Source organism: Etheostoma spectabile, unplaced genomic scaffold, assembly GCF_008692095.1.
Source record: "Etheostoma spectabile isolate EspeVRDwgs_2016 unplaced genomic scaffold, UIUC_Espe_1.0 scaffold00007560, whole genome shotgun sequence".
Lineage (NCBI taxonomy): Eukaryota > Metazoa > Chordata > Actinopteri > Perciformes > Percidae > Etheostoma > Etheostoma spectabile.
In genome coordinates this window covers 1-60586 of record NW_022603501.1, presented here as the reverse complement: position 1 = coordinate 60586, position 60586 = coordinate 1, and the positions used below count along the sequence as shown (strand labels likewise).

At 44.6% G+C, this 60586-nt stretch overlaps 1 protein-coding gene, 3 long non-coding RNA genes and 1 pseudogene across 11 annotated transcripts; 3 read left to right on the top strand and 2 right to left on the bottom strand.

The window, feature by feature from the left end:
* Positions 1–1638: 1638 nt before the first annotated feature.
* Positions 1639–35922, top strand: LOC116678499 (NACHT, LRR and PYD domains-containing protein 12; the record flags this gene model as incomplete). Of its 8 annotated transcripts, XM_032508405.1 has the most annotated exon segments (19): positions 1639–1700; positions 3994–4318; positions 4861–5007; positions 6398–6476; positions 6588–6816; positions 6969–8772; positions 8873–9046; positions 9140–9313; positions 9668–9841; positions 10221–10394; positions 30410–30583; positions 30742–30915; positions 31071–31244; positions 31340–31513; positions 31615–31788; positions 31884–32057; positions 32425–32598; positions 33271–33317; positions 34742–35920. In XM_032508405.1, coding segments are annotated over 18 exon segments (5046 nt in total). In that variant the 3' UTR covers positions 35278–35920.
* LOC116678502 (uncharacterized) lies at positions 12665–29969 on the bottom strand. Its single transcript, XR_004329254.1, has 4 exons — positions 29864–29969; positions 28002–28006; positions 17262–17264; positions 12665–12677 (listed from the first exon to the last, which is right to left on the bottom strand). It is a non-coding gene; the product is annotated as an uncharacterized LOC116678502 (long non-coding RNA).
* On the top strand, positions 18966–20741 carry LOC116678503 (uncharacterized). The gene is made up of 3 exons (XR_004329256.1): positions 18966–19305; positions 20180–20335; positions 20447–20741. It is a non-coding gene; the product is annotated as an uncharacterized LOC116678503 (long non-coding RNA).
* On the bottom strand, positions 31553–46898 carry LOC116678504 (uncharacterized). Its single transcript, XR_004329257.1, has 3 exons — positions 46793–46898; positions 39946–39952; positions 31553–31564 (listed from the first exon to the last, which is right to left on the bottom strand). It is a non-coding gene; the product is annotated as an uncharacterized LOC116678504 (long non-coding RNA).
* Positions 39995–57506, top strand: LOC116678501 (protein CASC3-like; annotated as a pseudogene).
* The last annotated feature ends 3080 nt before the right edge of the window (positions 57507–60586 follow it).

The window sequence follows — 60586 nt, the reverse complement described above, 5'->3', positions numbered from 1 at the left end:
AAAACAAAACACAAAACCTTGAAAAAGAGGGGACAGACTTCAAAAAACAGACGAAAACAAAGTGGGAGAAAAAGACGGACACAAGGGTTAATACATACAGCGATACAAATGCCTCCATCTATAGGAAATAGATAAAGAGCGATACAGAATGCCTCCATCTATAGGAGAAGGAATACGGGCGATAGAGATGCCTCCATCTATAGGAGAATGAATACAGAGCGATACAGAATGCCTCCATCTATAGGAGAATAAATACAGAGCAATACAGAATGCCTCCATCTATAGGAGAATAAAAACAGAGCGATACAGAATGCCTCCATCTATAGGAGAATAAATACAGAGCAATACAGAATGCCTCCATCTATAGGAGAATAAATACAGGGCGATACAGAATGCCTCCATCTATAGGAGAATAAATACAGAGCAATACAGAATGCCTCCATCTATAGGAGAATAAATACAGAGCAATACAGAATGCCTCCATCTATAGGAGAATAAATACAGGGCGATACAGAATGCCTCCATCTATAGGAGAATAAATACAGGGCGATAGAGAATGCCTCCATCTATAGGAGAATAAATACAGGGCGATAGAGAATGCCTCCTTCTATAGGAGAATAAATACAGAGCGATACAGAATGCCTCCATCTATAGGAGAATAAATACAGAGCAATACAGAATGCCTCCATCTATAGGAGAATGAATACACAGCGATACAGAATGCCTCCATCTATAGGAGAATAAATACAGAGCAATACAGAATACCTCCATCTATAGGAGAATAAATACAGGGCGATACAGAATGCCTCCATCTATAGGAGAATAGATAAAGAGCGATACAGAATGCCTCCATCTATAGGAGAATAAATACAGGGCGATAGAGAATGCCTCCATCTATAGGAGAATAAATACAGAGCAATACAGAATGCCTCCATCTATAGGAGAATAAATACAGAGCGATACAGAATGCCTCCATCTGTAGGAGAATAAATACACAGCGATACAGAATGCCTCCATCTATAGGAGAATAAGTACAAAGCGATACAGAATGCCTCCATCTATAGGAGAATAAATACAGAGCGATACAGAATTCCTCCATCTACAGGAGAATAAATACAGAGCGATACAGAATGCCTCCATCTATAGGAGAATAAATACAGAGCGATACAGAATGCCTCCATCTATAGGAGAATACATACAGAGCGATACAGAATGCCTCGATCTATAGGAGAATAAATACAGAGCAATACAGAATGCCTCCATCTATAGGAGAATAAAAACAGAGCGATACAGAATGCCTCCATCTATAGGAGAATAAATACAGAGCAATACAGAATGCCTCCATCTATAGGAGAATAAATACAGAGCGATACAGAATGCCTCCATCTATAGGAGAATAAATACAGAGCAATACAGAATGCCTCCATCTATAGGAGAATAAATACAGAGCGATACAGAATGCCTCAGAGCCTTATTGCAATGTCATCCATTATATTTTTATATTTCATCCATATTGATTCAGAAAAAGATATATAATATATAATATATAATATATGTATATATAAATTCACCAAAATGCAGGAAATGAAGTGTTTAATGCCCCCCCCCCCCCCCCCCTTGTCCTCTTGTGTCTCCGAGGGTGAACCCGTTACCTGGTAACATCGGCCTGAAGGAAGTAATAATAATAAAGGAAGTGAATAGTAAAGTATTTCTCTTTGTTTGAATAACTATTCAACCCGACACATTAATACTGAAAGAAGAAAACACAGTCGTATTAGGCGCCATTTTGAAAGATGACCACTGTAAATAACCCCCCCCCCCCCCTCCCTACCAAAGCCTAATTTAACCCCTGGTACTACATAATAAAGTGTATACATGCATACATATACACATACAGACATAAAGTTGCATGTCAACAGATCTATGGAGCTTAATAATCAGTGAGGTGATTAGTGCAGATGATCCAGTAGATGGAGCCAACGTCCAATCAACGCCTTCTTCCTCCAGTACAGGTCACATGACATGAGGAGGTACTACAACTTAATGTACCCTGGTAGTGGTATACCTGCAGTACTTTTAGAGTAACCTGTATACTGGATAAAGGCCCTGGAACATGTATTTAATAAACTGAAATCCATTTAACCCTCCAGGATGTAACAGATGTTTACTGGATGTTGACTGACTTGAATCCACTCAACACATCTGAACTTCTCTGGCACATTTACATTTGAAGTGAATAAATAAATTAATAACATTACTTTTTCTAAGCTTTAGCTTGGTACATGTTCCCAGTGTAAAGTAATACACTTCTTTAATAACTAGAAGCTATATCTACGTCTCCATCACCGTGTCCATCTGATGATCTGGAGTTAGAGAAAAACCTCCTGAGAATACATCTGGTGAAGGGGTGTTTCCATCCAACGGCTTAACAGCCAATCAGAACCTGTGGTGATGACATCACAGCTCATTATTTATTCAGTGAGTAAGGTTTCATCAGCGTTTATCACATAAGACGAATATCATCAAGATAAAATCTGATGAGACCGACGTGTTTCCTCTGAGTCGATATTCAATAAATTCCATTAAATTTGACTGTTTCCATGAAGCATTTTTCATCAATATCTCTTAATTCAGATAAAAGGTGAGGATGGAGACAGAGCTTATGAAATAATACTCCAAACATTAACGATGTTCGTCCTTCTGTCAGACAAACACTTCTTTTACTCCACGTTTGTCTAATTTAGAAATCATAATGTAGTGTCACTAAGTACGAGATCAGATTCTTTTCATGTTAAATTTGAACCATTTTAATAAAGTTTCTACTGTAAATCTGTAATTTGGGTTTTCTTTCAACCAAATACTGTAAAATAATAATAATGTGGACGCTCCTAACGGGGAAAACACACGCTCAGTTCACTGCTTTCACTGGATTTGGGATGTTTCCTTCACTTACATAACAAATGTTTATAAAAAAGAACTCAAACAAGAAGAAAAACGTGACCCAAATATTGGAAAATCTTTTTTTAAAAACATGGCGAGATAACAAGAAAAACACAGCGTTTTTATTAAAATTCTTTTTTTTGACAGCAAGGCAACAACAAGGGTTCATTCTCTTTCTTTTTAATTTCCAGCAGCGCTCCCAAAGAGCCGTCTGCATCCCATTCCTTGTCTTCTGTTGATGTAACGTGATCTGAGACCATGTGCGAGCTGATGATTTTCTATAAATAGAAATATATTAAATAGTTCCTTCCTTTGATGTGATAATCGACATGTTACGTTTAACCCTCGTGTCGTCTTCCCGTCCCAAAAAAAAGGTTTTCTTCAACACTATTATCGCTTTTCCCCCGACATTATTTACACTTTTTCAATGTTGTGGCTGCTTTTTTTATGTTTTTTCCAAAATTATTTGATATTTTGGCCCATTTTTTATGATAAAAAAACTGAAAACGGGTCAAATTTGCCCCAAGGACAACATGAAGGTAATCAGCGTATGCACCGCTGCATGTAAACAGGAATATTCACATTCATTCAATATATTCATATTCATCATGAGCCAAGTGGAGTTTTCTTTTTAATTTAACCTTTATTTAACCCGACAGGTTGTTGACGACAGGTTGTCATTAGCAACGGAGACCCGGTCGAGAATAAAACAAAAACATAACAACACACAGTCTCACATTCATTACTTCAATATTTCATAATCAGTCAATACTAACAACAATACAAAATACAACTGGTTAAATAAAATACTGATTCAGATAGATAGAGAAGTTTTAGGCTTTATGGACAGAACAGCTGAAGAAATGAAAGAGAGGGGGGGGGGGGGGGGGGTGACATGCAGCGAAGGGCTGCAGGTCTGAGTTGAACCCAGACCCAGACCGTCAGGTAGTGACCCTCTATATCTGGGCGCCCGCTCTGCCAGAGGAGCTCTCCTGGCACCCTGGAGGACAAAAACCAAACATATATCTTGTGACAGGTCGTCTCTCCCAGCAGGTGTTTCCTCTCCAGATGAAGGTCTGGACTCTGCTATGAGTCAGTGTGAGGACAGAGAGGAGGGAGTCCCTCCCACTAAACCCACTGGACCTGATCCTGAACCTGGACCTGGACCTGGACCTGATCCTGGACCTGGATCTGGACATGGACCTGGACCCGGACCTGGATCTGGACCTGGACCTGATCCTGAACCTGGATGTGGACATGGACCTGGACCCGGACCTGCATCAGGACCTGGATCTGCACTAAGCTGTGTGTCCATGAAGAGTGACCGGTCTATGATTGATATTATAAACTTTAAAGTTGGACAACCTGCTGATGGAAGGTTAGTATTTAAATCTTTATTATCTGACTCTCCCAGTGGTGTAGTCTAATGTACTGTAGTGAGTATACTGTACTGTATATATATATAAGGGACTTTTGGGAGAGGGGGGCATCATATTGGGGGGGGGGGGGGGTCGGGGGGTCCTCCATCAGGGACATTTTCAGCGTCAAAGACTTCATTTCCTGCATTCTGAAAAACTTTTATCAACCAGTTTACTGTGGAAATACCTTTATTTAACCAATGCAAAGATAAAAAGATTAAATTCTAAATATATCAAAGATATAATGAAAGTTTGTTGATGCGTGTCATTGGGCATATTTAATCGAATATTATAAAGAGTTAATATACTGACATGTAGATTAGGTTTCTTTATTAGACCTGAGGATAAATCTGTTGAGCAGAAAGGGAACAGAGATCCACGGAAACACACGAGTACATCACACATTATGGCTTTATAAACTCTCTCAAACAGACCTTAATGTCATACAGCAGACAGGAAAACTGGGAGAAGTATTATTTCTACATTTTAATCTGCTTTTCAGGATGCAGCAGCAGAAACCCGTCTCTCCTGGACCTGGACTTGGACCTGCATCAGGACCTGGATCTGGACCCAGCTGTGTGTCCATGAAGAGTGACCAGTCTATGCCTGATATTATAAACTTTAAAGTTGGACAACCTGCTGATGGAAGGTTAGTATTTAAAACTGAAGTCCACTATCTGACTCTTAGAAGATGATTAGCTGTCTAACTTCATCTTCTCCCACGTGATGTTGGGGTGAAGCTCTTCCAGCAGATGCTTGGTAATGCGATGGCTGAGGTCAGGGTGGTCCTGTCATCCATGTAGAGTGTATGGGAGGTAGCTGCTGTTCAGACCACAGCCGTTCTAGTCCAGTGACCCATCTGGAAGCTCAGATGATCAACTCCATTGTCGTGGTCAAGGCAGACTTGGTGTTTTAAGCCTTACCCTACAGGACAATATATGACATCATCCTTAATGTGTTGTGGTGTGGACCTTTGTTCTGGTGGCCCAGACAACCTTGATCAGACCCCTTAGATAACTCCCTTCTGGTCCACCAGCATCTGGATCTCTCAGCTTCCTCTGATGTGATCCTGAAGACTGGTGGTCTCTGCAGAGTGGCTGCTTTGAAGAGCAACCAGCCATTAAAGTTATAAAGTTACTTATTTCTCTCTGTTGCTTCATTATTGGGGTTGGGTGGTAATACAATGTAACACAGGGTCAACTGTCTCATTTTCAATACGGTATTAAAAAATGCAAAAATATAGTAGACAAAGATCAAATAATACATTTTTATATTTATTTTTGTCTTTTAAATAATTTCTTTAATGCCTAAAATGCTTATGTGTGGTTGTCATCACTTGACAGTGTGGAGGAGAGGGGGTTGGGGTCTGGAAGAAGACCAGGACCTCTGCATTTGGGGTTGCTCCCTAATGAGAAGGGAGAGGTGTTTCAGGATCAGTGTTTGGTTTTCACTCTCTGAACGTTGGAGGCACACGCCAACAGTTTGGAGACGCCGTCTGAGCCTTACGTCATCTGTTTACTGACTCTGGGTAATACTGTATCCGGCAGTCAGACCGGGAGGAGGTTTCACGGTATCAACACTTGGATTCAGCCCAACTCTACTCATGCTTTTCTTTCCTCCTGAGTACTAGTAGGGTTTGGGACAGTACTGCTCCTGGAAACTGTTTTCTGCCTCTTCTGACTGGTGGGACTCTTTATCAATCTGTTCTTTCCAGGGTCCAACCAGCCCACGCTACCTCCTGAGTCACATCTGCCCTGTCGTTCTGTCTTCATCTCAGCACCTTAACACCTTCAGCCTCTTAAGAAACGCTTGACATTCCATGCTTTTTTGCTCTAAACGTCATACCAAAAATTAAAAGTGGTACAGCTCCCATTGACCTTGGCCCTCTGGGGCGTGCCTGATATTATTGGAAAGGTAACACTCTCAAGTCTCTGTTACAGGTGTCAGGTTGATTCTAGGCCTTACTGACACAGAGTTACAGAGGCTAGAATGGAGGTTTGAGACGTTAAATGTTTTCTAAACATGATATTCCTCCACAGAGTGGACCAGGAGAGCTCAGAGGGTCCCAGTGGTCCGTCTGCCCAGCAGCATCAAACCCACCTGGACTCCATCTTTATGGTCTGGACATGGACAACAACTACTTTTACATCTATTCTGTCCTACATGGATCTGATGTGTGCGTCCATGATTTCACTTTGATTTGGTCATTCATATAATCTTCTGTTCCAGCTGCTGGAGGACGACATCATCACTTTTGTGAAGAACGAGCTGAAGAAGATCCAGAAGGTTCTGAGTCCAGATTACCCAGAATGCTTAGAGAGTCAGAGAAAGGATGAGGAGGTGTCGGACGGTGAGGATGAAGAGCAGAGGAGGAGCAGCAGAGAGGCATTTCTGAAGATCACACTGCACTTCCTGAGGAGAATGAAGCAGGAGGAGCTGGCTGACCGTCTGCAGAGCAGTAAGAGGATTTCTCTAAAGAGTTAACATGCTAGATGAACGGGATATTTGTCTCAAAATATTTAACAAAATATATTCATGTACTCATTCTCTGAGGAAATGTTGAATCATGTTCTTTGTCTTAATGATCTTCTTTGTTGTGTGTTCATTCAGGAAGTTATCGTGGAGTTTGTAAGCGTAAACTCAAATCTAACCAGCAGAAGACGTTCCAGTGTATGTTTGAGGGGATTGCTAAAGCAGGAAACCCAACCCTTCTGAATCAGATGTTCACAGAGATCTACCTCATGGAGGGAGGGGCTGCAGAGGTCAATGATGAACATGAGGTCAGACAGATTGAAACAGCATCCAGGAAACCAGACAGACCAGAAACAACCATCAGACAAGAAGACATCTTTAAAACCCCACCTGGAAGAGATGAACCAATCAGAACCGTGATGACAACGGGAGTGGCTGGCATCGGGAAAACAGTCTTAACACAGAAGTTCACTCTGGACTGGGCTGAAGGCAAAGCCAACCAGGACATCCAGTTCACATTCCCATTCACCTTCAGAGAGCTGAATGTGCTGAAAGAGAGAAAGTTCAGCTTGGTGGAACTTGTTGATTACTTCTTTAGTGAAACCAAAGAAGCAGGAATCTGCAGGTTTGAAGAGGTCTCGGTGGTCTTCATCTTTGACGGTCTGGATGAGTGTCGACTTCCTCTGGACTTCCTCAACACTGAGATCCTGGCTGATGTTACAGAGTCCACCTCAGTGGATGTGCTGCTGACAAACCTCATCAGGGGGAAACTGCTTCCCTCAGCTCGCCTCTGGATAACCACACGACCTGCAGCAGCCAATCAGATCCCTCCCGAGTGTGTTGACATGGTGACAGAGGTCAGAGGGTTCACTGACGCCCAGAAGGAGGAGTACTTCAGGAAGAGATTCAGAGATGAGGAGCAGGCCAGCAGAATCATCTCCCACATCAAGAGATCACGAAGCCTCCACATCATGTGCCACATCCCAGTCTTCTGCTGGATCACTGCTACAGTTCTGGAGGACGTGTTGAAGACCGGAGAGGGAGGAGAGCTGCCCAAGACCCTGACTGAGATGTACATCCACTTCCTGGTGGTTCAGTCCAAAGTGAAGAACATCAAGTATGATGGAGGAGCTGAGACAGATCCACCCTGGAGTCCAGAGAGCAAGAAGATGATCAAGTCTCTGGGAAAACTGGCTTTTGAGCAGCTGCAGAAAGGCAACCTGATCTTCTATGAATCAGACCTGACAGAGTGTGGCATTGATATCAGAGCAGCCTCAGTGTGCTCAGGAGTGTTCACACAGATCTTTAAAGAGGAGAGAGGACTGTACCAGGACAAGGTGTTCAGCTTCGTCCATCTGAGTGTTCAGGAGTTTCTGGCTGCTCTTCATGTCCATCTGACCTTCATCAACTCTGGAGTCAACCTGCTGGTGGAAGAACAAAAAACCTCACGCCAGAGGTTTCTATTTAGAAACAAACCCGAACCAACAAACTTTTACCAGAGTGCTGTGGACAAGGCCTTAGAGAGTCCTAATGGACACCTGGACTTGTTCCTCCGCTTCCTCCTGGGTCTTTCACTGCAGACCAATCAGAGTCTCCTACGAGGTCTGCTGACACAGACAGGAAGTAGCTCAAAGACCAATCAGGAAACAGTGGAGTACATCAAGAAGAAGATCAGTGAGAGTCTGTCTGCAGAGAGAAGCATCAATCTGTTCCACTGTCTGAATGAACTGAATGATGGTTCTCTAGTGGAGCAGATCCAACAGTCCCTGAGTTTAGGATGTCTCTCCACAGATAAACTGTCTCCTGCTCAGTGGTCAGCTCTGGTCTTCATCTTACTGTCATCAGAAGAAGATCTGGACGTGTTTGACCTGAAGAAATACTCTGCTTCAGAGGAGGCTCTTCTGAGGCTGCTGCCAGTGGTCAAAGCCTCCAACAAAGCTCTGTAGGTGCACACACAGCTATCCAGATTAAATGGAGTTTTCTTCATTTAGAAAAAAAGGTTTCTGTACTTGTTTTCTCAAATCTGTCTTTCTAATCTTCAGAATGAGTGGCTGTAACCTGTCAGAGAGAAGCTGTGAAGCTCTGTCCTCAGTTCTCAGCTCCCAGTCCTCTAGTCTGAGAGAGCTGGACCTGAGTAACAACAACCTGCAGGATTCAGGAGTAGACCTGGTGTCAGCTGGACTGAAGACTCCACACTGCAGACTGGAAACTCTCAGGTTAATATACCAATATTTGAAAATGATGACACTTTGATCTGTTCTTTTTTTCATTTTAATCATTGAATAGAATTATCATCTTATTGTTTTCAGACTGAGTGGCTGTAAGCTGTCAGAGAGAAGCTTTGAAGCTCTGTCCTCAGTTCTCAGCTCCCAGTCCTCTAGTCTGAGAGAGCTGGACCTGAGTAACAATGACCTGCAGGATTCAGGAGTGGAGCTGACATCTCCTGGACTGAAGAGTCCACACTGCAGACTGAAAACTCTTAGGTCAGGATTCAAATATTTGTAGAAGTTTACCTTATTAAGCCTTGACTGGCTTTATATATTTGATTTTAGAATGGACTGACTAAACTTCTTTTTCAGACTAAGTGGCTGTAACCTGTCAGAGAGAAGCTGTGAAGCTCTGTCCTCAGTTCTCAGCTCCCAGTCCTCTAGTCTGAGAGAGCTGGACCTGAGTAACAACAATCTGCAGGATTCAGGAGTGAAGGTGGTGTCAACTGGACTGAAAAGTCCACACTGCAGACTGGCATCTCTCAGGTTAGTGTACTCTTATTTCCATATTTATGTGTCTACCTACGAGAAAAACCGTTAGACTCTCTGATCTCATCTCATTGTTTTCAGACTGAGTGGCTGTAACCTGTCAGAGAGAAGCTGTGAAACTCTGTCCTCAGTTCTCAGCTCCCAGTCCTCTAGTCTGAGAGAGCTGGACCTGAGTAACAACAACCTGCAGGATTCAGGAGTGGAGCTGGTGTCAGCTGGACTGAAGAGTTCACACTGCAGACTGGGAACTCTCAGGTTAGCGTACTGTTGTTTAACAATGCAAATTTAATTTTTTTATGATGTTGTATCAAATGTGGTAACAATATTGTACAGAAAGGGTTAGCTGACCCAGCAGCTTATCAACAGTATGTCTTGGTTCACGGCACATAAACTTGACTTGAATATGCATTTTTTGTCAATGATACAATATTGATTTATTTTGGATCTTTCACTTGAAATTATATCCAGTTCAATATGAGGGTTATCATAACTATGCTGAATAGACTATGCAGAAATTACTGTGTGTGTCTGTGTGTGTGTGTGTGTGTGTGTGTCTGTGTGTGTGTGTGTATGTGTATGTGTATGTGTGTGTGTGTGTGTGTGTGTGTGTGTGTGTGTGTGTGTGTGTGTGTAGTCTGTCAGGCTGTCTGGTCTCAGAGGAAGGCTGTACTTCTCTAGTCTCAGCTCTGAGCTCCAACCCCTCCCATCTGAGAGTGCTGGACCTGAGCTACAATCATCCAGGAGACTCAGGAGTGATGCTGCTGTCAGCTGGACTTAAGGACCCACACTGGAGACTAGACACTCTCAGGTATGGACAGATGGACAACACTGTTCCTCTGTCTCTAACTGATGAACTTCAAACATAATTTTTATTATTAAGTACTGTTTATTAGTTATTGATTAGACCAACTTTTGTGTTTATGGTCAAGTAGGCATAAGTGATTTGTTCATCCCATAGAAGGACAAGTCACCGTTATATCTCCAGAATAAAAGTTATACATATTGTGCTGCATGGAAGAACGTGGACATTACATATTATTGTCATAGTGTGAGTTTGGGGGGGGGGGGGGTAAGGTATCACACAGTGAGTGAAGGTGTATGAAGTTGGCTTCTGACTTTGTTTCTTCCTGCAGGACGGACCATGGTGGACCACAGAGACTGAGACCTGGTGTGAGGAAGTGTGAGTGTGTTTAAAGTTTGAGAGCCAGCTAGAGTTTTTCACATCTGGTCCTGGTCAATGAAAACCAGCTTAAAGCCAGTTGGTGGACCCACAACCCTCTGATGTTCATTCACACTCAGTTCACTTTGAGATTAGATGTTCAAAGGTCTGAACTTTGTGCTAAATGTCAGGTCTTTGGTGGGGGGGGGTGAGGCCCGAACACACTAACAGCGTTAATTGACGCTCCTCAATTGATGCTTCTATGGCGCTCTGCAGGCATCAGATTTGAAGCTCCGACACCACAGAACCAGCAGTATTTTAGAGAAGATCTGTATTTAGGCTAAGGGTTAGTACGTTAGAGACACCCCTATCAGTGGGGGGGGGCATTACTTTCTCCCTTGATGGACACAGCTGTCAAACCTCCTTCAACCCTGCAGTCCCTTTCAATTCAATTCAATTCAACTTTATTGTCATTGCACTGTCACAAGTACAAGCAACGAAATGTGATCCACATCTATCCAGCATTGCTATACAGGGTATAAATATTGTATATAATTTTATGTATAAGCAAATATAATAGTAAGGAACTTTAAAATGTTGTGTAAAAATATATAAATATAAATATGGGAGCTCTATGACAGATTTATACAGATCATACAGAGTATAAAGTATATGTATAAGCAAAAAAAAAGTAAATAATTGTAAGGGACTATAAAATGTAGTGTATAAATATAACTATAGGAGGTCTATGCACAGATTATACAGAATATACAGGAGAGTTAGTAAAAGGATTGTTAGTAAAAGGATTATATATGTATTAGCGGATTTATAATACAGGATAAATAATGGCAGATTCGATTTACAGAATATATAACGATTATATACATATGTGTATGTGTGGGACAGTCCATGGTATGTGTGTGCGTGTGAGGGCAGTCCATATATTATTATTGTATGGGTGGACGGGGGGGTTGCCATTCTTATAGTTGTATCAGGAGGCGTTCAGAAGCGTGACAGCTGTAGGAAAGAAGCTGTTCCGGTGCCTGGTGGTTCTGGTCCGTAAGCTTCTGTAACGCCTCCCAGAAGGCAAGAGGGAGAAGAGTGTATGTGCAGGGTGAGTGGAATCCTTTGTGATTTTCCCGGCCCTTTTCAAACACCGCTTCCTGTAGATGTCCTTGATGGTAGGGAGTGGTACCCCTGCGATGTGCTGGGCAGTTTTCACCACCCTCTGCAGTGCCTTCCGATCGGCGACAGAACAGTTCCCATACCAAACAGTAAAACAGTTAGTGAGGATGCTCTCAATGGTACAGCGGTAAAAGGTTTTGAGGATCCCTGAGGACAGATGGTTCTTCTTCAGGGTCCTCATGAAGAACAGGCGCTGGTGCGCTTTTTTGATGAGTTTGGAGCAGTTGGTCATCCAGTTCAGGTCCTCAGAGATGTGGACACCCAGGAACTTAAAGCTGTCCACACGCTCTACCGCTGTCCCCTTGAGGTGGATGGGTGGGTGTAGGTCAGCGTTTCTCCTGAAGTCCACAATGAGTTCCTTGGTTTTTTCGGTGTTCAGCTGCAAGTTGTTTTTGTCGCACCAGTCAGCCAGACGGTCCACCTCCTCCCTGTAGGCAACCTCATCGTTGTCTCTAATGAGGCCAATCACCGTGGTGTCGTCTGCAAACTTGATAATGGCGTTCGAGCCATGGACAGGTCTGCAGTCGTGGGTGAAGAAAGAGTAGAGGAAGGGACTAATCACACAACCTTGTGGCACTCCAGTGTTCATAATGATGGTGGATGAGGTGTGGTTGTCCAGCCGAACATGTTGAGGTCGACTGGTCAGGAAATCGAGCAACCAGTTACACATGAGTGAACTGATGCCGAAGTCTGTAAGTTTGGTAATGAGTTGTGATGGGATGACAGTATTAAATGCTGAACTAAAGTCTAAGAACAGCATTCTGGCGTAAGTGTTCTTGCTGTCCAGGTGAGAAAGGACAGAGTGCAGTGCTACAGAAATAGCATCCTCTCTGCTCCTGTTCTGCCTGTATGCAAATTGGTGGGGGTCCAGTGTGGGGGGTAGACAGGATCTGAGATGTGCTAGGACCAGCCCCTCCAAGCACTTAGTGATGATGGGGGTAAGAGCTACCGGGCGATAGTCATTGAGTCTGGTTGGGTTGGAGTTCTTGGGAATTGGGACGATGGAGGTAGTCTTAAAGCAGGTCGGTACCACAGCGCGGGCCAGGGACAGGTTGAAGATGTCCGTCAGCACTCCTGCCAGTTCCCCAGAGCACGCTCTGAGGACACATACCCGGTATGCCATCAGGACCCGCAGCCTTGTTGGGTTTAATCCTGCTCAGGGCCGCTCCTACGTTTCCATCACTAAACAGGTGATTGTGTTTTTCAGTGACAGTGCAGGTCACTACAACATAAATATGTAGTTAAAGTGCTTGTTCTTCATCCTCCCCCCCCCCCCCCATTTATAAACACCATCCCAATTTTTTGCCTATTGGGCTTTTAACCTTCTGAACCCGAGAGACTCGCCCACGAGCAAGAACAGCACCTCTGATTCATAGTTTAATCATTTAATAACCATTAAAGCTAGAAACTTACCGATTTCTGCTGCTAAAAGCTAACGAGTTAGCGGTTACGGAGGTGTCTTTGGGGTCTTTCTAGCCTCTACAGGTGATTTTCTATCCAGCATTGAACTTGTGCCATTTTAGGGTCGTTGAGCATTAAATCCAAACAGAAGATTTATTCACTTGATGTCCATAATTCATCACGTTTTCGCTCATTTCTGCCGCTAGCTCTATGCTCCGTGTCTCGTCTGTTTACAGAAGTGAAGGCAGCAGTATGACCATATATGGGAGACAACGTGACCCAAACAGTATGGAGGGTGAAAAGTGCCCAATCCTCCCAGACAAACTAATCTAGTACAGCAGACAAGATAGATATCTACCGTTTTATAGAGGAGAATGGCCTCACTGGTTTATATTTATGTTATATAAATATGTATTTATATTTATATTATATAAATATGTATTTATATTTCTATTATATAAATATGTATTTATATTTATATTATATATTTGGGCCTTTTTTTGAAGAAATGTAAACAGTATGTGCTTTATATGAGTTCTATTGTTTATTATGTTTATTTTTGCTTATAGGAGAACTGTTTTAGACAAAAATGCTTGTGTAGCATTGCTGTGGGTGTAATATCAATAAATATGACATTATTATGTTATTATTGGCATAAATAAATGTGATGAGGGCAAAAGCGTCTTGACTTTCCTTGAAAAAATGTCTGTATTCTGACATCTGTATAAGTTATGATGATTATTTCTTCACAGTGTGACTCCCAAGACATATGAGAAGTGTTTTTAGGTTTTACTGCTCTGTCTGAGATATCAATACATATCTGGAAGATTCGTGTTCCGTTTTATTTATTTATTTGTCTGTAACGTCCATTTTTAACATGCAAGTGACCTCACTGCAACCCAAATATTCAAATAACCCAGTTTGTCCTGAAAAAATGATGTTCATATCTTATAATAATATATATTATGTATATTAAATTATTATATTAATTAACCCTAACCTTATATTATTATTATTATTATAATATCAATACATATCTGGAAATTATCTGAAATAAATAGCACAGGAAATATTTAAAGATTTTCTTTTTTCTCTCTCTCTGTCAAGTTTGTTAAAAAGGTGGATTGAATTGGATATAATATAATAATAATAATAATAATAATAATAATAATAATAATAGTAATGTATATAGTCTTTCTCTCTCTCTGTCTTTGTCTCTCTCTCAAATCTGTTTGTTAAAATATATAAATAAAGTGTATTGAAGGAGTAAATCCATCTGATAAAATAATGTATATGAAAAGTCTCTCTCTCTCTCTCTCTCCCTCTCCCTCTCCCTCTCCATATCTCACTCTCTGTCTCTCTCTCCCTCTCCATATCTCACTCTCTGTCTCCCTCTCCCTCTCCCTCTCCATCTCTCTCTCTCTCTCCCCCTCTCTCTCTCTCTCTCTCTCTCTCTCTCTCTCTCTCTCTCTCTCTCTCTCTCTCTCTCTCTCTCTCTCTCTCTTTTCTCTCCCATGAGGAAATAAAGCAGAATATTCCTGACATGCTGACTCTCATGTTCAATAACTGGATTGTTGAAGTTAAAGTTTGTTAAACATCATTCACAGCTCAACAAGAAATGAATATTTTAATGATTTTCTTCCAGTAATTGTCAGTAAAGTTGTTAATAAATCATCAGATGATAACCTGCAGCTGTCTTGTGTCTTGTTCTCTCCATCAGATGTCTGTGAACTGGAACTGGACACAAACACAGTAAACAGATACCTCAAACTGTCTGACAACAACAGGAAGGTGACAGGTGTGTTAGAGGATCAGTCATATCCTGATCATCCAGAGAGGTTTGAGTCCTGGTATCAGCTGCTGTGTAGAGATGGTCTGACTGGTCGCTGTTACTGGGAGGTCCAGAGGAGAGGAAGGGTTTATATATCAGTGAGTTACAGAGGAATCAGCAGGAGAGGAGGCACTGACTGTTGGTTTGGATATAATGATCAGTCCTGGAGTCTGAGCTGCTCTGAAGAACGTGGTTACTCTGTCTTTCACAATAACATAGTAACAGACCTCCCGTCCTCCTCTGTCTCTAACAGAGTAGCAGTGTATGTGGACTGTCCTGCTGGCTCTCTGTCCTTCTACACAGTCTCCTCTGACTCACTGATCCACCTCCACACCTTCAACACCACATTCACTCAGCCTCTCTATCCTGGATTTGGGGTCTGGCCTGGTTCCTCAGTGTCTCTGTGTCCTCTGCAGGACTGAGAGTCTCTCCTGTGGACAGAAACCCTGACTGAAGACCAGCTGCTGAAATCAGAGTCCAGTCTGTTCACCACCACCACTCTGCCCTGTGAAGCAGATCTGTCTCAGACTCCAACACCAAGCAGCCATGTGTCTGATTTCATCTCTTTGATTATTAACATTTTAACAGTTGAACTAGAAACTCTTCATGATTCCTGTCATCAGCTGACTGAGCTGAGGAGATGTAACGTTGGGCCAGTTCCAGCGTCTTCATCGTATCTGAGACCCAGAGATGGTCAGACCGATAGAGGTTATAAAACTACTATGGAAGCAGATAAGAGACATGAGTCTTTGAATTTTAACAGCCACTGAATACTTAATGTTGAAATATTTTATTTTGAAAATGATGTATCTGAATTTATTTGTTCTGAATTCACCTCTTTGAAATTTAAATTTGAAAATGTTTGGTTTCCATTTTAAAAACATGAATTTCGATGAATATTTTTCAATGGTCAAAAATTCAGACACAAAAATACAACTTGTAGAATTTCAGATAAAATAGATTCAAGTTGATTAAATTCGACGTCATTCGCTGGAATTCAGATGGAAAAAAGTCAAGTTAAATGTTCACACAGTAACATCCGGGCCCCCCAGGCTAGGTGGACTATCTGGTCTTGTTCTTTTGGTGTTTTTTCATATTGTTTTGGCAAAAGAGTTTTAGTCTCTGGGGGTGGGGTTGGGGGACTAAGACTTTTTAAGCCAGGGTACCAACTGGGGGGGAGTAGGGTCTGGTAAACTCACTCTGCTGCCCCGGGGGACTGAGTCCCATGGAAAGACCCCTCAGTCTTTTCTCCTGGCCATAGTCTAGAAATATAGGAAATCATTTGATAGTCTAGAGTCACATTGGGGAGAAAGTTCCACTTAGGACGTTGGACAGAAGCCTGATGTAAATAATGTGTTGTGGTGGTGTAGTGTGTGTGTTTGGGATTGGTAGCATGAAATAAGATAAGTTGATGGTTAATAAGACTGGGTTGAGATTGGGAGCTTCTAGAAGGTTCCAGCAGTGCTGATTGGGACTTTAAATAACTCATTGGATGAATATTTGATTTGTTGAACTGGGAGCGAGTAAGCTCAAGTAAAGTGGTTTTAAACAGAAAAAGCGTTTATTGACGCCTATTCTGTATTAACTGGATAATGTGGGGTGGGGGGGGGGGGGGGGATTTTTAAACTGAAAAACTTAGCAGAAAGTTCTGGTTGAGAAGAAAACATTCACTACTTCTGAGTGTCGGCCTGAAAACGGTCGAAGCTCGGCTCCTTAAGAAGTGTTGTGGTTTGGGGTTATTTTCCCATTTGGCCTCCCTGTGTTTTTGTCTCGGTTTTCTCCCTGGTCTTGTGTTGTTGGTCCTGTCTTGTGTGGTCCTGTCTTGTGTTCCCCTGTGTCCTGTTTTATTTTGGTAGTATGGTTTCCTGTCTTGTCTCGTCTTGCCCAGCTTTACTTGTCCCTGTCTGATTGTCCTGCCCCGCCCTAATGTGATTCACCTGATGTCTCACCTGTTCCCCGTTCCCCGTTCCCTCTTGTATTTAACCCCTGGGTTCCCTTTGTCTAGTGCTTGATCGTTGGTCTTGTCCTCGAGCCCGTTGTGCAGTGTGCGTCTGTGTCCTGGAGTTTTCCCGTCCCCTCCGTCCATTTTTCCCTGTGACGTCCTCCTGTTGTTGCCGTGCAGAGAACTGTTTTTGTGCCTTTGGACTTTTGGACTTTTCCTTCCCTGTGTTTTTCTCGTGGACTGTAATAAAGTGGTTTTGATGAAGCTCCGACTCTGCTTTTGGGTCCTCCTCCCTTCACCTCCCCTAACAAGAAGTTTGAGTTGTTCTCTGTGGAAAGAACAAATCTCTACTTTCATTCATTTAAAAGAGGGGAAAAGTCAAAAGAAGTGCCTGTTGAATTAGATTCTCTATAAAACAGGATTTATAAAACTATAAAAAGACAAAATATGAAAAACATCTTAATGAGCGTGTGACTAATTAAAGGGAACTAAAGGAGCATTTCAAAGTGTAAATAGGAAAATGTAAACACAGTAAATATTTACCTGACTGGTGGATTCTGAAATAAAACTGAAAGAAAAAGGGAACAGGTGAGTTCCCTTTTGCAACTTGTGCAACTCCCAACAAAGATGTAACAGAAGAGAGATGTCTCACTCTGGAGCTAAAACAGAAGCTCAACACACAGGGGGAAAAGAGGAGCTGCAGCAATGTGCAGAACAACAAATATATGGTGTTTTCTGAATATTAAACCGTGTAAACCTATTCTGATTTAACCTCTAAATACAATAAGAACCTGAACATGAGCAGAATATGAGAACTTTAAAGGTGTTTGATTGGAAGGTGTTACATGTTGGAGAAGACCCAAATAACGGGGAGCAGGTCTTTACTTTCAGTAACTTTGGGAGATGAGAGAGCATTGGTGCTGCATTCATGTGGTGTGGGAATAATAAAAGAGTCCAGCATTGGTGCTGCATTCATGTGGTGTGGGAATAAAAAGAGTCCCCCACTGGGGAAGTCATGTGACCTTCCTCCAGTGGTTTGATATTGTGAAACAGATCCCGGCTCGGTAGAGGTCTGAGGTCTCCGAGGCTCCTTCTGCTTTAATCATGTGTTAGAGGGCGCGCCCCAGATGGAAAGAGGGAACTGAGACTAAAACCTCCATTTGGATCTCAGAGGGAACCACAACAGACCTTAAAGCCCCGAGAGACGGCTGTTAACTGTGAGTACTGCTTCTCTCCTTTTCTCTCCCACTACAGTACATGTCATCGTTGATCTTTAACTACGTGTCATTTAGTTGTAGCGGGGCGTCATTTCACCAAGCCTTCATAATAAAAATAAGAAGAGTCATACCGGAGTGGAAGAGGATCAGAACTAACTGCAGACAGGCGTCCAGCAACGTTGATTAATAACTAAAATTATCATATATCAGTGTTTCCTCTTTTATTTAAACTAAGTGTTTCTGAGTCATTCTCAGAGGCAATAATAATTATTTATAACTATAACTCTATCCATAAGTAAGACAATGACCGAATGTATGATTATTATGGTTATGGGTTTCATACCCGTTCTGTAACTTAACACCTAAAAGCTAAATCCTCTCAGTCAGGGTCTAACTGGTGTTGGTTTAAGGGTCCTTAACCCCACTAACACAGAACGTTTAGGGAACGTTAGGGAACGTTAGTTTTTGGTTCTCTAAAGGTTCGTTCGAACCAAACCAAAAGCTAACGTTTAGGGAACGTTCCCTCCTGGTTATAACGTTCTCTAAACGTTAAGAGAACCAACCAACGGTAACGTTCCCCTGCGGTTGCGCCGTACCTTCAAACAACGTTCCCGTTTGGTTGTTTTTGGTTGTTCGAAATTAGAAGTAGCATGGTTTGTCACTTGATTTATTCACTCAAAAATGATTTGACTTATAAAATTTAAGAAAGCATAACATTTATTTTAAGGCTGATATCAATTTAGCTTAAAATAGTACTTTTGTGCTTGACTTCGGTTTTTTAACTGTCTTCGTGAAACAACTTAAAAGAGGAATCTATCAATGGGACGATTTTCACAACTAAGATAATTCACTTCTTTATTCAGTTTGAAAACCTAACCGTTACAACCCCACACCAGTAGGGGGCCGCTGCTCTGAGCAGACCGATTCCCCCGTTAGAAGAAGAGAAAGCCACAGGACGGACCACGCGGCCCAGCTCACGGAGAGGTAAGCGAAATACTTTGCAGTTTAATGATGTTGTTGTTGTAATGGGAGGGTTTGTGGTTTAACATTAAACTCTTTCCCTCGTATGGGTTTGTTATATTCCGGTTCTTGTTAGGTTGACCAAAAATAAAAGTTTGGCTGAAGTAAACAACTAACTTTAGTTAGTTTTTCAACGTCGTCCGCCATTGTGCTATGCTAGTCATGCAGTGAGCTGCTCCAAGTCTTTTCTGTTTAGTAAACTATTTGTGCACAAACCATGTTCTCAATGCTGAGTTTATGTGTTGAGCCCCCAGGTGAGACTTGGAGTAAAGTTTCATGTTGTGTCGAGCCTTCTTAGTGTTTTAAAAATGTTGATTTTGATGCTATCATAGAAGGGCCCGTAGTAGCACTCCCATTCAAAAGGGCGAGGCCAGAGTTGGGCTTTAAATGGATTGCTTAAATCTTTCCCTTTGTTTGCTGCTGTGCACGACGTTTCTGCTTTGTTGCATTGTAAGTTTTGTGTAATCATGTTAAAATGCTTTTGTTTATGTTACAAATAAGATATCCGTTTTCGGTCTTTTTTTAATTAGTGTAGTACAGTACATAAATAAAGCCAAAATAATCAAAATCCTTAGTCCAGGTAGATAGGCAGCCATCTTGCAACGCACTTTAGCCAGTTATCGTCAAGCTGAGTGAAGGCTACAGCAAGGGACGTAATGTGTTGCTACACAGCTGCAGTACTGGCTTTACACTATGCATTTCTGTGGATGCTGTGTCTCCCCATTACAAAGTATCTGGGGTACAATGCAGAAATCTTGTCACGTTCAATGTTTACACTGACTGTATACATTTTAAATATTTTTGCAATCAGTACAAATTGTATGATCTGTTATTTCAGATGAATCCGGATGGAGACATTTGAGGAGAAGATGGATTATCTGCTCATGCTCTACAGGAGCTCCATGTCACCTCGCTCTGCTCCAAATCACAGCGTGCCATTTGCCCAACAGCAGCTGGGCCAAATATCCAGTTAAAAAAATATGGCTGTGTACAGGTAACCTATTGCTGCTATACTATATGTAAATAAATAATTTTCTCTGTATGGAACTGCTTTTCTTTCTTCTTTTTTTTGCACTACTGGATCACAAATGTTCTCTTAACATAGATTCCTACGCCAAAGCTGTGGACCGGTGTCGGCGGCTGAGGGACACCAGCATCCAGACAGAAGATGAAGCAAGTGTCCAAAAAAGGCAGCGCCGACGCCCAAGGAGGTTCATGACAGATTCTTCAAGTGATGGTAAGACCTTTATTATAGACTACATTTTTTCACATATTTCAAATCACAGATTTTGCAATGGGTACACGCTATATGGTCTCTGTATTACAGATGAATCTGTTGCACGACCAGATAAACTGTCCAGGACGGAGCGTGCGTCTGGAAGCCCTGTCTGGAAGTTAAAATTTATGTATGCATTTATATAAAACAGTCATATTTCTTAACATGGAACCAATGACAGTCAACATGGTGCATATCATGGGATTGTTCTAATGTTTGTCTCTTCCTGTCTTTTTTCAGCTCAGCAGATAACACTTCCTCCACCACCTGCATGTAAGTTGTTTTAATATATATTTTGTCTGATATAAAAGAATAGGTTCATATTTTGTAATGGCATGTGCAGGCAACCTATCAACTTCATCTTATAAAAAAATCATATAATTTATTTTTATATGTATCAACGCCATGCAGGAAACCAGCTGGTTGCCCAGAGCAGGATGAGTCTTTAGTGACCCTACCACGGACTGCCACTTCATCTTGGGACCCAGTTGAAGGTACAGTTGCTTTGATTTTTGTATTTGCAAAGAAGTACAATTTAATGGCAAGGATCACTAGAGTAACACAACATTTTTGTTGTTTTAAACAGAAGAACTCACACAGAGGGAGGTGGCTCAGACATGGAGATCAAAATGAGAGGTAAGACTCAGGTTGCTCACGTGTTTGTATGTATGTATGGATGTATGTATGTGTGTATGGAGAGGAGGAACAATATGGAAATTAAGTGGCCATAGTTCTGCCCTAAGACAAACACTATATAATTGCATAAAATCTAATATCTTAACTGAACTGACTTCTCTTACAAAATGAGATTGTACAAGCTCTACACTGTATGCATAATCTGTTACTATATGTTGTACAGCAATTTTTCCGGTCAACCTTCGGTGGTTGTACTGGAGGTGATGCCGTCCGCCGCATGCTGCTGATACAGTACAGCCTGCGGGGAAGAAAGACAAAGAAAGCCTTCCAGGACCTGGCTGTATGCAGGGTTATAACAGGCAGGTTTTATTTTATTCTTCACATTAGTATTATGCTTAGCTTGGCTGACAAGAGGTTTTAATTTGACCTATAACTTTGCTTCATTTTGACTTGTACTCTAGCGGCCTGCCAGAAAAACTTCCCTGCGCTGACTGCTGCAGAAGCGGAGGATTTGATTGGGCAAGTTCTGAAGTTTGCCCCACACAGACGGTAAATTTAAGTTCTTCTGCATTATGTTCATAAGAAAGTTCATCAAAAAAAATGTGTTGTGTTCATTCTTAGTATTACATGTCTAACTTTTGTTTATTTCTTTATAGGCCAGCTGAGAAGGACTGAGCCATGGAGCCCCTTTTTAACTTTTTTATTAATATATTGTTTTAGTGACTTATTTTGCACACACTTTACAAACCCATCTTTATGCATCTTGCACTACATTTACACTACATCCTTATCTTTGTTGTTTCTTTTTCAGTTGTTTGAATATTAAAGTTTTGAAATGCCATCAAGTTTGCCTGTTCATTCCTTCCTACTAATAACTTTTGTATGTATGTACGTGTGTATTTACAGTACATACATACACACATAGAGTATGGGTGTTGTTTAAAGGTTAGGGGAATAAGCTTTTCTTAACGTTCTGGGAACGTTCCCTGAAGGTTTGTTTTGGTTGTAGTTTGGTTGTCTGCTGGTTTATTGGAAGGTTTTCTTAACGTTCTGGGAACGTTCGTTTTTGGTTACAGCGAACGTTCCCCTAACGTTAAGAGACCGTTCCGTAACGTTCGCTGAGGGTTGCAACGCTAAGGGAACGTTCCCCTAACGTTCGCTAAAGGTTGCAACGTTAAGGGAACGTCCCCTAACGTTCGCTAAAGGTTGCAACGTTTTCGGAACGTTCGCCTAACGTTCTCTAAAGGTTGTAACTTTTAGAGAACGTTAGGAGAACGTTCCGAGAACGTTCGCGATAACCAAAACGAACGTTCCCGGAACGTTAAGAAAACCTTCCAATTAACCAGCAGACACCAAACTACAACCAAAACAAACCTTCAGGGAACGTTCCCACAACCAAAAACGAACGTTCCCAGAACGTTCTGGGAACCAAAAATTGTTAGCTGGGAAGGGTCCTTCATGTGAAAAGGTCTGGGACCCACAGCATGAGGAAGCTGTCTGCGGTTAGTTCACGTGTCAACAGATTCCAGAAGTGAAAGTCCCGTTAATGTTCTCTGTAAGGATTTAGATTATCAGCCATGATATCTCAACCACCAGAGGAACTCTCCCAACGGAGCTAACCCAACAACTTCCTGCTGATTTCTGAGGCCCTTTTTATTTTATTCTTTTAATTCATCCACGTTAAGATAAAAGATGGCCGCCATACAAAGTAACATAGACAGTGAAAGACATGGACACAGAGACCAGTGAAGTCAGTTAGAAGCTTTTCATGTGATGGCTGACCAGCCTCCAACTGAGCTTGAAGACGTAGATGTGACGTAGCAACCTGTCTGACAGCTGTAAGTCTTCTGGTAGCTGTGCAAGAGAAATCTCAATCATTCCCCATCAGAGAGCGTGAGTAGGAGCTGTCCATGAGCGTCGGAGCAGGAGCTAAACATTGCTGATAGTTTTGTTCCGATGCTTTTCATGGACTCTCTACGGCCTTCTCCCTTAACTCTTCCTCCACGTCCCCCCCCACCGGTTGCCTGCGAGCTTATCCTGATTACACGGTAATTTATCATTAGATACATTTTTACAAAGACCACGGTGCAAAAATGTGAGATCCAAGGTAATGGAGCCTTTTATACATTGTCGTGTTTCTTTAGAAATAGACAATGGCAAAAAAGAGTCTTTAAACGTTTCAGATGTAAAGTTATTTGCTGTCTAAGTGACACCAGAATGAATGGGAGTCAACGGGTTGCTAATGGCCGATCTCCTCATAGGAGGTACGCTTTCTGGACGCTCGCTTACCCCCTTGGTGACATCCAGCTCTGATTCCCATGAAGCAGTAAAATCCTCCAAACAGCTCCATGAGGCCATCTAGTGGACTGATAGAAGTAGAGCAGCTGGTGGCAGCTTCCTCTGCTCTGATTCGTCCTCACCACTGACCAATGAGAACCAGCAGCATCTTCTCTGTCCAATAACAAACCACTATTGATCCATGTGTTGATCAGGTCTCTGTGTTGAGTGAATGAAATGGGATCATGTGATGAGAAAAGGCCTCAGTAGTTCCCAGAGTTCATCATGTTTTCTAACTGCTTCTTTAGTCTGAGCAACAGTCCAACGAGCCAATAGGATTCAACTGACACTGATATGACTCAGAGAGAAGCAGCCAATCAGAGGACAGCTGCTGATATTTGGCTTTTCCAGGAGAAATGATGCGAGGGATGAATGAGTGATGATGTGCTGATGAATGATTGGACTGCTGCTCTCAGTGTTTCCTCTCCAGATGAAGGTGTGGACTCTGCTATGAGTCAGTGTGAGGACAGAGAGGAGGGGGTCCCTCCCCCTAAACCCCCTCTGTGGGGGGACCATGACAGCCAGACCAAAGCTCAGAGGTGAGAGGACCATCTCTACCTGTCCACCACTCAGATCACTCCACCATCATCATCATCATTCACACTCACAGCTCTGTGTGTGTTGTGTTTCAGCCCAGAGACGCAGCATGGACCTGGACCCGGACCTGGACCCACACCTGGACCTGAACCCAGCTGTGTGTCCTTCAAGAGTGACGACTCAATGGAGTTTTTTATTGATTTTAAACAAAGATATGACAAAAAGTAGGAAGTATTATTTTTATATTTTTTGATTCATTTAATTGTATTAAGAATGCCTTACACATGAACAGACATCATATTCAATCGAGGATAAAAACACAAAGTCCAGGATTTATTTCCATTGTGGTCCTAAATGTAGTTGTAAATTGTTATTTTTAAATTAGATAATATTTCAAGTTCAGAGTGATGTCCAGAATATATACCAATGAAAGATGCTAATAGTCTAAAGACCTGGACCAACGGGCCACCAATGCTCTTAACGTCTATGTTTGGGACATTTGGGAGCTGACGTTAGCTAACGTTGATGGAAACACACATTCAATTCAATTCAATTCAATTTTATTTATAGTATCAATTCATAACAAGAGTTATCTCAAGACACTTTACAGATAGACCACACTCCAGAATTTACAAGGACCCAACAGTTCTAGTAGTTTCCTCCAGAGCAGCAACAGGGCCACAGTGGAGAGGAAAAACTTCCTTTTAGGCAGAAACCTCGGTCAGACCCAGGCCCAGGCCCAGGCCCAGGCCCAGACCTAGACCCAGGCTCTTGGTAGGCGGTGTCTGACGGGCCGGTTGGGGTTAGAATGAAGAGTGGCAATAAAAATAGAAAAAATTAGTAGTTTGTAGAAGTTCTTTGTGGTAGTTCATGGCATAGCAGGACGCTGTGCGGCATTACAAGGCCCAGCAGGACGTAGCAGGACGCAGCAGGACGTAGCTGGACGTAGCAGGACGTAGCAGGACGTAGCAGGCACTGCAGTGTACAGTTGAACGTGTAGCGGGACCATGGCGACAGCTGCTACCCTGATTTCGGAGCCTCTCTGATCCAAGGGAACATGCTGGCGAAAAAAGAACATAAGGACTCCCCAGAGCTAGGTTAGTAACACGCATTTCTGGGACATGGATGCACATAAATGAAAAGATGGAAAGATAGAGGAGAGAGGAGCTCAGTGTATCAAAATAAGTCCCCAGCTGTCTAAAACTATTACAACAAAACCAAGAGAGACGAGGTAAAGAGAGCTCCAGCCCGGCCGGGCCAGAACTCTCCCCAACCGGATCGGGCTGTATGCCAAGTCTCCCTTTAGTTCTATTATATTCTTGATTATATGATAGATAAATCTGAAAACTATGTGACTAACTACTACTCCCTAACAATATTCGATTCTATGCCCTAACTATAAGCTTTATCAAAAAGGAAAGTCTTAAGCCTACTCTTAAATGTGGAGACGGTGTCTGCCTCCCGGACCCAAACTGGAACCTGGTTCCACAGGGGAGGAGCCTGATAGCTGAACGCTCTGGTCCCTGGACCCAGACCGGAACCTGGTTCCACAGGAGAGGAGCCTGATAGCTGAACGCTCTGGCTCCCGTTCTACTTTTAGAGACTCTAGGAACCACCAGTAACCCTGCATTCTGGGAGCGTAGTTCTCTCCTAGGGTTGTAAGGTACTATAAGCTCTTTAAGATAAGATGGAGCCTGACCATGAAGAGCTTTGTAGGTGAGAAGAAGGATTTTAAATTCTATTCTAAATTTTACAGGAAGCCAATGCAGAGAAGCTAAAACAGGAGAAACGTGATCTCTTTTCCTGATTCCTGTCAGAACACGTGCCGCAGCATTCTGGATCAGCTGTAGAGTCTTTATGGATTTTTTCGAGCAGCCTGATAACAAAGAATTGCAGTAATCCAACCTAGCAGTAACAAATGCATGGACTAGTTTTTCTGCATCATTTTAGACAGGATATTCCTGATTTTTGCAATATTACGTAGGTGAAAAAAGGCGATCCTTGAAATTTGCTTTAAGTGGGAATTAAAGGACATGTCCTGATCAAAGATAACTCCAAGATTCTTCACAGTGGTGCTGGAGGCCAGGGTGGTGCTGGAGGCCAGGGTGGTGCTGGAGGCCAGGGTGGTGCTGGAGGCCAGCGTGGTGCTGGAGGCCAGGGTGATGCTGGAGGCCAGGGTGATGCTGGGGGCCAGGGTGATGCTGGGGGCCAGGGTGATGCTGGGGGCCAGGGTGATGCCATCCAGAGTAACTATATCTTTGGATAGTGCGTCACGGAGGTGCTTGGGTCCGAGAGCAATAACTTCAGTTTTATCTGAGTTTAACATTAGAAAATTACAGGTCATCCAGGTTTTAATATCCTGAAGGCACGTTTGAAGTTTAGCTAACTGATTAGTTTCATCCGGCTTGATTGATAGATATAATTGAGTATCATCTGCATAACAATGAAAGTTTATGGAGTGTTTCCTAATAATACTGCCTAAAGGAAGCATATATAAAGTGAACAGGATTGGACCGAGCACAGATCCTTGTGGGACTCCATGACTAACCTTGGCGTGCACAGAGGATTCATCGTTAACATGAACGAACTGAGATCGATCTGATAAATAAGACTTAAACCAGCTTAGAGCAGTCCCTTTAATGCCAATTAAATGTTCTAATCTCTGTAATAAGATATAATGGTCAATGGTATCAAATGCAGCGCTAAGATCTAATAACACAAGTACAGAGATAAGTCCTTCGTCTGATGCAATTAGGAGGTCATTAGTAATTTTAACAAGTGCTGTCTCTGTGCTATGATGAACTCTAAATCCTGACTGAAAATCCTCAAATAAGCTGTTGCTATGCAGAAAGTCGCACAGCTGTTTGGCGACTGCTTTCTCAAGAATCTTAGAGAGAAATGGAAGGTTGGATATAGGTCTATAGTTGGCTAAAACATCTGGATCAAGGTTTGGCTTTTTCAGAAGAGGTTTAATTACAGCTACTTTAAAGTACTGTGGTACATAGCCTGTTAATAAAGACAAATTGGTTATATTCAGTAGTGAAGTGTTGACTAATGGTAAAACTTCTTTAAGTAGCCTAGTTGGGATGGGGTCTAAGAGGCAGGTTGATGGCTTAGATGAAGAAATAATTGAATTAAATTGATAAAGATCAAGTGAAGCAAAGCAGTCAAAACATGTATCTGGTACATGGATCAGAACATGTTTACACAAATCTTGAGTAGCTCCAACACTGTCGAGGGCTACCAATCTAGTTCTGCCATCTGGAAGTGCTCGTACATATGATCCTAATCTGACATTAGCATTACTATTCCACCATCATGCCCCCCCAGCAGCATGTTCAAGCCTGTGCTGCACACGGCACTGAATACAGCTTTAAAACATGTCTAAATTAAATACTGATCATGGATCATACACAATGTTAACAAGAACTTCCTGGATACAACTATCCTGTACAGTAGGTGGATTACACCACTGACAGGTTTGGTCTCAGTGTGTTGGGGGTGCAGTGCAGAATTTATCTTGTGTTTCTATCAGGAGGGATCTGGAAGAACCTGGACCCAGCTGTGTGTCCCTGAAGAGTGACCGGTCTATGGGTCCTCCTTTAGACTTCAAAGATGGACGCCACTCTGTTGATCAAAGGTGAGGATTTCAAACTGATACCCAGCAGGACTAGTAAAGGTGGACCACTACAGGGAGTCCTCTGATTCCCTGTTAACATCCAAACATCACTTCATGGACCTTTACCTTGTGTGTGTCTCTGTGTGGACAGACATGATGGGAGCTAATTCTTCCTGATTCCTCCACAGAGTGGACCAGGAGAGCTCAGAGGGTCCCAGTGGTCAGTCTGCCCAGCAGCATCAAACCCACCTGGACTCCATCTTTATGGTCTGGACATGGACAACAACTACTTTTACATCTATTCTGTCCAACATGGATCTGATGTGTGCTTCCATGATTTCACTTTGATTTGGTCCTTCATATAATCTTCTGTTCCAGCTGCTGGAGGACGACATCGTCACTTTTGTGAAGAACGAGCTGAAGAAAATCCAGAAGGTTCTGAGTCCAGATTACCCAGAATGCTTAGAGAGTCAGAGAAAGGATGAGGAGGTGTTGGACGGTGAGGATGAAGAGCAAAGGAGGAGCAGCAGAGAGGCATTTCTGAAGATCACACTGCACTTCCTGAGGAGAATGAAGCAGGAGGAGCTGGCTGACCGTCTGCAGAGCAGTAAGAGGATTTCTCTAAAGAGTTAACATGCTGGATGAACGGGAGATTTGTCTCAAAATATTTACCAAAATATATTCATGTACTCATTCTCTGAGGAAACGTTGAATCATGTTCTTTGTCTTAATGATCTTCTTTGTTGTGTGTTCATTCAGGAAGTTATCATGGAGTTTGTAAGCGTAAACTCAAATCTAACCAGCAGAAGACGTTCCAGTGTATGTTTGAGGGGATTGCTAAAGCAGGAAACCCAACCCTTCTGAATCAGATGTTCACAGAGATCTTCCTCATGGAGGGAGGGGCTGCAGAGGTCAATGATGAACATGAGGTCAGACAGATTGAAACAGCATCCAGGAAACCAGACAGACCAGAAACAACAATCAGACATGAAGACATCTTTGAAACCCCACCTGGAAGAGATGAACCAATCAGAACCGTGATGACAAAGGGAGTGGCTGGCATCGGGAAAACAGTCTTAACACAGAAGTTCACTCTGGACTGGGCTGAAGGCAAAGCCAACCAGGACATCCAGTTCACATTCCCATTCACCTTCAGAGAGCTGAATGTGCTGAAAGAGAGAAAGTTCAGCTTGGTGGAACTTGTTGATTACTTCTTTAGTGAAACCAAAGAAGCAGGAATCAGCAGGTTTGAAGAGGTCCCGGTGGTCTTCATCTTTGACGGTCTGGATGAGTGTCGACTTCCTCTGGACTTCCTCAACACTGAGATCCTGTCTGATGTTACAGAGTCCACCTCAGTGGGTGTGCTGCTGACAAACCTCATCAGGGGGAAACTGCTTCCCTCTGCTCGCCTCTGGATAACCACACGACCTGCAGCAGCCAATCAGATCCCTCCTGGGTGTGTTGACATGGTGACAGAGGTCAGAGGGTTCACTGATGCCCAGAAGGAGGAGTACTTCAGGAAGAGATTCAGAGATGAGGAGCAGGCCAGCAGAATCATCTCCCACATAAAGAGATCACGAAGCCTCCACATCATGTGCCACATCCCAGTCTTCTGCTGGATCACTGCTACAGTTCTGGAGGACGTGTTGAAGACCAGAGAGGGAGGAGAGCTGCCCAAGACCCTGACTGAGATGTACATCCACTTCCTGGTGGTTCAGTCCAAAGTGAAGAACATCAAGTATGATGGAGGAGCTGAGACAGATCCACACTGGAGTCCAGAGAGCAGGAAGATGATCGAGTCTCTGGGAAAACTGGCTTTTGAGCAGCTGCAGAAAGGCAACCTGATCTTCTATGAATCAGACCTGACAGAGTGTGGCATCGATATCAGAGCAGCCTCAGTGTACTCAGGAGTGTTCACACAGATCTTTAAAGAGGAGAGAGGACTGTACCAGGACAAGGTGTTCAGCTTCGTCCATCTGAGTGTTCAGGAGTTTCTGGCTGCTCTTCATGTCCATCTGACCTTCATCAACTCTGGAGTCAACCTGCTGGCAGAAGAACAAACAACCTCACGCCACTGGTTTCTATTTAGAAACAAACCCGAACCAACACAGTTCTACCAGAGTGCTGTGGACAAGGCCTTACAGAGTCCTAATGGACACCTGGACTTGTTCCTCCGCTTCCTCCTGGGTCTTTCACTGCAGACCAATCAGAGTCTCCTACGAGGTCTGATGACACAGACAGGAAGTAGCTCAAAGACCAATCAGAAAACAGTGGAGTACATCAAGAAGAAGATCAGTGAGAATCTGTCTGCAGAGAGAAGCATCAATCTGTTCCACTGTCTGAATGAACTGAATGATGGTTCTCTAGTGGAGCAGATCCAACAGTCCCTGAGTTCAGGAAGTCTCTCCACAGATAAACTGTCTCCTGCTCAGTGGTCAGCTCTGGTCTTCATCTTACTGTCATCAGAAGAAGATCTGGACGTGTTTGACCATAAGAAATACTCTGCTTCAGAGGAGGCTCTTCTGATGCTGCTGCCAGTGGTCAAAGCCTCCAACAAAGCTCTGTAGGTGCACACACAGCTATCCAGATTAAATGGAGTTTTCTTCATTTAGAAAAAGCATATCAGAAATTGTTTTCTCAGATTTTTTATTTTTTATTTTCAGACTGAGTGGCTGTAACCTGTCAGAGAGAAGCTGTGAAGCTCTGTCCTCAGTTCTCAGCTCCCAGTCCTCTAGTCTGAAAGAGCTGGACCTGAGTAACAATGACCTGCAGGATTCAGGAGTGGAGCTGGTGGCTCCTGGACTGAACAATCTAAACTGTACACTTGAAATTCTCAGGTTAGTTTATTGTTATTTGCAAATCAATGTGTCTGCCTGTGAGACTACCCGTTAGAATCTCAGGTTAGTATACCACTATTTTAAAAAAAGGTTGACCCTCTGATCTGTTATTTTTTTATATTAATCACTGAATAGACTCATCATCTGATTGTTTTCAGGTTAAGTGGCTGTAACCTGTCAGAGAGAAGCTGTGAAGCTCTGTCCTCAGTTCTCAGCTCCCAGTCCTCTAGTCTGAGAGAGCTGGACCTGAGTAACAACAACCTGCAGGATTCAGGAGTGGAGCTGGTGTCTCCTGGACTAAACAGTCCAAACTGTCCACTTGAAACTCTCAGGTAATTGTACTGTTATTTGCATATTAATGTGTCTACCTGCGAGAATATCCGTTAGGCTCTCAATTTAGTATTCCACTATTTGAAAAGGATGACTGTCGGATGTGTTAGTTTTTTATGTTAATCAATGAATAGACTTATCATCTGATTGTTTTCAGACTGAGTGGTTGTAACCTGTCAGAGAGAAGTTGTGAAGCTCTGTCCTCAGTTCTCAGCTCCCAGTCCTCTAGTCTGAGAGAGCTGGACCTGAGTAACAACAACCTGCAGGATTCAGGAGTGGGGCAGGTGTATCCTGGACTGAAGAGTCCACACTGCAGACTGGGAACTCTCAGGTAAGGTTTCAGTTATTTGTAGAAGTTTACCCACTAAGCCTTGAATGGCTTCACGTTTTTGGTTTTAGAATGGATTGACTAAAGATCATTTTCAGGTTAAGTGGTTGTAACCTGTCAGAGAGAAGCTGTGAAGCTCTGTCCTCAGTTCTCAGCTCCCAGTCCTCTAGTCTGAGAGAGCTGGACCTGAGTAAAAATGACCTGCAGGATTCAGGAGTGGAGTTGGTGTCAGCTGGACTGAAGAGTCCCCACTGCAGACTGGGAACTCTCAGGTTAGTGTCCCAGTGTTTGTGCTTGTAAATTGACAACACTTTAAAGTGTTACTTTTGTCATGTCTTAGATATTGAAAGCACGTTTTATTCAATTATTTTAGGTTAATTGGCTGTAAATTGTCAGAGAGAAGCTGTGAAGCTCTGTCCTCAGTTCTCAGCTCCCAGTCCTCTAGTCTGAGAGAGCTGGACCTGAGTAACAACAACCTGCAGGATTCAGGAGTGGAGCAGGTGGATCCTGGACTGAAGAGTCCACACTGCAGACTGGAAACTCTCAGGTAAGGATTCAGTTATTTGTAGAAGTTTACCCACTAAGCTTTGAATGGCTTCATGTATTTGATTTTAGAATGGATTGACTAAAGATCATTTTCAGGTTAAGTGGCTGTAACCTGTCAGAGAAAAGCTGTGAAGCTCTGTCCTCAGTTCTCAGTTCCCAGTCCTCTAGTCTGAGAGAGCTGGACCTGAGTAACAACAACCTGCAGGATTCAGGAGTGAAGCTGGTGTCAGCTGGACTGAAGAGTCCACACTGCAGACTGGAAACTCTCAGGTTAGTGTACCACTGTTTAACAATGCAAATTTAAATTTTTCATGATGAAGCATTAAATGTGGTAGCAATATTGTACAGAAAGGGTAAGCTGACTCAGCAATTTTTAAACAGTATGTCTTGGTTCACGGTACATTAACTTGACTTGAAAATCCCGTTTTGTATATGACACAATATTGATTATTTTGAATCTCTACCTCACTTGAAATTATATCCATTTCAATATGAGGGTTATAACAACTATGTTGAACAGGCTATGCAGGAATTACTGTGTGTGTGTGTGTGTGTGTGTGTGTGTGTGTGTGTGTGTGTGTGTGTGTGTGTGTGTGTGTGTGTGTGTGTGTGTGTGTGTGTGTATGTGGGTGTGTAGTCTGTCAGGGTGTCTGGTCTCAGAGGAAGGCTGTACTTCTCTGGTCTCAGCTCTGCGCTCCAACCCCTCCCATCTGAGAGTGCTGGACCTGAGCTACAATCATCCAGGACACTCAGGAGTGAAGCTGCTGTCAGCTGGACTTAAGGACCCACACTGGAGACTGGACACTCTCAGGTATGGACAGATGGACAACACTGTCCCTCTGTCTCTAACTGAAGAACTCTGGCTGGTTCATGTTTAATGGAGGGTTTGAACAATTTTCAAATTTTCTGTCTGTCTCTTAAGCCAGTGATAGCAAGGAACAAGAATCAGCTCAGCAAATCTAAACAAGACAATTAAGAAAGAGAATAATAAAAAATGTTGTTAGCAATGATAAATAATAACACAAAAATATGAATGGTGTTTCTAACTTGTGATTGGGTGGGCAGCCTAAACACTCACACTCTGACAGACCCAAGTAGGCTTAAGTGAGGTGAATAAGTGCCTCATGTACATTGAAAGTGGAGGGAGAGATAACAATAAACAAGAAATTAATCTACAGGAGGATACATATTTGAGACCCTTTTATATTTTGAATTGTCACATATGATTACTAGTACTGGTTATTAGTTATTGATTAGACTGACCTTTGTGTTTATGGTCAAGTAGGCTTAAGTGATTTGGTCATCCCATAGAGGGACAAGTCACCGTTATATCTCCAGAATACAAGTAATACATATTGTGCTGCATGGAAGAACATGGACATTACATATTATTGTCATAGTGTGAGTTTGGGGGGGGGGTGTAAGGCGTCACACAGTGAGTGAAGGCGTATGAAGTTGATTCTGACTTTGTTTCTTCCTGCAGGACGGACCATGGTGGACCACAGAGACTGAGACCTGGTGTGAGGAAGTGTGAGTGTGTTTAAAGTTTGAGAGCCAGCTAGAGGTTTTCACATCTGGTCCTGGTCAATGAAACCAGCTTAAAGCCAGTTGGTGGACCCACAACCCTCTGATGTTCATTCACACTCAGTTCACTCTGAGATTTGATGTTCAACGGTCTGAACTTTGTGTTAAATGTCAGCTCTTTGGTGGGGGGGGGGGGGGGGGAGGGGGGGGGGGGTGAGGCCCGAACACACTAACAGCGTTAATTGACGCTCCTCAATTGATGCTTCTATGGCGCTCTGCAGGCATCAGATTTGAAGCTCCGACACCACAGAACCAGCAGTATTTTAGAGAAGATCTGTATTTAGGCTAAGGGTTAGTACGTTACAGACCCCCCTATCAGTGGGGGGGGGGGGGGGGGGCATTACTTTCTCCCTTGATGGACACAGCTGTCAACCTCCTTCAACCCTGCAGTCCCTTTCCATCACTAAACAGGTGATTGTGTTTTTCAGTGACAGTGCAGGTCACTACAACATAAATATGTAGTTAAAGTGCTTGTTCTTCATCCCCCCCCCCCCCCCCCATTTATAAACACCATCCCAGTTATTAGCCTATTGGGCTTTTAAAGAAACGTCCCCTCTCTCAGCTACCGGACATGTGGCGATGGTGTCTGTGCAGCGAGTTCTGAGCGTGATTCCCACGATCATTACCATCCTGCTCTCGTGTTTCTCCGTCAGTAGAAGACAGCAGGGCTGCACCATGACGGACTAAATCATAATCACCGTTATTTAAATCAATATTCAGATCACGATTATTTATCAGGATTATTTGTTGATTTTAACCATAACACATTTTATTGTAACATAAAGCAGTTATAAATAGCCGATAGTCTCTTTATAACTTAAATGCAAATCAGGGTTTCCTTCCCAGATTAAAATATACAGCTGCAACACATGTTTACACGGAAATTATCTGAAATAAATAGCACAGGAAATATTTAACTTTTCTCTCTCTCCGCTCTAGATTTTGTTAAAATTTGTATTTATTTTTTCTGTTTTGAGATATTCAGCCAATTGGATGTCTCTGTTCAGGAATGATAACAGCTTATGTTGTATTTGCTGTTGTTCTTTATACTTTTAATTTAGTTTCAAAATCTTCTGAAGGAAGAGGAAGAGAAAAAAAAACTGACAAACTCCTTGTATCTCTCTCTCTCTCTCTCTCTCTCTCTCTCTCTCTCTTTTATTCCCCATGAGGAAATAAAGCAGAATATTCCTGACATGCTGACTCTCATGTTCAATAACTGGATTGTTGAAGTTAAAGTTTGTTAAACATCATTCACAGCTCAACAAGAAATTAATATTTTAATGATTTTCTTCCAGTAATTGTCAGTAAAGTTGTTAATAAATCATCAGATGATAACCTGCAGCTGTATTGTGTCTTGTTCTCTCCATCAGATGTCTGTGAACTGGAACTGGACACAAACACAGTACACAGAGAACTCAAACTGTCTGACAACAACAGGAAGGTGACATATGTGTTTGAGGATCAGCCATATCCTGATCATCCAGAGAGGTTTGACTCCTGTCCTCAGCTGCTGTGTAGAGATGGTCTGACTGGTCGCTGTTACTGGGAGGTCCAGAGGAGAGGAGAGGTTTATATATCAGTGAGTTACAGAGGAATCAGCAGGAAAGGACGCAGTGATGACTGTTGGTTTGGACATAATGATCAGTCCTGGAGTCTGAGGTGCTCTGATGATCGTGGTTACTCTGTCTGTCACAATACCAGAGTAACAGTCCTCCCGTCCTCCTCTGTCTCTAACAGAGTAGCAGTGTATGTGGACTGTCCTGCTGGCTCTCTGTCCTTCTACACAGTCTCCTCTGACTCACTGATCCACCTCCACACCTTCTACACCACATTCACTCAGCCTCTCTATCCTGGGTTTACGGTCTGGCCTGGTTCCTCAGTGTCTCTGTGTCCTCTGCAGGACTGAGAGTCTCTCCTGTGGACAGAAACACTGACTGAAGACCAGCTGCTGAAATCAGAGTCCAGTCTGTTCACCATCACCACTCTGCCCTGTGAAGCAGATCTGTCTCAGACTCCAACACCAACCAGCCATGTGTCTGATTTCATCTCTTTGATGATCAACACGTTAACTTTTTAATTAGAAACTCTTCATGATCAGTTGACTATGTGAGCTGAGTAAATGAAACGTTACTCTAAGTTTTTGGTAATGGATACGAGCTTTACGTAGAGCTTCTCTCACATCACATTTGTGTTTGAAAGTAAGAACTCTGAGGCTGGAAGATATTGTGTCAACAGTCGAGCTAACAAACTTTAATAAGTGACGCAACCCAGTCTCAGGACAGTTCCTGAAATGGTATATCTTATTTAATCTATTGATTCATGTACACAGACACGTTTATCTCTTTTTCTTGTGGTGTTCACCATGTGTTCTAAACTAATGTATTTCAATGGGAAGCATCTTTCATGATCACAGCACACCTACGGTAGCGAGTAGTAGGAAAAACTAAATCAAAGTTTTGGGATAATTCAACATAATAGATGATTCTGGAAATCACATATGAATCATGTCAACGCCGAAATATCATAATCGATCACAGGACAATATATTTCCATTGGTGGTTTTGACCCTCGAGGCCCTGAAGTCTTGTCCAGCTTCCATTTTTGGTTGTTTACCTCTGTTTATCATGTGTCCGTTTGAAATAAATCATTCATTGCAGCAGTTGGCTCATTGATGTTTTGGGGAGGTTTGGGGAACCATTTTATTAGGGATGCACCAAATCCAGATGTTTAGGGTTTGGCCAAATACCAAATCCACTGGTAAGGTTTCCATCAAAACTGAATACCGAATCCTCCTCCCATCCTCAGTCCGTTACCACAATAACCACATTAATTATATAAACAGTACCATGTGCTGGGACTGTCCTTCCTGTGCTGTACCTGGAGTAGCTGCATGTTGCTGCTGTCTGGAGATCCCTTCACACACAACTCTTATTCTTTCGGAGGTTTTCATACCAAAAGTTGTAACCAAAGCGATGTTGTGTAGTGTTTAGGGTCCTAAATCACCAGTGCTGATTGAACATGTAGCTGGACTTGAATGGCCTTCTTTGACTGAAAGTACTGCCGAACATCACTTTCACATTGAAGGGTACACCTATGTAAAGACCTTCCAGTGATCAACGACGGCGTCATAATGTCGCGCCTAGTGCAAGCGTAGGGTTCGGTTGTGTGGGAAAAAACAAAATTCTAAGGTTTGGCAGAAACTGAAACCCATCCAAAAGCCCAATTCACAGGTCCGGAGCAGCAGGCCCCAGCTGATCTGAAGCTAGGGTATGGAGTCCTCCCATTACCTGGCAGGTATGCAACTCCTAGCTCCCTCACCGTCATGGTCTAAGACGTTGTCTTCTGGTTCTTTTCTGGTTCTTTTCTCTGACTAATAAGATTGCTCTTGAAGCGAAACATAAAGTAGGTAAAGAGGAGCTAGACTTCCAGTAAAACTGCTGTAAACTTGAAGTTGAAGCGGCTATCAGCTGTTGAGAGGAGAAGGTGGAGGGGAGATCCTCATACTTTTAATTGTTGGCCAATCAACATATTTAAAATGTGGCTTTCAAAAAATCCAGGGGCTTTTAGGGACCACCAGGGACTCTGTGCACTAAAGAAGAGAATTTGAAAATTAACAACATTGTCTTCAAATAAGTGGCGACCTTACCTCACTTTTGAAGTATTTTTTTGAGGGGGTCTTACTCAGAGTCTAGAGGTCCTACAATCTGGCCCTTTGAGGCCATTGAGGAACTTTTTCTCCTGTCTCTTTGTCCCCTGCCTGCTGTTTTCCTGGAACATTCGACATGGAATTGATTAACTGGTCACTCAGCGCTATTGACAAGATTTTTTCACCCAAACATGCTTCTCCGGGGGAGCCGTCATGTCCGACTGGAACGTTCCCTGCAGGCTACGCTCGTGATTCATAGGCGAATTGGCCGGTGGTCTGCCTGGACGTTCTCACTGTGGAGGACGTTGAAGACATTTGGATAATTGTAATTCTGTTGGTGGGGCTCCTGATCCTCGGCCTCGGGGTCTCGCTGACCTATCGGAAAATTGGTAAGACAGCCGCCAGCAAATTCACCCACAAGCTGTCTGGGGAACTTAAAGAGTGCCTACACGGAGTGGTTGAGAGGATGAAGGTTTTACATCTAAAGGTCGACCAGTACCGGGAACTGTCTCGTAACATCTCAGACCGGACCGTGGAAGCGAAGAAGGGGATTGACACCAACAGGGCCCAGTCGGTGGAGTTGCTTCGTGTGACCACCGGTCTGGCAGAAAAGGTAGATGGACTGCAAAAATCACTACGTGAACTGGATGCTCGCATGTCGCTGAGTGATAGACACTGATTCGAACAAATTCCACGAGTCAACCTAAATTGGACTGAAACTGATCAACTACCCCCCCACGCCCTTCACCCGAGCGGGAAATCAACTCGCAGCTGGCCTTCTATCGTCCTGTACTCTGGTTTATCTCTTCAATGTCACGCAGATGAACTGAGCTTTTATCAACATAGACAGTCTGACACTCATATTTCACACACACAACTCATTATCTCACACACACACCATACACTCCCCCCCCCCCCATCCCGCCCCGTATCCGTCTGTCTGCCTCGATTTCGTGTGTTCCTCGCACCCTCCCAATGCCACCTCAAAAAATTCCTTCATGTGTCTACATGAACTGTGTGTTGTCTTGTGCATTATGTTGTGATGTTGTATTGTACCATGTTGCTGTCTGCATTGTTTCTTTTGGAGAAAGCGTGTGGTGGCGCTGTTCCATAGCTGCCGCCCGGAGGCTTGCTCCAACCTAAGTCAAATTCCTGTCTGTCATACCTGGCAAATAAAGCTGATTCTGATACCGAGCTTGTGTGCCTAAACTGCTCAAATATGAAAAGGCCTCACATTAAAGTTGTTCACAATGAAGACCTGTTGTTCATCTGCTTTTGCCGATTTCTAAACTTCTACTGATAGTTATCTAACATATGTATCAGCCACCATCTACTCTTTAAACCAAGTAGTACGGGACCAGGCCTGAGGGTGTGATAATAAGGAAAAGATGAAGTCATGTGGCGGCTTAGTTTGAGCCTTCGTCCATTGGAAGATGTTCCCGTTGGACACTGGTGCAATGGCAGAGAATTCCATTGACATTATTTTATCCATTTTAGACCAATTGTCTTCAATATTTAATAATTCATGACAGCTAAGTCCCCCGAGTGTCCAAATCAAATGTCTACTGTACAATGTCCACTACCATCCATCCATCTTCGTCCACTTAAATGGTATCGGAGGGAGCAGCTCCAGCAGGGGACCCCAAACTTCCCCTTCCCAAGCCACATTAACCAGCTGCTACGGAGGTATCCCAAGGTGTTCCCAGGCCAGGTTGGAGGTATGATCCCTCCACCTAGTCCAGGGTCTTCCCCCGAGGCCTCCTCCCAGCTGGACGTCCCTCCACTTAGTCCTGGGTCTTCCCCAGAGGCCTCCTCCCAGCTGGACGTCCCCCCACTTAGTCCTGGGTCTTGCCCGAGGCCTCCTACTAGCTGGACTTTTCTCCACCTAGTCCTGGGTTTTCCTCAAGGCCTTCTCCCAGCTGGACCCCCTCCATCTAGTCCTGGGTCTTCTCTGAGGCCTCCAGTCAGCTGGACATGCCTCCACCTAGTCCAGGGTCTTCTCTGAGGCCTCCAGTCAGCTGGACTTTTCTCCACCTAGTCCTGGGTCTTGCCCGAGGCCTCCTCCTAGCTGGACGTCCCTCCACCTAGTCCTGGGTCTTCCCCGAGGCCTCCTCCTAGCTGGACTTTTCTCCACCTAGTCCTGGGTCTTCCCCGAGGCCTCCTCCTAGCTGGACTTTTCTCCACCTAGTCCTGGTTCTTCTCTGAGGCCTCCTCCTAGCTGGACTTTTCTCCACCTAGACCTGGGTTTTCCTCAAGGCCTTCTCCCAGCTGGACCCCCTCCACCTAGTCCTGGGTCTTCTCTGAGGCCTCCCCCTAGCTGGACTTTTCTCCACCTAGTCCTGGGTCTTCTCTGAGGCCTCCAGTCAGCTGGACCACCTCCACCTAGTCCTGGGTCTTCTCTGAGGCCTCCCCCTAGCTGGACTTTTCTCCACCTAGTCCTGGGTTTTCCTCAAGGCCTTGTCCCAGCTGGACCCCCTCCACCTAGTCCTGGGTCTTCTCTGAGGCCTCCCCCTAGCTGGACTTTTCTCCACCTAGTCCTGGGTCTTCCCCGAGACCTCCTCCCAGCCCCCCTCCCTGCTTGTACCCTGGATCTTGTTTTTTCGGTCCAGACCCAGCCTTCATGACCATATGTGAGTTAAGTTATGTAAGTTATTGAATGATTAAATGCTGTGTTTGCATATCTATTTGTTTTGTAATAATATGATATTATAAAGTAGGGACAGGGTTAGGGTTAGTACTGTTTTGCAACATTTTTGATTGTTTGAGATAAATAACAATGAAATTATATGTAATGATATTTGAAAATTGTACTACAAATACAGATGTTAAAATAATTGTTATAATTGATAACAAAATAATTGAAATATTGTCTGAAAGTTAATTTCTGGGTACATAACCCTGACCCAGTAGATGGCAGTACAGGGAAACAAGTTGTCTTATGACGCTCTAAATCTCTAAAGAAGAAGAACTCGCCTACCCACAATCCCTTGCCTTCTTCCGGTTCCAACCATTCGAGACCTAAGATGGCGGACCGGCGGCGAAGGAGGAGGACGAGGCGCGCGTCCCAGGACAGCGAGGACGACGACGAGTCGGGTTCGGGTTCGGACAGCGGGAGGTCGGCCTCCCCGAGCACCAAGCCCCGCGTGAGGGACCCGGAGCCGCCAGAGGAGACCGCAGCAGCAGCAGCAGCGGTCCGGCCCGAGCCCAAACCCAAACCCGCAGTGGAGTCCGAGTGTGTGAGTAGCTAACAGCTAGCTAGCCAACTAGCTAGCCGGGCTAAAGGCTCCGTCTCTCGGCCACTGGTTCTGACAGACACCGCTGCTGTTGGAAAGCTAACAGCTAGCTAGCCGGGCTAAAGGCTCCGTTCTGCGGCTCCGACAGACACCACTGTCGTTAGGAACCGTTGGTAGCTAATAGCTAGCTAACTAGCCGGGCTAAAGGCTCCGTCTCCCGGCCAGCGGCTCTGACAGACACTGCTGCCGTTGGAAAGCTAACACTTAGCTACCTAGCCGGGCTAAAAGCTCCGTCTCTCGGTCAGCGGTTCTGACAGACACCGCTGCCGTTGGGAACCGTTGTTAGCTAACAGCTAGCTAGCTAGCCGGGCTAAAGGCTCCGATCTGCGGCTATGACAGATACCACTGTCGTTAGGAACCGTTGGTAGCTAACAGCTAGCTAGCTAGCCGGGCTAAAGGTTCCGTTTTACGGCTATGACAGACACCGCTGCCGTTGGGAACCGTTGGTAGCTAACAGCTAGTTATCAGTACCGTTAAGTAATTAAACACTTCGAGTTGTTTAACTTCTGATATGAGCTGTTCCTTTAGTAGCGTAAAGGACACGTTACGTTAGAGAAGTTGAACTTCTCCAGCATAGACATTTTTAAATGTATAACGTTACATACATGCTCCATAATTAACGTACTTGCCCACCATTCATACAGCAAACGTTGATGTACGTTTTAAATGCCACCAGCCACTCAATAACGTTAAATAACAGCTGTTTTTTTAGGGCTAGTGAGTGAAACAAATCTACCAGTCACTTGCATATTTTACCAGCATTTGACTAGATTTAGCTAATTTCTGGACCCTGGGTTACATACTTTAATAATAATAATATGCTGTGATTAGCTAATTGTAATATTTTGAAGGTTTTTAACGGGCCATGTAGTTAGCTTTTGACCCCCGTTGTGAAACGAGACGAAAAGGCGCCAGTTGGAACGCATTCACACGGGTAACGCATTCAGCTGCGACACCGGACCGGGCTGCCCCACCTAACGGTGCCTTCTCGAGGTGTTTTAACCAAACATAAGACACTTTCAATTGTTTATTAGCCAGCTGCAGAGACCGTGTTCACTTCTAGGTGTTGGAAGTTAGGATTTCTTGTTTAGAAACCCGGCTAGGCCCCGCTAATGCTAGCTAATGCTACCGTGAGTCTGCCACGTCCAGCAGGAACTCTGCACACACACATGACCCGGATGTTATGTTGACTAGGAGAACTCTGCACATACATGATCCAGATGTTATGTTGACTAGGAGAACTCTACACATACATGACCCAGATGTTATGTTGACTAGGAGAACTCTGCACATACATGATCCAGATGTAATGTTGACTAGGAGAACTCTGCACATACATGACCCGGATGTTATGTTGACTAGGAGAACTCTGCACATACATGACCCGGATGTTATGTTGACTAGGAGAACTCTGCACATACATGACCCGGATGTTATGTTGACTAGGAGAACTCTGCACATACATGACCCGGATGTTATGTTGACTAGGAGAACTCTGCACATACATGACCCGGATGTTATGTCGACTAGGAGAACTCTGCACATACATGACCCAGATGTTATGTCGACTAGGAGAACTCTACACAGACATGATCCAGATGTTATGTTGACTAGGAGAACTCTACACATACATGACCCGGATGTTATGTTGACTAGGAGAACTCTGCACATACATGACCTAGATGTTATGTTGACTAGGAGAACTCTGCACATACATGACCCGGATGTTATGTTGACTAGGAGAACTCTGCACATACATGATCCGGATGTTATGTTGACTAGGAGAACTCTACACACACATGACCCAGATGTTATGTTGACTAGGAGAACTCTGCACATACATGATCCAGATGTTATGTTGACTAGGAGAACTCTGCACATACATGATCCAGATGTTATGTTGACTAGGAGAACTCTGCACATACATGACCCGGATGTTATGTTGACTAGGAGAACTCTGCACATACATGACCTAGATGTTATGTTGACTAGGAGAACTCTGCACATACATGACCCAGATGTTATGTTGACTAGGAGAACTCTGCACATACATGACCCAGATGTTATGTTGACTAGGAGAACTCTGCACACACATGACCCGGATGTTATGTTGACTAGGAGAACTCTGCACATACATGATCCGGATGTTATGTTGACTAGGAGAACTCTACACACACATGACCCAGATGTTATGTTGACTAGGAGAACTCTACACACACATGACCCAGATGTTATGTTGACTAGGAGAACTCTGCACATACATGATCCAGGTGTTATGTTGACTAGGAGAACTCTACACACACATGACCCAGATGTTATGTTGACTAGGAGAACTCTACACACACATGATCCAGATGTTATGTTGACTAGGAACCGACGATAAGGAGTGGAGGAAGTATTCACATCCTTGTGAATCCTTCTATCCAGCTGTAAGAGCACTCACTCTTTCTGTCTATCTCTGTCTCTTTCCTATCTTTCTTTTCTTCTTTCTTTCTATATCCATCTTTCCTTCCTCTATCGATCTGTCTATCCACCTATCTTTCCTTCCTCCTAGACTACAACATGCTTCTTCCAACTCTGCCTGTTGTGTATCTTTATCAAAGCAGTGCGTGTTTTTATTCCCTTTTTTAAAGTTTGCTTCAGGAAAGCCTGTTTTTAAAATCCGACCCCAGGTTGAAAAATCAAAGGCAGCGAGAGGAATGATCAATAGAATCCGTTTGCACTCATGGGCCCTGCTAAAATGCTTCAAGCTAAGTTTTAATTCTCTCATGACGCTTTCCGTTGTCCTGCAGGAAGAAAAGAGTCATTAGCAGCTCCCAGTGTGACTGTATCCCAGTTGTTGTTGTTGTTGTTGTGCTTCCTTAAGATCTAATGTCTTGACGGCGATGCTGATATTGTTTTGTTCCTCTCTTTGCAGGAGAGTGAAGACGGTGTAGGAGAAGGTAAGCATCCAGAACACAGCCTGCATCCTTGTAAAATGAAACCATCTCGTACAGCAAACATACAAGTGAATGTTAAGACACTGATTACGCTTTTTGTTGTTGTACATTAATGTAACAAACGGGCTCGTGCCAAGCTTTTAAAAAACATGTTTCAGGCCAGAATGATGATCGCTGTGTGTGTGTCTGTCTGTGTGCAGCTGTCCTCTCTGACTACGACAGTGCTGACGCAGAGGACAACGGCTCCCATTCAGAGGTAAAACACATCGCCTTAACACCATCCAGTCTCACGTACAGCCTCCACTTCCATGAAGACGTAGAGAAGGAAACCGGGAAACATGAACCGGACAGACTTCATGTCTGGTCCTCTTATGAAGACCAGCGTTGCTGTTAATGTGGAATAAACATCACATTATTCTGCCGCTGACGACTATTTCTCAATCCCAAAATCTAACCACTATTTTACTGTTAAGTTGATTAATGTTCCTCCAGTAAATCAGATTGACCTCCATTTACACATCAGGTTTATTTGACAAACTATGTCCCGTATCTTTAAGGCAGCACAAAACAAAATGTAAAAGATTTACTTGTTAACCCTTTTGGTCGTTTATTTCTTTTCCCCCCAATCTTTGCCTCACCTGGTCTCCTTTTGCAGTAATGGTCGTGTATCCTCAACTCTGTGATGCACGATCACGTTTTAGACATGACTTTAATGAGGAGAACCGGGGATATCGGGACACTAAACTACTCATCGGCTGTCTAGCGGAACATGTTGCTCATTGATGATTGAGAATCTGTATCAGAGGCTAAAAACTTGATCGTGGGCGTTGACTGACCGGAGAGACTGAAACCCACCGTTAGCCATGCGGTGATCTGTACGCTCTGCCATGAGGACGAGATAGAAAGCTGTGTTCTAACGTTACAACATCACCTGTAGGGCTGGGCCATATGGAGAAAATCAGATATCACAATATTCCAAATAGACCAAATACCATGTGTGTTGTGATATGATAGTGTTGACAACAGATGTTTTGACAAAATATCTTCACACTTAGATTTAGGATAAATAATCATCAGTAGTGTAGATATAATGACTAAGTGGGTAAAGGCCAATAATAGAACAGCTAGAACTGTCTAGTAAGAACAGGAATGACATCACTTTACTGGAATGCAGCTTTTAAACCAGGAAGAGACACTGGTGCCATATTAGGATTTTTCACTATCGAAGACAATATCTAGTCTCATATCACGATATCGATATATCGTCCAGCCCTGATCACGAGTGTTGTAGCAGCATCTCTCCTCTTAGATTTCTAACACGGGCTGAACGCATATATATATATATATATATATATATATATATATTATATATATATAATTGCCACTGTTCCTTCTAACACATATCCTTCTCTTGTTCTTTGGTGAAACAAATCGGATTGATTTGTCAATGTTTGTTTTCATCTTTAGTGTTCTACATGCTTATGTTTTTTCTTTTTGTCCTTTACGACATGCTGTTGATTGCTGGAGATAATTCGGTTAAACTGCGATGTTTCCTGTGTGTGTTCAGGGAGCCGAGGAGGAAGAGGAGGCAGAGCAGTACAGCGAGGAAGAAGGGCCGGCAGCAGCAGCCAGCGAGCCCAAACCCCCCCCCGCTGCTGCAGCTGTCGAACCGACAAAGGTAGAGGAGGAGGAAGAGGAGGGGGAGGTGGTGGAGGAGGAAGAGGGGGAGGATGAAGAGAAGGAGGTGAAGTTGGAGGAAGGAGGACAGAGTAAAGAGGACGGCAAGGCCGAGGAGAAAGAAAACATCACCGGGGAGAGACAGAGCGGCGACGGACAGGTGAGACTCGCTGGAACGACCAGTAGGTCTCTAGAGTGTCACAATGGGATGATCAGTGGGGGGGTGACGAGACGCTTCCTCCACGAGACGAGACACATCACGAGAACGAGACGAGACACATCACGAGAACGAGACGAGACACATCACGAGAACGAGACGAGACACATCACGAGAACGAGACGAGACACATCACGAGAACGAGACGAGACACATCACGAGAACGAGACGAGATTTTTAAAAAAAAATTTAAAGAAATCCTCGATGAAATATATGAATGGAAAATAGTTTTTTTATTCAACTGAAAAATCACAAAATGCAAAACAATTTAGGTGCATTTTGAAATCAACTATTAATGATGAATGTTATTTAACTTTTTTTTTTTATACTATTTTAATGAATTATACGCAGTAAAGGACGTGCAAACACTGCAACATGTTTTGAATAAACTCTACCAACCGGCTGCTGCCCCGTAACAGTTTCACACGAGGAATCTAACTCCTTTCCACAAACCGAACATAAAAAAATAAACAGTATAAATAAAATAAATGTGTAAATAACAGATAAATAACACTGTAAATGCAAACAGTACGTGTATCAATAACCAAAGTACTGCTCTCTCAAAACTACAAGTGCAAACGGAAACAATATTTTTCTTCAAGCATGAAAAAGAGAGAAACTTCACTAGTGATTTCACGCTCCATCACGCTGACATCGCCTCACGAGACAACTTTTCACCTCGACGAGAAATCTCGTCACGTTTTAATCTCGCGAGATCTCGTCACACCCTTAATGATCAGTGTTCCCAAAAAGCCCAAGAAGACGTCCTCAAATGTCTTTATTTGTCCACAACTGAAAGATATTCAGTTTACGGTTGCAATCAGGAGAAGAAACTAGAAGATATTCACATTTATCGCTCACATCACACACGTTGGACTTAGTTTAATAAAGAAAAGACTCAAACTGATTAATAGATTATCTAAATAGTCTGAGTAATCCAGTTGATGATGACTAATCATCAATCTTTGCAGCTCTAGACTTAATGTAGTTAAGTGTGGAAGGAAGTATGTAGGGAATGGAAGAAGAGGAGGAGGGAAGGAAAGAAGGATGAAAGAAAGGTGGCAAAGATGGAAAGAAAAGGGACAGAAGAATTAATAATGAATGAAAGAAGAAAAGATGTATGTAGGGAAGGGGAAAGGAAAGGAAGGAAGGAAGGGAGGAAGGAAGATTCAGTTTCCTGTCCCAGAGGAGAGAAGAAACTGGAAAATATTCACATTTAACAATCTGACGTCACACGTTTACCTTTTTATCATAAAAACGACTCCAAAGGGTTAATTAGTAAATTAATGAAATACTTGACACCTAATCATTAATCTGAGCAGCTCTGGGAACAACACAGCTGTGACTTTATATATTATTTACTGCAATACAGTACAAAACAATATGAGAGTACTTTTACGTTAGTACGTGTAGCTGATACTTCCTTACTTTAACTTAAGTACAGTTTTGAATTTTACTCGTATTCTCAGCGTGTATTAAGTACTTTTACTTCAGTAAAGGATGTTACGGGTGGGAAAAATAATTGATTCTCATCTTGATTCTGATAAGTTAATACTTGGTTATTTAAATAAAAAAATGTGTATATATATATATATATATATATATATATATATTCTCTCTAAATGTGTTGATTTTTATTTCAAAGTAACCGTCTCCAGACATGAACAAATCAGAAACAGGGACTGAAAGAGGACGGGATAATGGACGACTACTTAGAGTTTAGGCTAAAGTGCAGAAAAAACCCAAAAATGGCCAAAGAAGAAAATAAAAATGACATGTTGCGTGATCTAATAAGACATGCATAAAAATAATCAAAATCATAATCTTATCTCTTTAATCTAATAAATGGGTCCCGTGTTATGCCTTGTTGTGGTTTTGGATGTGATTTCTTTCAGTGAAGTATTGAATGTTTTTAATGTGATAATGATGCACGATAAGAGCCAGGGGGAACAGCTGAGCTACTGGAGATCCCAACACATATTCCTCATCACATGACATGTGACCAGCTCATGTTTCCTGTTCTCCACCTTTAAACATGACTCAGCCTCTGACATGGAGGAGCACTGAGAGGAGGTGACTCAGCATGTTGACGGCTGCAGCAGGAGTCACTACACAATAAAACCTCAGTACACAAGACATTCACACTGGGGTATGACCAATACTGCGTATGTCAAAATCTAACAAACTCAGATTTATAGTATAGTTTCTTAAATCAGGCCTGGAAATGTACAGAATCAAATGTACATAAACCACATGTATATAGCCAAATGTATATAAACCAAATACAGTACATAATAGAGATGCCTCGTAATCGGGTGCCCAGAGACTGCCCCCCCTAATGGAGATGAATACTTCTTCCCACGCTGCCTTTGGCCTTCATAATACACATTAATAAATATTATTACACGTAATAATTGGGACCATCTCATTGGCTTGGATGTCTCCTGATAAGTTGGTCTCTTCAGAGTGAATCGATGCTGCGATCCTCCGTACCAAACCCTCTGTAGGTGCTCCTCTGCACATGTGCAGTGCGGTGTAACTGAAGCTCTGGCTCCCGTCTCACAGGAGTCCACGGACGACCCCGAGACCAAGGCGGGGGGGAAACCGGGTCAGAAGCTCGACGACGACGAGGACCGGAAGAACCCGGCCTACATCCCGAGGAAGGGTCTGTTCTTCGAGCACGATGTCCGGGGACACGCTCAGGAGGAGGAGAGGTGTGGTTTCAGCCATTATTGTTGTTGTTGTTGTTGTTTGGACTGGTGCAATATCCAAATCGGGGGCGGGACAACATGTGTCTAACCATTCAGAATGAAGTGGTGTGGCGCTGCAGACGTCCCGGCCCAGACATCCTGTCCTACAGGCTACAGGAAAACATCTTCGTTTGGTACAGATTCTCACAAAAATTAGTATTTATAGTATTTTTTTTTTTTAGCATTTTTCAATGAAAATGTCAATAATGACACTAAAATGATCTTTCCCTTCAATATCGTGAATCATATCGCAATATCAGTCAAAATAATTACAATTAGATATTTCCCCCATATGGGGCAGCCCCGTTATCATGTAATGCTTTTATTGAATTTGAGTTTGGCCAAGAGCCCGTGGGGTGAATCTGCTGGAAATGAACAGAAGGAAACTAGTTCCAGGTTTAAAACTACGTTAAGCAGTTTAACCTCAGGTCTAATCTTCTTACATTCACCTTTTTAGGGTTGTGTCTACAACCGATCCCCACGTGTTTCATGTCAGTGTTCAGACCTAACTCGGCTCTCTGGGAAGTGCTGTCCAAACATGTCCCGGAGCAGCGTGTTGAGACATCATTTGACCCTAAAGCTGAAAAGTTGAAGTTGAAATTGGCTTTTTGAAATTTCTCAAATCTCTTTTGAAAGCCAACCCACAACCAGTTGTTTTGGTTCTTGAAATGAATTTACAAAAGTATTAAGTTCACAAAAGTAACATAAAATATGAATAAGGTGTTGTTGTTTTTTGTCCCTTTGAGGGTTAATGTAAAATTAAACTGATTTTATAATACCATAGATGCATATTCTTTCATATTTATCGATTCCTCTATCATTTTTCTGCGCAGTGAAACTTATGCTTCATCATGTCCCCCCCCCCCCCCCCCCCCACCCCCCACTCTCTCTCAGACCGAAAGGTCGAAACAGGAAGTTGTGGAAGGACGAGGGTCGCTGGGAGCACGACCGGTTCAGGGAGGAGGAGCAGGCGCCCAAGAGCCGCGAGGAGCTCATCGCCATCTACGGCTACGACATCAGAACGGGGGCGGCTCCGGGGACAGGAACTACCGGCAGCGCAGGCCCAGGTGAGCCCCGCCGTCCCAGAGACGGACAAGTGTCCCAGAGAAAGATGAGTGTCCCAGAGACAGTCGAGTGTCCCAGAGACAGTCGAGTGTCCCAGAGACAGTCGAGTGTCCCAGAGACAGTCGAGTGTCCCAGAGACAGTCGAGTGTCCCAGAGACAGACGAGTGTCCCAGAGACAGACGAGTGTCCCAGAGACGGATAAATGAGAGACAAGTGTCCCAGAGACAGTTATGAAAATACAATTATGATTAAAAACAAATGTGCCCGGAGATATGCAACATCCCACCTGTAAACAGACCTTACAATGTGTCGTCATGACGACCCCAGATATATTGTGATCTTGTGCGTTTTGAGGAGATGAAGGGGACGGTTTTACATCAGGTCCCAGATGTCTATGAAGTCTCTTTGTCCTGCGTGAGTGTTTGGTCTGAACGTCTGTGTGTCCCCTGCAGACAGAGTGCGTCTCCCAGCAGAGACAAGCGCTGGAGGGACGGAGGCGAGCGGCCGGTCCGGTCCTGGCAGCAGAGCGGCGCCCCGAACCGAGGAGGCGCTCCACCTTCATCCAACCCGCCGTCCTCCGCACCCCCCTCGTCTCTCCCTCTCTCCTCCTCTCAGCGGGGCGGCCCTCCCTCCAGGCCGCCTCCCTCCCGCAGCCGACCCCCCCACCACACGCCTCAGTCCCAATACAGGAACAACGAATCAAACGCACCCCAGATGCACCCCAGGGAACGACAGGGCCCCAAAGCTCCGTCCGACCCCGCGGGGGACCGGGGCCTGGGCAGCAGGTCCGGGGTCCGGGGCCCCTCCGTGGTCATTGAGGATATTACATTCAGCCACGGAGGTGTCCGGGAGCAGGACCTGAGCGTTGCAACGACGGTCCAGTCGGCACCGCAGAGACGGCAGCAGCAGGAACACCGCGGCAGCGCCGATAGAGCCGCGTCCGGATTGGCTCATTCCTCCTCTGACTCCACCTTACAGTCGCCCTCGGCCAATCGGGAAGCCTCTCCTCCCGCCGAGCGGCCGGCGATGGAGCGTAAGTCCTACTCGCTGGCTCGCAGGACCCGGTCTCGGCCCGCCGACCTGGGCAGCAAGCAGCCGTCTGTGGAGGAGTCGGCCGTGACCAGTGGGGGAGTGACCGCCGCCGCCCCCCCCGGCAGCGGGGGAGGGAAGAGCTGGGGGGGGGCGGACGACGGGCCGCCGAGCCAGACGGGGGGCACAGGGGGGCTGGTGGCGCTGGAAAAGGACTTGGCTCGAATCAGTCTGGGGGGACAGAGCTGGAGCCAGAGCCCGACGTCCTGGTCTGAGATGAGAGGTGAGTTCAACTCCCGCTGAGATCTTCCTGTACCCTGGAACCCCGACCCCGGTCTGGTCCTCCCGGGTCTGTTCTGCATAAAGTAGATATATTATAAGTAGGCCTGCACGATTAATCGTTATAAAATCGTGATCTCAATTAACCCTGTTAACGATTAATTTTTAACCCTCATGTTGCCCCTCATGTTGCCTTCATGTTGCCCCATGTGTTCCCCATGTTGCCCCCATGTTGCCCCTCATGTTGTCTTCATGTTGCCCCCATGTGTTCCCCATGTTGCCCCCATGTTGCCCCTCATGTTGCCTTCATGTTGCCTTCATGTTGTCTTCATGTTGTCCTCATGTTGCCCCCATGTTGCCCCATGTTGCCCTCATGTTGCCTTCATGTTGTCTTCATGTTGCCTTCATGTTGTCTTCATGTTGTCCTCATGTTGTCCTCATGTTGCCCTCATGTTGTCCTCATGTTGCCCCATGTTATCTTCATGTTGTCCCCATGTTGCCCCCATGTTGCCCCCATGTTGTCCCCATGTTGTCCTCATGTTGCCCCCATGTTGCCCCCATGTTGTCTTCATGTTGCCCCTATGTTGTCCTCATGTTGCCCTCATGTTGCCCTCACGTCCTCATGTTGTCTTCATGTTATCTTCATGTTGCCCCATGTTGTCCCCATGTTGTCCCATGTTGCCCTCATGTTGCCCCATGTTGCCCCCATGTTGTCCTCATGTTGTCCTCATGTTGTCCTCATGTTGCCCATGTTGCCCCATGTTGCCCCCATGTTGCCCCATGTTGCCCTCATGTTGCCCTCATGTTGCCCTCATGTTGCCCTCATGTTGCCCTCATGTTGTCTTCATGTTGTCCTCATGTTGCCCTCATGTTGCCCTCATGTTGTCTTCATGTTGTCTTCATGTTGTCCTCATGTTGCCCTCATGTTGTCTTCATGTTGTCTTCATGTTGTCCTCATGTGCCCCATGTTGGCCCCATGTTGCCCCCATGTTGCCCCCATGTTGCCCCCATGTTGCCCTCATGTTGCCCTCATGTGTCCTGATGTTGTCTTCATGTTGTCCTCATGTTGCCCTCATGTTGCCCCATGTTGCCCCCATGTTGCCCCATGTTGCCCCATGTTGTCCTCCTGTTGTCCTCATGTTGCCCCCATGTTGCCCCCATGTTGCCCCATGTTGCCCCCATGTTGCCCCATGTTGCCCTCTGTTGCCTCATGTTGCCCTCATGTTGCCATCATGTTGCCCCTCATGTTGTCTTCATGTTGTCTCATGTTGTCCTCATGTTGCCCTCATGTTGCCCTCATGTTGCCCTCATGTGCCCTCATGTTGCCCTCATGTGTCTCATGTGCCCTCATGTTGCACTCATGTTGTCTTCATGTTGTCTTCATGTTGTCTTCATGTGTCTTCATGTTGTCCTCATGTTGTCCTCATGTTGCCCTCATGTTGTCTTCATGTTGTCTTCTTCATTCATGTTGTCTTCATGTTGTCTTCATGTCTGTCCTCATGTTGCCTCATGTCTGTTCTGTTGTCTTCATGTTGCCCCTCATGTTGTCCTCATGTTCTCATGTTGCCCCTCATGTTGCCCCTCATGTTGCCCTCATGTTGTCCTCATGTAGTCCTCATGTTGTCCTCATGTTGTCCTATATCAGTGTTCTTTTAATCCCAAAATAACAAGATTGAATTTCTGCTTTTCTAACTCAACATTAGGTATAATTCCTATAAATGAGTTTATTGACCATAAATTCCAAAAATAATGTAAAAACTAAAGTAATAAGTTAGTGTACGTATTGTTGAAACGTCGAAAAGAGACAAACATTGAAAAAAAAAGGGACAAAACGTTAGAAAAATTAAAAAACATTGATAAAAAGCATCAACAAAAGTGTTGATTTTGACGGGCAGACAACACGACAAAAAGAGTTAAATAACTGATTTTAAAAAAAATGTTTAATGACCCACCCCCCCCCCCCCCCTTGTGATGTGGACCCTGTCTCTCTGTCTCTCTGTCCCCAGGCCTGCCCAACACCATGCACTGCCCGGCGCCCCACCCCCCCCCCTGTCTTGTAATGTGTAACCCGTCTGTCTCTCTGTCTCTCTGTCCCCAGGCCTGCCAACACCCATGCACATGCCCGGCGCCCCCCCCCCCCTTGTATGTGTAACTGTCTGTCTCTCTGTCCCAGGCCTGCCCAACACCATGCAACATGACCGGCGCCCCCCCCCCCCCCCTTGTAATGTGTAACCTGTCTGTCTCTCTGTCCCCAGGCTGCCCAACAATGCACATGCCGGCGCGCCCCCCCCTCCCTTCTCCGGCCTGGAGGAGATGGGAGTCGGCTCCAACCGGGCCAAACGCTACTCGTCCCAGCGGCAGAGACCTCCCCGAGCCGGCCCCCCCCATGCACCTGGGGGTGATGGAGGGGCACTACTACGAGCCCAGTATAGACCACGCAAACACCTAATAAAAATAATTATAATCATAATAACAAATATAATAATTATAATAAATATTATGTGGAAGTAAGTGGTGCCGGTCATGTGACCTGTGAGCGTTGAGTTTACGATCAAAGGGGGAAGTTCCCGTCAAATGTTTACCGTGGCTGAAACGAATCGGCTGCTTCGCCCTGATTGGTCGCTGTAAAGTCAACAGGAAGTGATGAATGTGAGTGAGGCTTCCGTCACTGCTAGTGAGGAAGTAACCGTAGCAACAGGCTGAAGATGAGACGGGTTTTCTTTGTGCGATGGGATCAAAATCTACACGCAACTGGGAAGGGATGCACGTGGGTTTAGAAAAAAAGTCACTGATAAATATTTAAAGTGACTTTTAAAGTTATAAATAGTTTGAGCCCGACCCATAAAAGATATCTGGTTATTTAAAAAATCCGATATATCGGCCGATATTTTTAAATATCCAGAAACGCATAACAGTAGTTATTTATGAGTTCTCGCTAAAATAATATGATGATGATTTGTTTTATTGTCACAACAGAACATCAAAATATATTAAAGTTCTGATAAATAACTCAAATAAAACTACAAACTTAAGATATGAAACTTAAAATCCTTTTAACAAAAACTCTTTTTAACAGAACAGTTGGTTATAACATGGTTGACGGTTTTAATTTTTTTTATTTTTATTCAGCAGAATCATTTGTTTGTCATTATAAATGAAAACATGTACTTTAAATCAGCCGTTATGAATGCTGATAGACGGGGATTTCGTTTTTTTAGTGAAAATGTTTTAAAAATTCAACCTTTTCGTCGTCTCTTTCAACACTTATGTAACTTTATTTGAAGTTTCTGTCAAACATTTTCCAACGTTTTTATCACTTTCTTTTGCGCTTTTTAGACCTTTTTTTTCCAACATTTCTTTGTTCTTTTATCGATTAGTGAAGTGATCGTGATGTAACTTGTGGAGGAGCGTGTAGTGAACCGTCCACGGTGTTTGGTTGAAAGAAACTTCACATTTCTGATATAGAAACGTTTTGATAATGTGTTGAATTAGACTCAAAGCTTCCTCCTGACGACAGCAGGGGGGAGGAGGAGTTCCAGCGTCACTGTTACATAAAGCGGTTTTGATTTTTCAACATTGGTGAATAGAGTGTTTTTGGACGAGGAATAGCAACATGCTTTCAGCTTCATTCACTTGGAAATGACTCTGTCTCTGCTGATATTCAGGAGAACGTGAGTCTTAATGTCTGCAGAAATAAGACAGGAGCAAAGCTGAGAATATTAGGGAATATAAGGGTATCGTTAGTATAATGTTTGATACGGCTACAGATACCAACACCGGGCCTTTGGTATCAGTTCTAAACAATACCTATCTTTAAATACCAATTTTATAACAAAAAGAATGACAACATTACATATTACGGTTAGGGTTAGCCGTACAATTACCTGAAACCATCCAGCAAGTAGATGGCACCGTAGGGATTTACCTGAAACCATCCAGCAAGTAGATGGCACCGTAGGGATGTTACCTGAAACCATCCAGCAAGTAGATGGCACCGTAGGGATGTTACCTGAAACCATCCAGCAAGTAGATGGCACCGTAGGGATGTTACCTGAAACCATCCAGCAAGTAGACGGTACCGTAGGGATGTTACCTGAAACCATCCAGCAAGTAGATTGGCACCGTAGGGAGGTTACCTGAAACCATCCAGCAAGTAGACGGACCGTAGGGATGTTACCTGAAACCATCCAGCAAGTAGATGGCACCGTAGGGATGTTACCTGAAACCATCCAGCAAGTAGATGGCACCGTAGGGATGTTACCTGAAAACCATCCAGCAAGTAGACGGCACCGTAGGATGTTACCTGAAACCATCCAGCAAGTAGACGGCACCGTAGGGATGTTACTGAAACCATCCAGCAAGTAGACGGTACCGTAGGGATGTTACCTGAAACCATCCAGCAAGTAGATGGCACCGTAGGGATGTTACCTGAAACCATCCAGCAAGTAGATGCACCGTAGGGATGTTACCTGAAACCATCCAGCAAGTAGCAAGTAGACGTACCGTAGGGAGGTTACCTGAAACAATCCATCAAGTAGACGGTACCGTAGGGAGGTTACCTGAAACCATCCAGCAAGTAGATGGCACGTAGGAGGTTAGGAGACGTGACTCACATGAAGTACAGTAGTAGTACTACCAGCCCGCCACTTTGTTTAACCCCCCCCTCTGTCTCAGTGTCGTACCAGGGACCAATCTATGCCCACGGGGACGGCCCGCCCCCATCCCGCCGCAAGGCATGCTGGTCCAGCCGGAGATGCACATCCCCACCCGGTGAGTGTGGTTTGTTTTATAAAGATATACGATAACATCAAATATACTTCACTTTATAAAAACACTGTCTATACTCACCTGTTATACACACCTGTTCTATACTCACCTGTCTATACTCACCTGTTCTATACTCACCTGTTCTATACTCACCTGTTCTATAAACAACCTGTTCTATACTCACTGTTCTATACTCACCTGTTCTATACTCACCTGTTCTATACTCACCTGTACTATACACACCTGTTATATATCACCTGTTCTATACACACCTGTACTATACACACCTGTACTATACACACCTGTTCTATACACACCTGTTAATACACACCTGTTCTATACTCACCTGTACTATACTCACCTGTACTATACACACCTGTACTATACGCCTGTACTATACGCACCTGTTCTATACTCACCTGTTCTATACTCACCTGTATTCACACCTGCTCCTCACATACACACTCACACACATCTCCACAATGAGAACATTACATATCTGACATAACGCACAACCCAGATATCCTGCATGTTGCACTAATGACACAAAACACAAAACTCCGCAGAACCCCTTCGTACACAACGTCCTATGTCTCGCACCTCCAACATGTCCCATAACCTTTAACTTATTACACCATTCAGATTATTATTATTATTATTATTATTATTATTATTATTTCTTCTGACTGACCTTTTCCCTCCCCCCTCTTCAGGTCTCCATCCCACCAATCAGGCGGCCCCATCGCTAACCCCCCCCTAACGCTGCGGCCCCCCCGTTCACGCTGCCGCGGGGGGCAACCGCAGCAGCTGCTGCCTCCGCCGTCTACCCCCCGCCGGGCGTCATGACCTTCCCCTACCCCACCATGTACCCCACGCCGCAGGTCAGACGCTCTGCTGCACACACACACACTCTCTCATACACACACACCCACAACACACACACACACACACACACCACACACTCTCATACACACACGCACACACACACTCTCATACACACACACACACGCGCGCACACACACCACCAACACATACACACACACACAGACACACAACACACAAACACACAGACACACACCACTCTCTCATATACACACACACACACCCCTCGCGCACAAACACACACACACACCACAGACACACACACCTCTCATACACACACACACACACACACACACGCGCACACACACACACACAGACACACACACACTCTCTCATACACACACACACACACACAACACACACACTCTCTCATACACACACACACACACACACGCGCACACACACACCACACTCTCTCATACACACACACACGAACAACACACACACAACCACACACACACACAGGCTCACAGACACACACACACACACACACACGCTCACACAGACACACACACACAGACACACACACACTCTCTCATAAACACACGCACGCACACTCTCTCGCACACACACAGCACGCACGCACGCACGCACGCACGCACAGACATACGCACACTCTCTCACACGCACGCACGCAGAACACACACACAGGCCCACAACACACACACACGCCCACTCTCTCACAACGCACGCACGCAGACACACACACACAGGACACACACACACGCACACTCTCTCACAACGCACATGCACGCACACTCTCTCACACACACAGACCACACAACACACACACACTCTCTCACACACACACCACACACACACACTCTCTCACACACACGCACGCAGACACACACACACTCTCTCCCACACACACACACTCTCTCACACACACGCACGCAGACACCACACACACACCGCACACTCTCTCACACACACGCCACACATACACCCACACCACACTTTTTTATCACTTTTTTCAGCCCTTTTGAGTTTGCAGGTATATTATAATTACTTATTATTATTATATTATTATTATTATTATTATTGTATGTTGTATAATAAGAATCATAACTTTGCAATCTCTTCAGATGTGTGAAACAAACCGTTCAGTAGTGATTCTCTTCCTCTAAACACTCTTCTTCTGATCCTCAGTAACAGATTATGGTTATATATATGATATATATATATATATATATATATATAATATATATATATTATATATATATATTATATATATACTATATATATATATATATATAGATATATATATATATATATATATATATTATATATATATATATAATATATATATATATATATATATATATATAAATATATATAACATACCTTCTGAACGTCTTCTACGTTTAAGCTTTGAGTCTCTGTGACCTGTTGACAGTCCTGTGGTTTGTGTGGATATAAAGTTTTTGAATTTGAACTGTGCCCCAGGGTCAGGCCCAGGTGACCTACGGAGGCGGACGTACTACGACACCATGCAGCAGCAGGCTCAGCCCAAGCCCTCGCCCCCGCCGCACCTCCCAGCCCGTCACATCAAGCCCCCCCTCCGGAGTTGCACTTCGCCACAGAGTGACCCCCGCCCACCTCACCCCTCCCCGCCACCCAGCCTCAGCCCCACTCTGATCCCAAAACTACAGGTGAGCCAACCACTGGTTACCGAGTCAGTAGCACTAGGAGTGGGCCTCCGTCATGGTCTACACACAAAAACATCTGGTTCCACCTAGGGCATCTGGTTCCCGCCGGGGCACCTGGTTCCCGCCGGGGCATCTGGTTCCCGCGGGGCACCTGGTTCCCGCCGGGGCATCTGGTTCCCGCTAGGGCACTGGTTCCCGCTGGGGCACCTGGTTCTGCTAGGGCATCCTGCTAGGGCATCTGGTCACGCTAGGGCATCTGGTTCCTGCTAGGGCACCTGGTTCCCGCTGGGGCACCTGGTTCCCGCTAGGGCATCTGGTTCCTGCTAGGGCATCCTGCGAGGGCATCTGGTTCACGCTAGGCATCTGGTTCCTGCTAGGGCATCTGGTTCCTGCTAGGGCATCCTGCTAGGGCATCTGGTTCACGCTAGGGCATCTGGTTCACGCTAGGGCATCTGTTCTGCTAGGGCATCTGGTTCACGCTAGGGCATGGTTCAGCTAGGGCATCTGGTTCCTGCTAGGGCATCTGGTTCACGCTAGGGCATCTGGTTCACGCTAGGGCATCTGGTTCCGCTAGGGCATCCTGCTAGGGATCTGGTTCACGCTAGGGCATCTGGTTCCTGTAGGGCATCCTGCTAGGGCATTGGTTCACGCTAGGGCATCGGTTCCTGCTAGGGCATCTGGTTCTGCTAGGGCATCTGGTTCCTGCTAGGGCATGGGTTCTGCTAGGGCAGCCTGCTATGAGCATTGGTTCCTGCTAGGGCATCTGGTTTCCTACTAGGGCATCTGGTTCTGCTAGGGCATCTGGTTCCTACTAGGGCATCTGGTTCCTGCTAGGGCATCCTGCTATGGCATCTGTTCCTGCTAGGGGCATCTGGTTCCTGCTAGGGCATGGTTCCTGCTAGGGCATCTGGTTCCTACTAGGGCATCTGGTTCCTGCTAGGGCATCTGGTTCCTGCTAGGGCATCTGGTTCCTACTAGGGGCATCTGGTTCCTGCTAGGGCATCTGGTTCCTACTAGGGCATCTGGTTCCTGCTAGGGCATCTGGTTCTGCTAGGGCATCTGGTTCCTACTAGGGCATTCGGTTCCTGCTAGGGCATCTGGTTTCTGCTAGGGCATCTGGTTCCTGCTAGGCATCTGGTTCCTGCTAGGGCATCTGGTTCCTATAGGGCATCTGGTTCCTGCTAGGGCATCTGGTTCCTGCTAGGGCATCTGGTTCCTACTAGGGCATCTGGTTCAGACAGTTTTTAAAGAATCGACCGTCTGAAAACTCTCAAAAGTCAGAGACAAAACTCAAGAAATGTAAAAATAATAATATTCAGTGAAAGATGTTTGACTTTTCAAATAAAAAGCATGTCCAAAACCATCTAAGCTGGTCCTTGGTGGAGTTGAGGCTTGAACTCACCAACCCCCCCCCCCCCCCCCCCCCCCCCCGTGTGTTTGCAGGAGCGGGCCGGGCGGGGTCGGTGAGGACACGCCGTCCGTCGTCCACGGCAACCATCAGAGAGGGAGGGGCTGATCTCTGGACTTCTTCTTCTCTCTTTTATTTGCTGTTTGGTGTCTCCTCCTGGTCTCCTGGTCTGTAGCGGCGAGGCGGCGAACCCGTCAGACGTCGGGTGCCCCGCGACTCTGCGGCCGCAGGTTTGATTCCACCGACGTGTCTTTGAGCAAACGACGACGCAGAGAAACTGGAAACCGGCGGTTTTCAAACCCTCTAGAAGTTTTAAGGTCTCAGTGGTCTGGGGTCAGAGTCGAATCTGGAACGGAGGTTTTTTTAATCTGTTTTATTCTTGTCTCGTACGGACCGAGCCGGGTCCTCGAAGCGGTTTCTCTCTTCACCCTCACGCTGTACTTTAGTTTGTCTTTTAGTTGTGATCAGAAACAGGAAACAGGAAGTCCCTTTGTGTCATCAGTTGAAACAGAAACTTTATGGAGATGAAACACGTCTCTGAGTGGGTATATGTAAATATTTAGAATGAGTTGCTGAGCCGGTTCTGCCTGAAAACCTCGTCTGAGTCCCGGTAATCTGCCGCTTCGATTCAATGTCACAACGTGTCCCCCGCCTTCCTCAGAGTCCAAACCCAAACCTGCTTGGGGGGGGGGGGTGGGGGGGGAGGAGTACCCATACCCACAGTTCAAAGTGTTCCCGCGGAGACCATAGGGAATCTGGGGATTCCAAAGGTAAAAACCAGCACAACCCCCCCCCCCGACCACAGCAGACACGTGGTCCAGCTGGTGGAATACATGAGAATCAGGCCTCCGTCTCCGGTGTCTCGGCCGTCTCTGGGTCTGGGGCCGTCTCCGGTCTCAGCCATGTCTTGGGTATCTCCTGGGGTTGTCTGCAAGGTCCTGGGGCTCTTCCGGGGCCGTGTCCAAGGTCTCGGCCGTCTCCTGGGTCTGGGCCGTCTCCTGGGTCTGGGCCGTCTACTGGGCTCTTCTGGGGCCATGTCCAAGGTCTCGGTTGTCTCCTGGTCTGGGCCGTCTCCTGGGTCTCTTTCGGGGCCGTGTCCAAGGTCTGGGGTCTCCTGGGGCTTTCTGGGGCGTGTCCAAGGTCCGGGCCGTCCCCTGGTCCGGGGCCGTCTCCTGGTCCTCGGCCCCGTGGGACCGCAGCAAACTGAAAGTAAAACCCCGAACCCGGCCGTCAGCATCACGTGGTTATGAAACATGGTGACGTGTGATCTGGTGATCTGCCGTCCCCTTCCTCTCAGACCTGACTGAGCCCAGTGGCCTCGCTCAGCACCTGAGACCAGTTGAGTCTGGGAGTCCTCAGGGCTCACTGTGGTCTGCAGGGACCGGACGGTTACGGGGATCTGGTCAGGCCGGCGCGGCGTCAGCGATGATTTGTTTCACTCTTCCTTCTTCTTCTTTTTTTAATTAACTGTTGATTTGAGGCTGTTGGTTGTTTTCTGTGGTTGAGAAGAGATGAATGCAACTTCCTGTCTAGAGAACCACTTCCTGTTTGTCCTGCTACAAAATAGTTCTTTTTGTTTTCTTTCAGAGAAGTTATTAAAATGTATTTTTC